Source organism: Dipodomys spectabilis, unplaced genomic scaffold, assembly GCF_019054845.1.
Source record: "Dipodomys spectabilis isolate Male_0828 unplaced genomic scaffold, ASM1905484v1 ptg000519l, whole genome shotgun sequence".
Taxonomy (NCBI): domain Eukaryota; kingdom Metazoa; phylum Chordata; class Mammalia; order Rodentia; family Heteromyidae; genus Dipodomys; species Dipodomys spectabilis.
In genome coordinates, this window is record NW_024871196.1 from 594,539 (window position 1) to 665,463 (window position 70,925).

The 70,925-nt window shown below is 46.4% G+C and overlaps 2 protein-coding genes across 2 annotated transcripts; one reads left to right on the forward strand and one right to left on the reverse strand.

Annotated features, from left to right (window-relative positions):
* Positions 1 to 2,303: 2,303 nt before the first annotated feature.
* Stra8 (stimulated by retinoic acid 8) lies at positions 2,304 to 17,758 on the forward strand. Its single transcript, XM_042670124.1, has 9 exons — positions 2,304 to 2,384; positions 5,141 to 5,323; positions 10,634 to 10,709; positions 11,425 to 11,509; positions 12,166 to 12,357; positions 13,084 to 13,360; positions 15,044 to 15,117; positions 16,934 to 17,045; positions 17,672 to 17,758. The coding sequence occupies exons 1-9, from the start codon at positions 2,304 to 2,306 to the stop codon at positions 17,735 to 17,737; spliced, it is 1,146 nt and encodes a 381-aa protein (XP_042526058.1). The 3' UTR covers positions 17,738 to 17,758.
* A 3,792-nt stretch (positions 17,759 to 21,550) lies between these two features.
* On the reverse strand, positions 21,551 to 52,409 carry LOC122099561 (solute carrier family 23 member 1-like). Its single transcript, XM_042670125.1, has 11 exons — positions 52,272 to 52,409; positions 47,987 to 48,144; positions 33,789 to 33,948; positions 30,705 to 30,886; positions 29,278 to 29,398; positions 27,916 to 28,072; positions 26,957 to 27,210; positions 23,788 to 23,952; positions 23,458 to 23,566; positions 23,258 to 23,357; positions 21,551 to 21,809 (listed from the first exon to the last, which is right to left on the reverse strand). The coding sequence occupies exons 3-11, from the start codon at positions 33,894 to 33,896 to the stop codon at positions 21,551 to 21,553; spliced, it is 1,455 nt and encodes a 484-aa protein (XP_042526059.1). The 5' UTR covers positions 33,897 to 33,948; positions 47,987 to 48,144; positions 52,272 to 52,409.
* Positions 52,410 to 70,925: the final 18,516 nt, after the last annotated feature.

Consider the following 70,925-nt stretch of genomic DNA (forward strand, 5'->3'; position numbering starts at 1 on the left):
AGCTTCCTTGGCTGCTATGTAAAGACCTTAGATTAGAAGGAGCCTGAGCATCTTCCAGTCCTGCAGTTCCTACAAGGCACCTGCTGGGAACCTTGGTCTGTTTGATCTTAGACATTGAAAGTGACCCACCTACCTTCTCTTACATCTCAGACTGATCACATCTCCTTGACAAGTAGCTCAAAGCAGACTTAGAATCTCCTGGGCCTCCATCCTTTTGTATATCCCAACGGCAACAAATCCCTGTTTGCATGGGACAGCATACTACCAATAAATCTGTTCATAGTATGAATTAAGTCTATGAGTTTATGAGTCTATAAAACCATCTGCTTTCACTGCTAGAACAATTCAAGCCTGGAAAGTTAATAAATAATATGGCTTTTGCAAACACCATCTGCAAGTCAACCCTATTACCACATTTCTGGAAAACCAACTCCAAAAATGTCTTCCATACAGTTTTACCCTTCTGCAAGACCCCTGTAACAGATGCCCTCGGCCCTGCCTCTCCTGCCCCTTTCCCTCTGCTATGAGCAGCTGGCTAGATCAAAAAGGCCGGAGTGGGATTACAGATCAGTTTCCACAACCTCTCTGTCCCCTCTCAGATAAAGCCAAGTCTCTCCAAGACAGAGTCTCTCAGACTACATACCCTGTGCTCCACCAGGCCCTAGGGATGCTGCTGCTGGGGCTAGTGGCGAATAGTGAGCCAGGAGCAGAGGGAGAATGGAGGAACAAGAAGCTCTCAAGGAGCTGAGAGGCCCTGATTCAAAGGCTGCCTGAGAGAGTTGTAAGGGACAGTGTCAAAATTTGAAAGAGAAATTAATATCTGTTTACTTTGTGTGTGTGTGTGTGTGTGTGTGTATGTGTGTGTCTGTGTGTGTGTTTTACTGGGGGTGACGGGGATTTGAACCCAGGGCAACATTTCAGCTATGTCTCAAAATCTTTTGTCTGTATTTTTTTTTTTTTGGTCAGTTATGGGGCATGAACTCTGGGCCTGGGTGCTGTCCTTTAGCTCTTCAGCTCAAGGTGATCACTCTACCAGTTGAACCATAGTGCCACTTCGGGTTTTCTGAGTGGTTTATTGGAGATAAGAGTCTCAGGGACTTTCTTGCCTGGGCTGGCTTTGAACCATGACTCTCAGATCTCAGCCTTCTGAGTAGCTAGGATTACAGGTATGAACCACCGGCACCCGGCTGTATTTAATTTTTTGAGACAAGGTCTCACTAATTTTGCACGGACTGATATAAAAAAAACTCTTGATCCTCTTCTGTCTGGCTTCTGAGGAGTTATTGGAGTAACCAGAATGTGCCATCATGCTCAGCTGAGGGAATGTACATTTTACATTTTCCTCCAAGGAGAGAAGTGACTCCTACTAGACAGGTTTTTGTTGATATTGTTATTGTTGTTGGTGTTGGTGCCAGTCTTAGGGCTTGAACTTGGGGCCTAGGTGCTGTCCCTGAATGTTTTATGCTCAAGGTTAGTGCTTTTCCACTTGAGCCACAGCTCCACTTCCAGTTTGGGGTTTTTTGGGGGGTGGGGGTGGTTGGTAGTTAATTGGAGATAAAAGTCTCATGGACTTTTTTGCCTAGACTGGATTCCAGTGGCGATCCTCAGATCTCAGTCTCCTGGGTAGCTGGGATTGTAGGCAGCACCCAACTAGACAGTTGTTTTCTTTTTGTGTGTGACAGGATTGTTATATATAATGCATTATTTATCATTCCAACAAAATTCTTTGCAAGACTGTCTGTGAGTGCTTCAGACTCAAATTTAAGGCACCTCACTGCAGGGTTGCATAGGGGCTCATCTATCAGCACTGTGAGTGAGGTGTGTGCTCTGTGGCAGCAGGAGCCATGGGGCATGGGGAGGGAGTGGGGAGGGGATGGGATGCTCACCTCAGGTTAGACTCCAGCAAGGAGAGGCTTCCCCCCGGGCTGGTGTATTTGTTGAGCAAATATACAGGCCAGTCCTGGTCCTGCTGAGCTACAGCTGGAATGGTGGGGTCCCGTTCAAATGAAATATTTTTGGATATTAGGGATACTAGTAAAAAACAAGAAGCTTAAGGGCAAGAGCACAAGGAAGGAAACGAATTTTCTAAAGCATGTTTTCTTCCATCTGAGCTTTTGAAAGGCCGTTTCTTAGTCCTCCCTCTTGCATTTCTTCTTTCCCTATGACCTGTGCGGCGCTCTGTCCAGGGTGCCACCTTTCCTCCCACCCTCAGGATGAGCCTGTCTGATAGAGCCAGCGGCATCACCTCAGGATGAGAAACCCGGGCGAGTGGCAAGGCGGGAAGGTGAGAAGGTGAAAAGGTCATGCCCGCCCTGCCCTGCCCTTGCCCTGCCCTCGCCCTGGCGGCTACCCTAGGCTGCATCCCTCGGGAAAACTTGCGGCTGGTCTGTCCACTGCTCGACTCCCATTGGCCGGCCACCTCGCATCCCATTGGCTGAGGGGCGCAGAGATGGTGATGATTGGTTCGCACCCTGTGCAGAGGTGTCAGGTTCATCTCGTGCGGGGGGGGGGGGGGGGGGGGGGAACAGGAACCCCACGCTTCACTCCAGAGTCAGGCAAGGGGAGACACACGGCTGTCAGGACTCGGGCTAACTCCCGGTGTCCCGTGAGAGGAACTCGGTCTCAGTCGTGGGCTTGCTGCCGGCCTCCTCAGTGTGTGAGTATCCTGCCCGCGTATCCCCTGATGGATGGGCACCCCTGTTCCCAGGGTGCTTCCAACCCATGTATCCTAAGACTGCTCGTAGGCCACCTCGATTCCTACATAGTGGAGAACCAGTTTGAATGTTCCTCTTTTTAAAAAAAAAATCCCCATTTTCTTCTTTGATTTCTATTTACATATGCATACAAAGTCCAAAGGGAGCTGCCTGAGCGCTTTTAATATGTCATCCAGTGTGTTGGAACTTTCATTTAGTATAGGTTTTGCTAATGAGAATAGGCCACAATGAAAAGTTTTGTGAAGTGATGTGTGTGTGTGCGTGTGTGCACGAGGGTCCTGAGACTTGAACTCACTGCTTGGGCGTTGTCCCTGAACTTAATTTGCTCAAAGCTAGTTCTCTACTACTTGAGCCAAGCTCCACTTCCAGCATTTTTAAAGCAGTTCATTGGAGATAAGAGTCTCATGGACTTTCCTGCCCAGGCTGGCTTTGAACCACAATCCTTAAATCTCAGGCTCCCGAGTAGCTAGGATTGCAGACATGGGCCATCAGCAGCTGGCTTGTGTCTTTTAAGGATTAAAGGTTTCCTGCTACTGGGAAGTAGAAACTGGGAGGACTGAATTGTGAGGCCAAGCCTGGGGAGGGAGAGAGAAACAACCCCCTCCCCCCCCCCACACACACTCATTAAAGCCAGTACAAGTCATTCCAGATACCAAAAGATCATAGGAGGACCAGAGTTAGAGCCTTAGCCCAGGTTTAAAACTGAGAGAATCTATCTGAAAAAATACCTAATGGGCTGAGGACATGGCTTAAATGGTAGAGGGCCTGAATAGCAAGGGAGGGGCCTCCTTAAGACATATGTTAAGGAATTCTCTGCCAGCTGTACAAGGAATTAGAGTGGGTAGAGAAAAAACTATAGCATAGAGCTCCATCCCCAGGGTCTGAAAGTTAACAGCATTTCAATAGCCTTGAAAATCAAGACTATCCCAATTTTCCCCTCCCTCTCACTTGTATTCTTTCAAGAGAAACGTTTGTTCTTCTGCCCGTTGACCTCCATTCTATTTTATTTTACCACAGAAAACAAAATTTCAAATCAATAAAATGAACTTGAAAAGAATGCTTCTGGAGGACAAGCTCTCAATAAGTTTAACATCTACTGGGCTTGATTCTCCCTTCTCACAGAGCAGGAAGACCCTTTCCTAGCCTCCCTGCCATGTTACTCAGTACCACCAAGGTGAAAAATGTATCCCAGCTCCTCACCCAGAGACACCTAAGGCAGATGGAATGAGGTTGAAGCTATGGCTTCAGCTAGCCACAAACCTCTGGTGCTAGTCCTATTCCTTGAGGTGGGAGCTGTGAAGGCCGAGAGCCCTGGCTGCCCATAGATTTAATGGAAAAGTCTGCCCTCTATAGGAGAGGCATAGAATTGCAACCTATACACCCATTTAGGCACACACACACACACACACACACACACACACACACACACACACACACACACACACACACACACACACACACACACACACACACACACACACACACACACACACTCCACACACTCCACCCAAGCTGAGTTTTTCCAGCTATAGCATCCTTATATTTTCAACTATCTCCCCAAAAAACAGATCTAAATCAATGTATGCAAACCCTGGCCCAAGTCATGCGGGACTGAGTTCAGGGAAGAGTGGACCCAGCAGACACTTCCCATCCTAATCCATCCAAAATCCCAGCATTGAAGAGTGACCTCCGTGCCAGGCGGGGAATATACAGGTGATGAAAATGCAGGCCTTCTGCTCAAAGAGCTGGAGGGGCTGTGAGGAGCATCTCTCTTCTGTGTGAAGGAGTGAGGTCTTTCTTGATAGAGGGAGGCAAGCTCAGGTAAGAGGCCTTCATCCCTCATGTCTCTCACCTGAGGAAGGGTTCCTGCTTTAGAAGCTCAAATGTGACAAAAGCCAACATAATGGTCTTCAACCTGCTGGAAGCAAGACAAGGCAAACCCATGACTGGTTTCCTATGAAGTGTCAGGTATTTCTTGCTTTCAAACAAATCTACAGTAGATACTTGGTGGGGATGGGTGGGTGGGTGTTCATGCATACCTATTTTCCCTCATCAAAGATGGACTATTTTCCGTTTTTAAGGTAGGGAGGATCAAACGGGGGGGGGGGGGACAGGGGGGGCCTGTTCATCTTGGAACAGGCTGTGAATCAGATGCCCTCCTGTGGCTACAGTCCTTGATCACAGAAACAAAACCCCTGGGGTAAACCCCAGCGCTCTCAATTAAAAGTCTAACATGGGTGGGCTCGTGATTTTAGGAATGGAACTTCAGTAAGAGATTTTGCGTCACCTGTGCTTTATTTGGTGTCTGTTATTCGTTGTAGTCCTTGGCATAGAACCTTTTACTCAGGAGCTATCAAGTAAAAGGTAGCCCAGTCTGTTTTTCTTTTTTCACCAATGTTTTTGAAAAGCATGACATTCTGTTGCAGCTTATGATGGCGTCCTGCGGAAAAGGTTCAGCAATGCCGCAAATAGTGATGAAGCGGCAGGAGTTGGAGCCTCGGGTGGCCCGCAGACGCCAGTCACAGGCCCGCCACCGAGCCACCCTGGTGATGCTCTTCAACGACCTAAGGAAGATTGTCTACTCCAAGTCTGACCTCACATCCTCAAAGGTACAGGGACCTGTGTGAGGAGGAGACACGTTTACGCACAGAAGAGCTGCGGAGGCAGACAAGGACTGCCGTGGAGCTGGCAGCCCTGCTGCCCATGTCTGAGGTTGTGCTAGGGGATGGTCAGTGAGCGGGTGCCTTGTCTACCTGCAGCAGACCAGTCTGACATGGAAGGGCAATTCTGGAAGCCTAGCCCTGGTGGCTCACACCTGTAATCCTAAGCTACTCAGGAAGTTGAGATCTGAGGATTGCAGTTCAAAGCCAGCCCAGGCAGGAAAGTCCTATGAAACTCTTATTTCCAATAAAACCACCAGAAAACCAGAAGTGGGGCTATGGCTCAAAGTGATAGAGCATTAGTCTTGAGCAAAAGATGTTAGGGACACTGCCCAGGCCCTGAGTTCAAGCCCCACCACCGACAAAAAAGAAGGAGGGGGCAAGTCTGGGCTGGAGGAGCAGATTGTTTAGCCAGAAACTTTGTGACTATCACTCTCATAGGCAAACAAACCTGCATGCAATTGACACACCATATACATATACACACAAAACAGGCATACGCACAGACACACACCATAACACTACCACACATTTACACCTATTCACACACATACACACACACTCAATCCACAAGGGCATGCCTCGGTTTTCGTGAACCCACAGGTCTTTCTCCTAGGCAACAAGGCTCACTAGTTAAGTAGATACCTTTTCTTAATCACATCTTTCTCTTCATACAGTTTTATAATTGGTAATTAGCAATAATACATTAATCCGTTGGAAGACCATGGGGGGAAAAGTCTGGGAAGGTGGAGGTTGGGGCAGAAGGAATGCGGTTTGTAGTAACAGAGGGAGCATTATAGGAACCAGAGAGAAGAGAGATCCTTTGAAAACTGTAGTTTTCCACCCTTGCATAACAGAGGAGGGAACCAGAGTTGAAGGACTTACCAGTTCGCATGGCAGGCCAGGAGTAAGTCCTATTCCTGTTCCAACTTGGCCTTCTTGCCCATTTCCTCCTCCATGGCCTACCCTTCTGTCCTGTGTCTGCTCCCAGTTGGCCTGTTTCCTCCCTGGCCTTTGTGGATATTAGACAATGGCGTCTGCTGAGCCTCTTTGAGCAGGTCTCTATTGTTTTTAGCTGGAGGAATCTCAAAAGAGACCCCATCTGCTCTTGTAGGGGGAGGGCTGGGGAGGAAAGCCAGGCTCAGGGACTCAGGGCCCAGCAGTGAGGCAGCGCATCCAGGCTTCTCTGCTCAGAACAGTTGACTGATGAAGGAATTGTTTACTGTACATTTACGGGGTACATGAAGACCCCAAATCTCCATCAATGGTCAATGGAAAAGTGTGCACAGACCAGTAATACAATCAAAGTAAAACAGGCATTCAGGGCCTCACAGCAAGAAGGACAAGTAAAGTCAAAGAGAAGCCGTGTGCACCCCTAGAATTTGGCCTCGTGATTTAGCAGGTAAGAGCACACTGCTTGTCTAGCCAATGAACAGGAAGCATTACCTTTGACCCCCAGTTACCACATCTGTCACATAGGGAGGGTACTGATCACTGCTCATCGGCCTGTGAGGGGGTTTACCGCACCCTCTAAGTGTAACTGGAGTCTTGAAAAGTTAGTATCATTCCAATCTCATTTGTTCCCTACAACTCCATCATTTGTATCATTCTCAGTTTACAGATCATGGACTTGAGTCTCACTGGAAAGTTTTTGTTGTTGTTGTTGTTGTTATACCTTGAATGGGATAGCCAGGAAGTGCCCTGGAACCCAGCTATTTCTCTGTAGTCTTCCTTTGACTACCCTACTGGAGGGTTTCACATGGAGAAAGGAGTTCTTGTATAAGAGCTATGGGGTAATGCAGTTTCATCATCTCTCTAGATCTGCTATTTAAAAAATAAAGTGCCATAGAGCAGTGCTAAAACTGGCTTACACGAGCAATAATTGAATGACATATAGTTCTGAAGGCTGGCAGTCCAAGACCAGCTTATCCACAAGGCTACGCTTCCTCTGACAGCTCTAGGAGGGAATTATTTTTTCCTCTATTATAGTGCTTCTGACATTTCCCCAGTAATCCTTGGCTTGTAGGTGTATTGTTCCAGCCATATGACCATGTTCTCCTGTGTCTTCATGTCATCTTTCCGTATGTGTGTCTGTCTCTCTGTCCATAGGTCACCAAATTGGGGTCCACAAGTCATATTCACAGGTGCCAGGGGTTAGGACTTACATGTTATTTGGGGCGAGGACCATAATTCAACGCAGTACAAAGGTCTTAAGAAAGTTAGCCTGCCAAAAATATTCCAGAAACTGAATTTCAGAGATGATTTTCTCTCCTTTCCCCGATACAGTAAGCATGCCAGCCATGCCTCTGAAAGCAGGATGTAAAGCCAAAGCAGGCCACATGAACTGTACAGAGCACCAGAGCCACCGTCTGACATGGCTCCTATAACAGAATGCCTTGGCCTGGCAATTTATAAACAACAAAATCATTTTGCTCACAGCTTTGGTGGCTGTGATGGCTAGATTCAGGTTTTCAACAGATTCAAGGTGGGGTGAAGGTTAATTGTCCAGTGTACCGATGGGACCTTTCTTGGTTTTGTTGTTGTTGTTGTTTTTTTAAATTAGTATCTGTAATTTAAAAGGAGGTTCATTTTGACATGTCCACATTTGCTTACAATGGACTGTGAGCAGATTCACTCCCTCTAGTGCTCTCCTTCCTCCTTCCTCCCCTCTTTACCCAAAGCAATCTCAACACGTTTCCTTGTTCTATTTCTATACATGTGCATAAAGTACTTTGACCATAGTTACCCTCCTTTTCCCTCTCCCTTGCCTTCCCTCCTTACTAGTCTGTCCCCCACTTTACAATCCTGTCATTCTTTTTAAAAATAATCTGTTAAGGGGCTGGGAAGGTGGCTCAGTGGTAGAGAGCTTGCCTTGCATGCATGAGGCCCTGGGTTCGACTCCTCAGCACCACATAAGCAAAAAGAAAAAAGCCAGAAGTGGCACTGTGGCTCAAGTGGCAGAGCGCTAGCCTTGAGCTGAAAGAGCTGAGGGACAGCGCCCAGGCCCAGAGTTCAGGCCCCACAACTGGACCCCCCCCCCAAAAAAAATCTGTTAACTGTTCAAAGAATTCAAACATTCAATTCCATGCATGTATCTATTACATTAATCTGGTTACTCTCTTGATTGCTCTTTTTTCTTCCACTTCTCCCTATTATTCAAGTCTTCAGTGAGTTCTGCTATGCCATCTTGATATACAATGTATTCCAATATCCTTTCCCTCTAATACTTGTGTGTGTGTGTGTGTGTTTGTGTTTACTGGGACTTGTCCTCAGAGCTTCACAGTCTTGATTGGCTTTTGCTACTCAAGACTGACATGCTACAATTTAAACTACACCTTGACTTCCGGCCTTTTGCTGGTTTACTGGAGATAAAAGACGCATGGACTGTCCTGGGTAGCCCTGAGCCACAGCTAGAATGACAGGCATGAGTCACCAGCACCTGGCATCTCTAACGATTTTAACCGTCTCTTTTCTTTTCTCTTAGTCTCCTGAAACAGTTCTGCAATCACAAGCATGCCCTCTCTATATGCATATCTCTGATTCTGTATGTATTTATGGATATATTTTCAGATGGCACCTTCTGTTGTGTCCTCCCATGGTCAAAGAAATAAACAAGCTTCCTTGGGAGTCCATTCGAGAGGGTTCTGCCCATGTGACTTCAACATGCCTGTAAAGGCTGCCCTCACCTTGAGAGTTAGGCTTCAACGTATATACTTGGGAGGACACAAACATGTAAGCCTAACAGGCTGGAGCATCATCTTCTCACTCCCCAAAAACAAGCCCAAGATTCTGGCCACCAGTTGACTCCACATTCTGAGTCCCAGAACTACTTCAGCAGAACATGTAGAACCCAGGGGTGGGCCTTTGCTCTAGGAGTGCTCCATGAGTGTTCATAGAGCTCGAGATGACCATCCTACCACTGGCCCATCATTCCCGTCACCTTGTCTTTGTGTTGGCAGAACACTATGCTCCCAGCTCCTCTCAAGTCTCCTCTATATGTACCATCACCATCCCTAGGAATTTAGAATTGCAACACTTAAACTGCTGCCCCATGCCTTGGTGCCTTCTCCCACTCCCATTCCTCACCCTGATCACATCTGGCTAAAAGGTACCCTAAGTGAGCCCTGCTGGTCGCCCACCCCTTCTGCCCTGACTCATGTGGTTAGCTGTACCTTGGAGACTCTATGTCAAAGCTCTGCCTGGCTCACTCTGCTCCCTATCTTGCTTCATAGAGTGCTCTTGACCCTTCTAGTTGGAATACTCTCCACTACCCTTTGCTTCTACTTAGTCCTTACTGGGTTTTACCTGGTGTTGGTTGGCTGTTTCCATACCTGCCTTCTCTGTTAGAATGTTGGTAACCTGAAGTAGGGACTTAGCATAGACATTCTGAAGAATGTCTGAAACCCCTGATGATATGGGTGGTCAGCTTAACAGAGAACACACAGTGCTGCTTGTAGTTGCCATTTGGTTTAACTAATGTTACACATGGAAAAGAGGGAAGGGCCGGGCACTGGTAGCTCATGCCTGTAATCCTAGCTGCAATCTGAGGATCGCAGTTCAAAGCCAGCCCAGGCAGCAAAGTTTGTGAGACTCTTATCTCCAATTAACCACCAGAAAACCAGAAGTGGTGCTGTGGCTCAAGTAGTAGAGTGCTTGCCTTGAGCTGAAGAGCTGAGGGACAGTGCCCAGTCCCAGAGTTCAAGTCCCATGACTGACAAAAACAAAAACAAAAACAAAGGAGGGATGGAAGAAAGAAAGTAAAACGAAGGGAAATGAAGAGGACAGTGGGAAGGACACAGGGAGGGGAGCAAAAAGCGTTGATAGAGGATTTTTCAGATCATCTAGAATATATGCATTTAGCTAACAAATAGTGTGAGAATAGCGCATTAGATACTAACCAGCCGGTGATACACCACATTTGAACAGAAGGCTGGCTGGATGCAAGCCTAAGGTTGCGCCAAGGTAGATAATGGATGCATTCACCCATCGGTGCGCCCTTAGCGTCTTACCTCACCTGGGTCATCCGTCTTTGTACTCCACCAATAGTTTGCTGAAGGCAGCTGTATTTCAGTGGAGATCCATTTCTAAAGCACATGTGAGATTCCATGTCTTCTGTGCATGGAACAGACCCCCTGTCCTTTTCACTGACGAGGTCAAGGAGGAGACTTTGCATTTGAGGAAATATCACCTAGAGGGGGGAGGGGTTTCCTGGGATCCACAAAACTAGTGTTTTCATCAGTGGTCTGTCTCTATCCTCAGTGGCAGGTTCTGAATAAGGCGAAGGATTATATTCAAGGACTGGAACAAATGCTGGATAATTTGCTAAAGCTAAAAGGTAATAGCTGGCTCTCTAGAGAAAATTAAAAATAAATTTGGCCATGTACCAGTGGCTCATACCTGTAATCCTAGCTGACTCAGGAGGCTGAGAGCTAAGATCACAGTTCAAAGGCAGCGCGGGTAGCAAAGCCCTTGAGGCCTTTCTCTCCAACTAAAAAAGCCAAAAATGAGCTATAGTTCATGTGGTAGAGCACCAGCTTTGAGCAAAAAAGCTAGGGACAGTGTCAAGGCCCTGAGTTCAAGCAAGCAGGAAAGAAGGAAGGAAGGAAGGAAGGAAGAAAGAAAGAAAGAAAGAAAGAGAAGAAAGAAGGAAGGAAGGAAGGAAGGAAAGAAAGAAAGAAAGAGAGAGAGAGAGACTAAAACAAAGATTAGGTTACACAAATACTTATTGAAGGCCTACCATGTGCCAGACACTGTGTTTGGGCTTTAATTGAGATTGATACTCCTTCCTCTAGGGGTAGATTGTAGTCTGGCAGAACAGACAGGGGTCACCAGACTGTGTTAACTTGGTGAGTTCCTTAAATGGGCACTCCTGAAAGCACCTGATCTCACCCTGAGAGTCCAGAGAGGAAGTGGGCCAGTGCTTGTCCTGTGCTCTCTTCATACCAAGAAGGAAAGGTGGAAAATGGGATGTGAACTCCTTAAAACTGAATCTGGGAGGGTGACAGGAACAGCTTGACCAAAAACCTCACTCGCCTTCCACTCCCTGACAGAATCCCTCAACCTGAATGATGGGAATGCCAAGAGCTTAGAGGAAATCAAGGAAGTATATGCCAGAATGTACTCTGGAGACAATGGGTAAGACGCAGGAAGCATGGAAGCCTGCCATCTTACAGGGCAGCCTTCAGTGCTGTGTTGCTACAACCCAGAGCATACACAATGCTTAAAGCTGCTATTCACTCACCTGTAATAGTCTATTCCTGGTGATAGCTCTTTTCTCTGTTATCCTAATACTACTGACTTTTGATGGTGTATTTGCAATCTAGTTAAGTTCCTTTGTTAGTTCTGGTCATACCCTTGTAAATTCATAGGGATTTTCTACATAAATAATCACAGTGTCAGTATACAAAGGTACTTCATTTCTTCTTTTCCAAACTCTGTAGCTGTTTTCTTTTTCTTGTCTTATTGGACAGGCTCAAGATGCAAGTGTGTTTCAACATCTCAAGTAAAGGAAGTTCCTCTGTATTTCTAGTTTGGCTTAGAATCATTATGATTTTATCAATTATTTCTCCCAATTCTAATCTACTGAGATAATCTATCATCTATAGATTTCACTGGTTGATTTTCAAATGCTGAACTGGCCACCTTCCATTCTTAAGACAGAGGCCATTCAGCCTTAGCATATATAAATGGATTATATGTAATGTTGCTAGAATTGTGTTCATATTTTCTGTGTGCATGTTCAGTAGGGATATTCATCTATGATACTGTCTTTATTTATTTTTTTTTGCCAGCTGGATCTTAGATAATTTTCCTCAGAATGGCTCCTTCCTCTTATGTCCAACTGACACCGTGGGGAAAGAGGAAGCTGAGGAAGAAGATGAGGAAGAACAAGAAGAGGAGGAAGAAGAGGAAGAAGAGGAGAAAAAAATAGACATCACCTCTTCTCCAGTTGCTACATCCCCAGAGCTCCTGGAATTTGAGCGGTGTGAACTGCTGGGTGGGGTTGTTGCATACACATGTTGGGGAGGGGAGGGGGTGTCTGCTATGCATTGTACCTCCTGCTGTGCACTGTAGCTGCATACTGTAGCTGTGTTTATGATAGACTCCAAGTATGGCTCAAACCAAGTTTTAAATCATAGAAACTTTGAAGTTTCCATGTAGGAGAAGCTTGGGATAGGATGGGCCATAGGGCTAGACAAAATAATCTCAAAGCTACATTTGTATAGCGAAGACATTGGTTTAAATTTGGACCAAGTATTTAGTGGGGGACAGGGTAGGGAATGAAGTATTTAGTGACAACAGTGATTAGTTATAGGTAAACCCCTCCTGTCACCACACATGTGCCCACAAGTCTATTTTCAGACTCTTCTCTGGTACCTCAAAGAAAAAAAATGGGGACCAAATGTCTCAGATTGCCACTGACATGATCTTCTCCACACTCAAGACCCCATACTGGCTTCTGGAAGCCTTGGTATGATGGACGGGGGCGCGCTCCTCAGCTGAATCTTCCAGGCCCCAATAAAAACAGGAACAGGATACTGGCAAAACTTGGGGAGGGGACCCAAATACAAATCCATGTCCTTCATAGCCCCAAGATAGCTTCTGTACCCCCCAAAGTCAGGGCTAGAGTATGATCAGCCATGGCTGCGGCCATGAGTGGGATCCTGGGATCGACTCCAGGTCTGAGAGAGGTACCACTTCCCTTTCAGGTACCTCAACTTTTACAAGCAGACGATGGACCTTCTGACATGGCATAGCATCATCTCCTCGCAGGAGGTGATGCTCCCCGCTGTCTCGGCGGCCATCTCCCGCCTGTGGCAGATCCTCTCTGAGGAGTCGAAGGCCAGCCTCCTGCAGGCTTGGACACAGAAGCACAGCAGCCTCACTGGTGCCAGCCTGGAGTCCACCTATGCAGAGGACAGCACCAAGGACAGCGGAGTGGACAGCCAGGGAGCCAGCTGCTCACTGGTATCTACCCCTGAGGAGGTGAGCGGACCTGAAGGGGAGACTGTGGGAGGTGCTGGGTTGGCTGGCATCCTCCGCCCGGGGTGCCTCTGGATTTGGCTGGGGTCACTTATCAAGCCTGAGGAGCCATTTGGATGCGAGTTACACCAGGAGGTTTTCTTCTCTGCCTCATCTCTGTGACCCCCGAAGACTTTGCTCTTTCTCCAGGGCTTTCTATGGATCTTTGGAAGAGAAAGTTTAGGTTGTATCAGGAGGACCCTCTGGCTCCCAGTGACCTGACTAGTTAATGTCTTGACTCGTCCACGGCTCCCCTGGGACTCAGATTCCTCCCTTCTCGCTGCTCTGCCCGTCTTAGGACTGGTTTCTCACCCTTCTCTCCCACCCTGTAGCTGTGGAATGACAGCTAAGTCAACACAGCCATCATACTTCCTCCTTTACACCAGGGAGAGAAGGAAAGACTTCCCCTGAGGAAGAACTGCTCTTCCTATTTCTACCATACCCCTCCTCCTTCTCCTCTCATTGGCTAGATTAGCAGTCTACTCAGCCAGTGAGTGTCAGTTGAAGATGCCATGAGGACCAATCAAGAGTAGTTCCTGAGAGGCTGTCATTTCCCACCTGAGCAATCATTACCACCACTCAGAGAAGATGAAGCAACCCTGACACTCACTATCCATATACGTCTCAGCTTTTGAGCAGTTAGAACAGCCACCCTCTCCAAAGCAGAGCATCAGATGACATTAGTCGTAACCTTGTTCTGAGGTCAGAGTTCTTCCAGAACTAGGAGAGTCTTAGGAGAATGCTGCTACCTCACAGGCTGAGGCTGCCTGCTGCCTTCACCTTCTGTCCCAAAGGGCAGACAAATCTTTATTCTTTGAACCTGCCCTGTGCTTTCTAGGACACTTAGCATCTGTGGGCACCACAGCTTACCTTTCCAAATGGCCAAAGGGATGGTCTCCTGTGTCTTCTCTTTGGAGTCAAGGAGCCTCAATGGGCTTCTGACCATGGGGACATAGTTCTGGAATCTCCCTATCCTTCTAGAAGTTTTCACAGCCATTAGGCCCAATGCCAAGAGAGAGACTCAGTCCCATCTTCCATTTTACAGGCTTAGCAGAAGGAGTGACTTGCCTGGATGCCCCGTTCCTACTGCAGTTACTGATTGCTTTCCCCATGCTGTAGATGGTTGGCTCTTTTCTCTGCTTCTCTCCTGAATCACTTGTGGAGTTTAGTAACCAGACTGAATCAAAATTCCCGAGAGTGACGTCCTCAGGAACTCCTAGTGTACATATGCCATAGTCAGATGGCTACTTAGAACAACCCCAATCTCAGTCCACCAGCCTTAGGCCTCTGTTCTTCTTCTAATGCTAGACCCAGAGTTCTCCTCTATCGCAGCTCTAGCCAAGCCAGTTAACCAGCAACCCACAGAACTCGAACAGGAAGATTTGAATGACCAGCCAGGCTCAATGTCTTCAAAGCTCCCATGTGCCTAGATCAAACAGAAAGAAAATCTGTACTAAAAGCCTGAGCAGTTTCGTCAAATCAACTCTGTGTGTGTGTGTGTGTGCGTGTGTGTGTGTGTGTGTGTGTGTGTGCGTAATTACATGAATCTGTCAGCATACCATTTATATACCTACCACCCAGCAGTATCAAGCAGGCTTTGAACTGACCAACTAGTTCTGACATGTGAAGTTCTGTGCTTTCTTTCAGATCCTTTTTGAGGATGCTTTTGATGTGGCAAGTTTCCTAGACAAAAATGAAATTCCAAGTACATCTAGCTCCAGGTAAAGGAAAGCAGTGTGAGATAGCATGTGTAAGTGTGAGTGTGCAAATATTTGTGTGTGTGATGTGTGTGTGTGACTGCAAGTATGGATGTAGGTATGACAGTGCACATCCATGGTTGTGATATTGGATGTGTGTGTGTGTGTGTGTGTGTGTGTGTGTGTGTGACGGGACTGTGCGTGTATGTATGTGCAAGTGTGTGTGCATGCATGCAGTTCCTGCTGGAATGTTTTGCGGTCTTTTCTCTGAAGCCTCAGAAGGACGCAACACGGTGGAAATTTGCGGGAGAGGGGGGGGTGTGCCCCAAACATTGTGCTATAGTGCTGGGATGACATGTCTGCAACATCCTCAGAGAGAAAGCGTTCTCAGAGTTAGGAAATACCAGGTTGTCAGTTCAAAGTGGTGAGAACATTTTGCCCTGTTTTCCCAGGGTGTCTTGATCCTGCTTATTCCTGCTCAGGGCAGCTACAGCCCTGCAACAATTCCATTGTTAGATGAAATGACGTGGATTGGGTAGCCTATAAAGAGGAGCTATTTATTTATTTATTTGCTAGACAAACAAAGGAGGGAATGGCTGACTCGGGAGAAAAGATGCAAACTACCATCTGGGAAGATTGAAAACAAGCAGCAGCTTGGCTCAAGCCATTCCCAAGGGGCTTTTCTAGACAGTCTAGGACAGAAATCCTCTGGGTGTGACATGAAGAGCTGTAGTCTTGTGACCCATGGGCACAGCCCCTTTTGGCACTGTACTGGTGTCAATGCTGCAAAGAAGTCAGGGAGTTTTTCTGCCTTGGGAGTATACATGACATTCACATCCCTGGGGTCTAAATGAATCATCATTGTCTTGTCCATAGGAGGCTGGGCATCCAGGAGCCAGAAGGCCAGGCAGCTGTAATTAGGCCTGGTGACCTAGGCAGTATGGTTCCTCCACTCCTTGAGGTGCAGGGTTGTCAGAAGGCTCTGTTTTCCGTGGACAGCTTATGTAATGGTGCATGCTTTTTCAGCTGTGTGGAAGGGGTTTTGTTGTTATTATTTGATAGGGTTTTTTTTTGGCAGTTAACTAGCCAGAAGTAGACATTCCTATTTCTGCACTGGACTTAGGCTCTGCTTCTCAGTTGCTAAATTATACTTGCCAAGAATTATTTGGAACTTCTTACCCTGCTGATGGAACAACAACAACAACAATTTTTTTCAATCCTACTAAAAATTCTTTTCCTGCCTTCCCTAGAAAAGGCACAGCTTGCTACCAGTGGGCTCCTAGACTACCCGTGGAACCTCTTCCCAGGAAGCAGTGAGGGCAATATGCCTGCTGACCTATTCCACTCACAGCCTCTATGCTTTAAGGCTCTGGATGCCCAGGGCTTCTCCTCTCGTCCCTAAAAGACCGTGGGGAATGGTGCCTTGCAGAAGGGTCTTGACACATGTGCACTGTTCAGGGACCTGTCATGGGACTGAATTCCAATATAACGTGCATCTTGAGCTGCTTCTGCAGGAAGAGGCAGACTCAGAACTATGGGCACTGCCGTAGGAGGCTGACTGGGAGCTAGAGATCTTGCTCCTTTGTCCCAGAGGCCATTTCAGGCACAAAAGCCAGTGTCACCACCACTGTCTTGCTTTTCTGTGTAGGTCCAGATATGTCATTTAAGTACAGGCAAGACAGATCTTTCTAGAAGAGCTCCAGATTGTTCCAGAATTTAACTGTTTAGAAGTATTCAATTCACAGTGTCATTCAAGATTTTATTTTGTAAAGAGTGATGGCGGCAACCAGAGGTGAAAAGTGAGGATTGTAAATATTTTCGGTTGCTTCTTTCTGTTCAGCTCCATGTATACTCACTTCAATCCCGAGAATACCCAGGAGAAGTTTCAGCTGTACATGCAGATCATTGAGTTTTTCAAAGACCTCAGTAGCAGTGATGTTCAGGTAAAAGAGGTAGGTTACAGCAAGATGCCGTGGAACCTCAGCCCCACTCCTTTATGTTGGCAGAAAAGGTGTTGCGGGGGGGGGGGGGCTTACCAGTTCTCACCCTGATCACCCCAGGAGTGGCACTGAACATACACATCCTTTGTTGCTATCTGGCATGGAGTAGCCTGAATTGCTGCTGTACATCTTCCTTTCTGGCCTGCATCATGGATGACCAGTTTCAGTCTTAATGCTTCCTAGGATGCCCAGGGCATCCTAGAGACAAAGGGGTGGCCTCCAAGGGAGAGCTATATATAGACTTTCTGAAGCAGGGACCAGATCCTAGGGCCCAACTTGTAGCAAGCACTCACAACTGTTATGTGACATCTTTTCAAAAGGTTGAGCTATGTCATCCTCTTCCAAAAAACCACAATACTATCTGGAGTCATCTTCTGAAAGATAGTTTCCGCAACTCCCAAAGCCACTCTTAGAGCAGATGGTGGTAAAAGTCACAGGGGTCTGGCGAGGAGGTCATTCCTGAACTCCTCATCATGGGGGGAGTAGTTGTGTTAGTCGCTAGGAGACAGGACCGCTCAGATTCACAACCATGGATTTATTTCCTTCACCCAAATTTCCTTCCACCCTGTGTTTTGCAGGAGCCAGTTGATGAGGAGATGATTATGTTGAAGTGCATGGAGACCTTTGATGATGAAGATCTGTAATGCAGATGAGCCTGCAGGGACATGAGTTAAAAGTGGGGTGGGGTGGGGCAGTTTCCATGTTTGAATGCTAGCAGCTATAGTTACACTTGCTTTGGCCTTCCAAGGCACTCTGGAATCATTCCAAAAATGTTTTAAAGTTTGTTTGTTTTTTCATTTCTGATATAAAGTAAAGAGAAGTGCGGCTCTGTGATGGTGTTTGGTGGTTGTTTGGCACAAAGAGCTGGCCTATAGCAAGGCACATATCCACTCTGCCCCCATCCAGGAGCCATACCAAGTGCAGCTTAGGCCCAAGCCATGAGTCTTCCAAGAAGAGGCTAAGTAAACCAGACATGGTGGTGCATCTGCCTGTATTCCCAGAGACTCAGGAAGCAGAGGTAGGAAAATCTTGGACAAGGCCAACCCAAAAATTAGGAGTATAAGACCAAAACCAAATGGGGGAGAATGACAGAAGGGATGGCAGTTGTTAAGAAGTATTGTTCTCATAACCTGACCTATGGAATTGTAGCCTTTTTGGTTCAACTACTTAATGATAAAATAAATTTTAAAAAATGTTTTAAAAGGACAAGTGTATGTAGAATGGGGGCTAAAAAGGGGACCAAGAAGTCAGGCACCAGTAGCTCATACCTGTAATCCTACCTACTCAGGAGGCTGAGATGCCATTCAAAGCTATCCCTGGCAGGAAAGTCCCCCCAGAAAACTGGAAGTGGCACTGTGGCTCAACATGGTAGAGTGCTATCCTTGAATGGAAAAAGCCCAGGGACAGCACCCAGGCCCTGAGTTCAATCCCCATGACTGATAAATGAAAGAAGAAGAAGAAGACCAAGAAAACCAAGGCAGTGAAAAATCTCCATATGTATTTAACTATTATTACTATTAAGATAAACATCTTTCTGTATTTCACTTCAATTCTGTTAAGATATTCCTACTTATGGATGAAAATGTTTAATTAACATTCTTGCAACTCTTTTTTTTTTTGGCCAGTCCTGGGGCTTGAACTCAGGGCCTGAGCTTCTTTTGTTCAAGGCTCACACTCTACCACTTGAGCCACAGCGCCACTTCTGGCTTTTTCTCTTTATGTGGTACTGAGGAATCAAACCCAGCGCTTTGTGCATGCTAGGCAAGCACTCTACCAGTAAGCCACATTCCCAGCCTTCTTACAGCTCTTTTGAGTCTCATGACAGCAGATCCAATGGCTGTGGACTTTGATCATCACATAATGCATTCAATTCATTGAAGGCCTTCATAGCAAAAGACTGAGCTTCTCAGCAGAAGAAGAATTTCTACCAATAGATGTCTGGACTCAGCCTCCTGATCCAGCAGCTCACACTGCACATTTTAGTCTTGTTCCCACGACAGCCTGAGGCCTTACCTTAAATCTGCTTGTGTGCATGCATGCGTGCGTGTGTGTCTCTGCGTGTGTGTGTGTGTGTGTGTGTGTGTGTGTGTGTGTGTGTGTATACATCTCATTGCTTCTGTTTCTCTGGTGAGACCCGATGAATGGGCTGGTGTATACAGAGAAAGACTCACCAGGCTCTTTCCAGTTCTAAGTCACCAAGTGAAGGCCTCTGAAGTGCTGTGCTCTGACCATGTGGGAGGCTGGCACTTAGGTTAAGTGTCGGGATTCCACTTCAGTCCTGTCTCCAACACCTCAACTCTCAAACTTTCAAAGACTCTGAAGACTGGGGATGTGCAAGAATGGAGCCATGCCTTGCACTCCTGGTACAGCTAACAAAATGATCACACCCAACATGGGGGCCTCCTAGGCAGCTGGGCAGGCTGGGCCTTGGGACTCAGGAGATGCTTGAACAGTATTAGAAAGGAAGGAAACAGGTGGCATTTAGGTGGACACCCCTGTCACTCAGCAAGTCAGGAACAGGTCAGGGCTTAGGAACGCTCAAGTGAAGAAAAATGTGTGTTTACAAAAGGTCTGAACACAGTAAACCCTAAGCAACAAGCCTGTGGCCAGACCCCACCCCGACCCCCAGCCCTCCTAGCTGTTCCTGACCCCACCTTTGTCTTGTTGAGTCTGGGGCTGTGATTTCATTCTGAAACATGTGCCAAAGGCCTCTGGGAAGAGAGGACCTTAGCAGATTGCTGGGGTATCCCTTCTCTCTACAGCCATGTACTGGAGTGATGACCCCACTATTATGCCTCAGCCCATCACCTCTGCTACCTCCTCCTGTGCTAACTGGCAGGATGAGACTGACTGATGTAGAAAGAGTCTTGGGAGGAGGAATGGAAAACAACTAGCATGTGAAGACAGCTTTATGCAGCAGACCCACCCAGGCTTGGGCCATCTCCCAGTAGGGTTCTGCAGGGGGAGGAGGCTTATCACTGATTGCATAAAAGTAATTGTCAGCACAAGACAATACGTTGGAAATCATCTGTACAACTTGGATGGAGGAAGATTGGGGGGAGGGGAAGTAGGAGAAAAATGAGGGAAGGGGTATCAAGTTTGACAGAAAAGTACTTATCACCTGATGGCAACCCCTCTGTACATCAGCTTGACAATAAAAACAATAATAATAATGTCAGATTTTATCGTAAACGAACTGCAGACTGTCTTCTAAGAGCCAAGCATAAAATCAACCAAAAAATACTTGCATTGGCGATGGAAAGTAAAACGTTATCAGCAAAATCATTTCCTTAGAATACATGACCTTTCACTCACTGATATTTCCCACCTGGAAAAAACCTTCACATAGATCCTGAAGTCAAGTGGGGGTTCCCGTTCCCCACGCAGGGGCTCCCACCCCAGGTGCACTAGGACAGTGTGCTCTTGGGGGACTTGAATGACGATGACAATGGCTCTGGAAGGAAAGACAGAGCATGAGATGGGGCAATGCCCCCAACACTGGCACAGCGCGCTGGCCTCCACCTGTGATCCGTTTGTGCCAGTCCTGGGGCTTGAACTCAGAGACTCATATTCTCCTGGGCTTCTTCTGCTCTGGGTTAATGCTCTACCACTTGAGCCACCCAACTCTGCTTCTGGCTTTTTAGTAGTTTATTGAAGATATGCATCTCATGGACTTTCCTGCCCTGGGTGGTGGTCTTGGCCTCCTTCATCTGGAAACGCCTGCTCTACCCGGAAGGGGTGTGACATCCACAAATGCTTCCTGGCATCTTCAGGACTGTTTTTCTTGGGGCGAAGCTGGCCCAGGTGTGGAAAGAAGAGGAGTGTGCTGGGATCACATGGTTTTTTGTTTGTTTGTTTGTTTGTTGTCAGTCATGGGGCCTGAACTCTGGGCCTGGGTGCTTTCCCTCAGCTCTTCAGCTCAAGGCTAACACTCTACCACTTGAGCCACAGCGCCACTTCTGGCTTTTCTGCTTTATGTGGTGCTGAGGAACTGAACCCAGGGCCTCAAGGATGCAAGGCAAGCACTTTACCACTGAGCCACCTCCCCAGCCCAGATCACATGTTTTTATTTCCTGTGCCTCAATGCTTGTGGCTCAGGGAAGAGATGGAAAGGCCACAGGGCCTCTGTCTCTTGCAGAGAACTGTTGGCGCCATCTTTCAGCTAACCGCCCAACCCCATCCCTGCCTTACCCCAGTCCCTGCCAAGCACAGTGGAAAAGCCACTGTGTGGACACCAGCCATGCCTGGGGACAGCAGGGTGTCCTGAGGGCCAAGGTGGTGACCAGAGCACCCAGCCCAGGATCTTCATCTTTGGTGTCTTGGCCACCAGGATGCCCAGGCACCCTTGGGGGGGAGGCAGGGGACACCTCCCCCTGGAAAGCAGGACTTTGCATTCTGGGTGGGCCGATGGGTAAGTGATTAGGTCTGGCCAGGCCAGGCCAGCCAGGGGTCAGCTCTCATAAAGGACATTCTCTGACCCTCTGCAGGTGTCTTCCGGAGGTGGAGATGTTGGAGTACACGGTGGACTGGCTCATGCACATCTCATCTTGCTCACAGCGGTCCAGCTTGGGGCAGAAGGGAAGGACCTGGGTGCAGCGGGATGTGCAGAACGCAGTGCCGAGCCCCCAGGGAAGGCCGTAGACCGCCGAGGCCCTCACCGTCTCCTCAGACTCCTCCTGGATCTGGTTCCATGCCAGGAGACCTCGTTCCTCCGGAGATCCTGAGGTGAGACCACTAGGAGTCAAGACTGGTAGTGCTCAGTTCCACCTGATGGGGGCTGCAGGAACTACCAGCGCCTCCTCCAGGCACAAGTAAAACCTCCCCTCCATGCCTGGCACAGGGTGCCCCCTCCCCGGCCCCTTCTTCCTCCTCCCCCTCCCAGCCCTCCCCATCCTCCACTCCCCAAACGCCATCTCTAGGGACACAGCTCCTCGCATCTGGCATTCTTATAGTGTCCAACCTTGGGGCATAAAGAAGGAATCTAGCGCTGTCCTCAGCTGGAGGGAAGGGGGCCTGTGGAGTTTAGATAGAAGTCACGTCTGCTGAGGAGCAGCCGTGGGGAAAGCAGATGTGAGTGGGAAAGGCCTCAGGAAGGCTGGGGAAGGAGGCTGAAGAGGGGAGGATGCAGAAGAGAGAAGAGCTGGGCTCCAGAAGCCACTCATGGAGCCTGGCACACATGCCAGCATTCTATTTGGCTGGTTTCTGCTTCTTTACCCTATTGGCCTGTGCATTTCTTGAAGGCAAAGATGAGTCTTACTTTCCTATGCACATAGCAGATGCTCTGGATTCTAACCAATGTGAATGAATGAATGAATATGTTTGTTTTCTGTTGCCAACTAGTTTGTAGGCCCTAAGGGAGCCTAGTGTGGCTTTTGTGTTTTGTTTTCTTTTGCTTCTGGTGTATCTCCCAATTTTGGACCCTGCTATGGACTGAACTGTATCTTCTCAAAATTCTTATTGGAGGAGCTAAAGATATGTCTGTAGTCGGGTGCTTCTAATTCTAGCTACTTAGGAGACTGAGATCTGAGGATCACGGTTCAAAGCCAGCCGGGGCAGGAAAGTCCGTGAGACTCTGATCTCCAAATGACTAACAGAAAACCAGAAGTGGCACTGTGGCTCAAGTGGTAGAGCACTAGCCTTGAGCTGAAGAGCTGAGGAATGGCGCCCAGGCCTAGAGTTCAAGCCCCACAACCAACAACAACAAAAAAGGTATGTCTGTACTTGTCTTTAGAGCAAAGATAGAAACAACCTTTAAAGAGATTAGCCCAAAGGCCTTTAGGGTGGGCCTTGACTCAGTCTTCCTGGTGTCTTCGTAAGAGAGAAATTTTCGAATATGTGGGGAGACACACAGAATGCAGGTGCACAGAGGAAAAGCCAGATGAGAATGCAGGAAGAAAGCAGCCATCTCAAGCTAAGGAGAGAGACACCAGGAGGAACCAAACCTGTCAACTCCTTGATCTCAGATTTCCAGCCTCCACAAGGGTACAGGAGAGAATACATTTCTGGCCTTTAAGTCATCCAGTATGAGATGTTTTGTTATAGCAGCCTTCGATGACGAATACAGACCTTACCTTATCCCCTCAGGAAGGGGACCCAGGACTTCAGGCTCTCCCTGTAGCCCAAACCCTGATCATCTACCCACTCCACCAGCTCACAGGCACTCCCTACCTGGAATGGTGTTGTCCAGGAGAAAGCCCAGAAAGCCTCCAACAAACATGCCTGTAGTCAGGAGCACTTGGATAACCTGGTCCAGTTGAAGAATCCCTACAGAGAGAGAGAGAGAGGAGTGGACAGGTTGGGGATCACAGACCCCCTCCATTCCCACCCAGGGGAGGATGACTGTCTGGCAGCAGAGAGCACTCACCTGTTTGCAGCTTCTCAGCATTTTTGTTCACCCAGTTTGGAATGGCGAGCCCGCAGTATATGGAGAAGCCAAAGACGAAGAGGTTCCTAGATGAGTTCATGTCCACGTACTGCGGGAGAAAAACCCCAGAGGCTGGCATGGGCCATCAGCGGCTTACCATCCATGGGTACCACAGCCGTTTCCCCCATGTTTGGATGCCTTGTTTCTTCCTTGCATTTGGGGGCCCCTGCTGCTCTCATCCCTCACCCCACTCCATTCTGTGTACCCCCACCCCCATGGGGTCCTTTCGGGGTTGGGGGTGCTTTTCTAGGGATGCCTTGCCATTCTCACCTGCAGGTTGGAGATGCCCACAGCACTGATGACCCCGAACATGACGAGAAACATGCCTCCGATCACCGGGGGTGGGATGGTGGCAAACGCTGCCCCGATCTTCCCAAATACACCCATGAGGAGCAGCACACAGCCCGCAGCGACAATCACCATTCTGCTCCCCACCTGCAGCACCCAGGACAGGAGCACCGGGGGTCAGACATCCCCCAGGACCTGCTGCTCTGGTCACTGGGTGTGGCCTCTGAGTAGCAAGAATTTACTGCTTATTCCATTTTTCTGTGGACCTAAGATTTCTCTAAAAAATTTAAGTCTTAAAGATAAAAGAGGGCTGGGAAGGTGGCTCAGTGGTAGAATGCTTGCCTTGCATGCATGAGCCCCTGGGTTCAATTCTTCAGCACCACATAAGAAAAAAGAAAAAAGCTGGAAGTGGCGCTGTGGCTCAAGTGGTAGAGCGCTAGCCTTGGGCTGAAGAGCTGAGGGACAGTGCCCCGGCCCAGAGTTCAGGCCCCACGACTGGGCCCTCCCCCCAAAAAAAGATAAGAGTTCTGATTTTGAGGCATTCTGTATCATTCTCAAAAGTTAGGGCTGTCCTATAAATGTTCTTAATCTCATCACGACACTTCTGTGGGTGAATGTAGATAGCTCTTGAATCTGTTATGCATCCCTGTATGTCCACATGTATTGCCTGAAAAGATGCAATGATGTAGTTCTAGTTTTTCAAGATATAAAGCTTGAGGATGCCTGGCACCAGTGGCTTATGCCTGTAATCCTACCTGATCTGAGGATCACAGTTCAGAGCCAGCTCAGGCAGGAAAGTCTGTGAGGCTCTTATCTCCAACCACCAAAAAACTAGAAATGAAGCTGTGGCTCAAGTGGTAGAGCTCTAGCCTTCAGAAAAAAGCTCAGGGTCAGTGCCCAGACCCTAAGTTTAAGCCCCAGGACCAACACACACACACACACACACACACACACACACACACACACACACACACACATGCAACATGGTCATGATGCTGTATTTAATGTTTTGGGGTTTTTATTACCATAATGAAAATCTTTTAGAGATACTCCAATGTCTATTGAAGTCTTTTTATGCATCAATGAAGTAGCAGATTATGCATTTGCTTGTTTTGTCTCTTTCCAATCTCCTATCTTGTTTATCTGCTTTTATTAGACATTCTCACTGCATCAGAATGAATGCTGCTTTGCTTCTAATCTTGACAATTAATTATGGGAACAGAGACATGACTTCAAGAGATCAGATTGGTTTGCCAGGCTCAACCAAAGCCCTTTGGATTTGCTGATGGTCTGACAAGTATGGCAGTCATCCCCTAATCCTATTTCCACACATGCTCTTCATACAACCCTAGAGCTTTCTTTTTTTGGGGAGGGGGAGAAGGGGACGTTCCTCAGGATTGACATCTGGTACCCACCCACACTTGGGGAGAACCATGAAGACGATGTCATTGCCAAAGCTGAAATGCAAAGCAATACTGAAATAGGCCACAAGGGGGACTGTAAGGCCAGAAAAAGCAAGTGTTTTTCGTCTCTGGTGGTTCCTTCCACGTTAATCTAACCTCCTCATTTGAATTGTAGTTTATTCTCTGTGTGCCATTATTGCCCACTCTTTCCCTCTCCTCTAAAGGGCCCACAAAAAAAATTTTGTTTTCTATTCTGCATGAGATTTGTTCCCTTTAGTGGAAAAAGCAGTCTTTGCTGCCTCATGCTTAGATAGCTATTCTTCTGTGTGGGTCAGAGGCCCTCCAGGGGGAAAATGCTCACTTCACCTGCACTAAAAGACTCTTAAACTTTGCATCTCCAGTGCTATGGTCCACAGCACTTGCTGTAGGCTTGGGTGCTGGATCATGGATGTTAGCTTGGGCTGTGGTAGAGGTCACGGGCAGGGAGGTAGACAGATCAATTCTGCAAAGGTGCACTACCCCCAGGCTGCCCCTCAGAATCCTGGAGGGGAGGGAGCCTTAGGCAACACAGGTGCAGGGGAGGGGAATCTGTATTTTTCCAAAGCTCACAGGACTTGTGCTGTGAACCACAAGAAAGATTGAGAAAGCAGCATAATAACACTACTTTTCCTAAGTCATTTTGGAAAGCACCAGTCTAAAGAATTGTGGCTGACTTTATGGAATTTCACTGTAGAAAATGAGAGTTCATAAAGAGATTGTAAACAGAGTACAATCTAATCATAAGTGGGTTCTAGAAAGGTCCTCAGGAGTCATGTGGCATACAGATTAGAGATGGCTGAGATCCTGGGAAGAGAGAATGTGAGCCACTAATGCAGTTGCTGGCCCTGGGAAAGTTGAGATGAGGACAAAATGGAAGCCTGGGGTGAACCTTGGGACAGCAGGACGGTGTGGGGGAAGGGCTGCTTTCAGTAAGAGCAGGACTGCAGAAGTCAGGGTGGACATGTGTGAGCTTCAGAGACCACTGAGCATGCGCAGGTCCGAGGGACCTCAGGTAGGATTATCCAGGGCACAGTGAAATATTCAAGGTTGGGCAGAAAGTAACAGACTTTTTTTGTACATGCCAGTACTAGGGCTTGAACTCAGGATCTCATACTCTCTTTTATGCTGGTGCTCTTACCACTGGAGCCACAGCTCCACTTCCAGCTTTTTGGTGGTTAACTGGAGATAAGAGCCTCATAGACTTTTCTACCCCAGCTATCTTTGAACCATGCTCCTTAGATCTCAGGATCCTGAATAGCTAGGATTACAGGTGTGAGCCACCAGGGCCCAGCTAATAAAGAACTTCTTTAGTGTTCAGAAAGCCACCAGGGCCTGTCAATGAAAGGTAAAGTGTCTGCCATTTGGAATTGCCACAATCAGAGGTCAAGCGCAGAAACCACAGCCTCTGCAAAGCACCTCCAGATTTGCAAGGGCATTGCCATGCGTGGCAGAAGAGACTCCACAGATAATTGAGTTAAAAGGCCCGACTGTGGCCCACACACTCTCAGAGTCTCCAGAGAGGAACCCAGCTCTGTCAACACCTCCATTTTAGCCTCATGAAACCCAGACCGAATTTCAGATCAATGTGGGTTGTTGGAAGCCATCACTCTCTGATGACTGGCTCTAGCAAAAACAGAGAAGTAACTTCTAGAGTGGCAGATTCAGGATCCTAGCCCATCCCCAGACGCCACCTGCAGCAGCAGCCTTACCCTGGTGATGCCCAGCGCCCCGACGTTCTCGCTGTAGGACGTGGTGCCATTCCCTGTCCCCCAGGCTCCTGCCAGCAGGCAGCCGAGACCCTCGATGCCAATGCCACGGTTAATGGCATGCTTCGGAGGGGGCGGGGCTCCTACCAGCCGGGCACAGGCATAATAATCACCCACAGACTCCACCATGGAGGATATCACCCCAGCAATGATCCCGAAGACCCCCGCCAGGCTGATGGTGGGGAGACCCCACTGCCCTGAAGTGAAGCACAGGGGGAAAGGATAGTCAGAAGAAGATCCTAAGACCAAAGGCATTTCTTTCCAGGGGTCTCTGCGAGGTTTAAGGATGTGGACAGTTGCTCACAACGGCCTAAAGGCCTTGTCCTGCTAAGGTGCTCTGGCCAGAACTTGTGTGCAGAAAACTGAAAATGGGACCTCTCCCTAGGGGAAGCTGAGGCCCTTCTGGAAGGCCTGGGGCAGTCTCTGAGGCCTAGTCAGCCCTCCTCCAGCCCTGTTGGTGTTTATACCATGAGCCATAGGATAAAGAGACCAGAAGTGAACTAAGGGGAGCCTTGTCTCCACAGAAATATTTCATTCATCCTCAGGCCTTCTTTCGGTTAGACACACTGATTCCATGAGGAGATCGAAGGTCTGTCTGGACATCAGAGTCAGTCTCTCTCTCTCTCCTCTCTCCCTCACTTCCTCTCCTCCCTCCCTCCACCTGTCCCTCCTCCCTGCCTCCTTCTCCCCCACAAGTTTCTGGGTCCCAGACAAGACAAAGGAACACTAGGAATGCAGCCCAGCTCTGAGGAAGGGCTGAGAACGCCTCTTCAGAGTCAGACATTGTCTCCCTGGGCCTGCCCTTCCTTGCCAATCCATCTTCAGCTCTCTTCAACTCTCCAGCCAGTGGAGAGTTGAAGAAATGTATCCCAAATGAGAAAAAGCATCCATCTTCCCCTTACCTGGGTAAGGGAAGCGGAACCACGGGGCCTGGCTCAGGACGCTGCCCTTGGTGTCGGTGCGCGCCTGATACCCGTAGGCCGTGGGGACGGAGGGGAAGGTGTTGGTGACAGTGAGTGTGAAGCAGATGAGCCAGGAGATGCAGAGAGCTAGCAGCACCTGCCGGAGGGGAAGGGGGTCACTCTTCATGCTCCCTACCCCCAACAGCTCCTTTGAGATGAGGCCCTTGCTGGGTTCTGGCCCCTGCTGGTGAAAGCAGGGACCCGCTGTGCATGGCCTACATTATCATGCTCAAGGCACTGGCTGGAAACAGAAACAGAAGATAAACTATGGGCAGAGTTCCAAGCCACTGGGAAAGAGATGCCCAGCTCATCCTGTACAACAAGCCTGGGACAGCAAGGTTACCACGTAGCTCTCTTCTCTGTTTGCTGACCGGGCGACCTGGAGCAACCACTCGGAGCATCCATTTCCCCATCACTACCCTAGCATTGTAAGCATCGCTCTGCAGAACCTAAAACAGTTTCTTGCAGTGAGGTCCTCACATGCATAGATTCTAAGTCTTTGGGGGTGGGACCCCAGAATTCTTCTCAATAGTTTTTATGCACTCTGAATTTTGTTGGTGGTGGTGGTGTTCATGGGGCTTGAACTCTGGGCCTGGGCGCTGTCCCTGAGCCCTTCAGCCCAAGGCGAGCGCTCTACCACTTGAGCCACAGCGACCTTTCCGGTTTTCTGGTGATTAATTGGAGATAAGAGTCTCACGGTCTTTGCTGCCTGGGCTGGCTTTGAACTGCGATCCTCAGATCTCAGCTTCCTGAGTAGCGAGGATTACAGGGCTCACTGGTGCCTGGTGCACTCTGAATGTTAGTCACTGGCCTGTGGAGTTGCTGAGGGCTCAATAAGATCATTATGATAGAGGGGCTCTTTTGTTTGTTTTGTGTTTTACGATGAGAAATAGAGGACTGTTAAACCTGAAGACTTACCTATGTGATAGATAGCGACACCCATGGAACAGAGTAGAGTTCAACAGAGGCCTCTCCAAAAAGAGGGGCACTTGGGGACTGCCCAAAAGCCGCTGAGGAAGACTGTGATCTAAGTAGCTGAGCCATCAGCTTGTCCTTAGAGGGGAACCCTCCTCACTCTTGCAGCCCCCTGTTCTGAGGGCAGACAGCAGGGGAAAGGAGAAGCGTGTCCCACACTGGTCCTCAGGGGTCATACCTGAGGGGTCATACCCACACAGCTCAGGCCCCCTCCGGTCTCTGGGAAGAGGCCATTGTAGATTGGGGAGCTTTGGATATGGGAAGATGCCCTGTACTCCCTAAGCGAGTCAACAACTAGGAATTGGAAGATGGGGGGGTGCTTCTTACAGGGAACACCTGAAACAGGTAGAACTTAGAAGTGTGACACCTCTTCTCTCCTCCATAGACAGGCACAGGTATGGCAACGTTTTTCAGGTACTGAGAAAACAGCACAATGAGGAAGATGGTTCTGGAACAGAAACAAGCAAACATACCGGTCATGATGGGCTGGGCACGTTGGGGAGGGGGCTCATCAGGCCATGGGGAGGGGCCAGGGAGCCGAGCTATTACACATCCCTGGGACCTGTGGCACAGGGAGAGGGCCCTGCCATCTCTGAGAAGAGACTGTGCCAGCTCTGTAGGGAGCTGTTGGTGACTGAGGACAATTAAGGGGGGTGGGGTGTAACTCTTCTGAGTGGTTGGGCAGTCAGATAGAGCAGCAGGTAGAGCCAATGAGACCTAAGTCATAGACTATCTTATTATTTCTTTTCAGAATGTCTGATAGTCCTCATACCTCTCCAGCCACAAAGGATAGAGTGGGTAAGAATGCCTCCCTAAGTCCCTTAAAGTTTGAGGCTTCATTTTCCAAGGTGCTTCCCCAGCCCTATAAGCTGGGCTGCCATCATTTTCCTCCTCCACACACACACACACAGCACCCCATCGCTGTCTCCCGGGATCACAGGCTCTTAGACCCCAGTTCCATCTCACAACTATAATGTGTTTGAAAGTTAGGGCTATTCTTCCTCAATGAAATCATAGTTGGGGGCTGGGAAGGCGGCTCAGTGGTAGAGCGCTTGCCTTGCATGCCTGAGGCCCTGGGTTCGATTCCTCAGCACCACATAAGCAAAAAGAAAAAAGCCGGAAGTGGCACTGTGGCTCAGGTGGTAGAACACTAGCCTTGAGCTGAAGAACTGAGGGATAGTGCCCAGGCCCAGAGTTCAGGCCCCACGACCGGACCCAAAAAAACAAAAAAACAACAACAAAAAAGAAATCATAGTTGGGAGCTGGCACCAGTGGCTCATACCTGTAATCCTAGCTACTCAGTTGGCTGAGATTTGGGGGTAGAGGTTCAAAGCCATTAGGCAAAATAAAAAGTCTCTGAGACTCTTATCTCCAGTTAACCAGCAAAAGCTAGAAGTGGAGGTGTGAATCAAGTAAAAATAAGGGATAGTGCTCAGACCTTGAGTTCAAGGCAAGTACCAATACACACACACACACACACACACACACACACACACACACACACATTTTTGTAAACCCTACGTATATTTATACACTGCTTGTGATTAATTCATTACATGTGAGTATTAGTAAGATTAAAAATTAACAGTAATTATGAATTATAAGAAGCAACATTGATTTTTTTAAGTATATTGATCACAACAGAGTATTTGTCTATCACAACAGTCTTCCAATAACCTGGAATCATTCCTAGGAGACCATCACCCAGCAGAGAGGACTTGGAGGACAGACAGTCCTCCCCAGAGAGCACTTACAAGGAGGAAATCCCCCAGTGGATCCCGGCGTCGTTGCCTGCAGAATCAAAGAGAGGCAGGGCCACGAGGGAGATGGTGGGGGCAATGGTCAAGGGGCCAATGAAACGCATCAGGAAGCCAATGAGGCCTGAGAAGCCGACCAGCATCTGCACACAGGAAGCAACCATGATGGCACCCTGCAACTGAAGGGAAAGAGCAGGACTCAGCGCAGGCCACGCCCACCGCCCGGCCACGCCCCGGCCACGCCCCCGGCCGCGCCCACAACATCCCCTGTAAATGATGCAGTCCAAACATGGGACCCACAGGAATGAAAGGAAAGGGAGCCTGGCTCCCCCCTCCGCCCCTCCTATCTGTATGCCCCACTGGCAGTTGGACATTTCGACTTCACAGTCAACTTTTCAGGAGATCGCCTTCAAAACGACTTTGGGATCAGTCATGACGCCAACGTCTCGTAACACCTCCTGCTGCTATTTTCCCCCTGCCCTCCTACGTCCTCTGGCAGGGGGAAGCGAACTGGTTCTGGAAAGGACCAGTTCGTGAGCACTTCGGGTGGGTGGCCAGACGGCGGCTGCTGAAACTCTTCCAGACAAGCTGTGAACAAACCAGCACCGCTGTGTTCCCATGTGGCTACGATGAGAGACACTGGGGTTTGAATCTTGGATCATTGTGGCGTGTCCGGGTATGTTCTTCTTCTTCGGGGCTTTTTAAACAATTACCATTTAAAATGTTTTTTTTTTAAAAAAAAAAAAAACACCATTTAAGCATGGATACTACTCAAAAACAGATAATGACGACAGACAGACAGACAGACAGACAGACAGGCAGGCAGACAGACAGACAGATAGATAGATAGATAGATTGTTGCTGGAGTTCTGTTTGTTTTATTCTTAAATTTCCTTCTTCTCCTTCCTTGTATCTTCTTGTTGTAATCCCTGTTGCTTCTTAATTTAAATCTGTGGATCTAATGATCCCTTTCAAATGGATAATCTCTTGCTTCTGCTGATTTTCCCTTATAATATATTATCTCTTGGTGTGAAATGAAACTTATTGTGAGTTCGTCTTCAAGGAGATTGCTTATTTCAGTGGGAGTTTTAGATTCCTCAGGAAATGGAAGTACCAGACAGTGTGGTCTTCCATTTTCTTCTGCTGAGAAGCGTGAGTATGCTGCAGGACCAGTTTGTAACTTCTGAGCTGGAGACATTTTCCACACACCACAGAGCTGCAGAGTGGGAGAGGTTTTTCCCTCATGCAAATCTCTGTTCTAACACTTCCCACAGACCCCTGAGCAGAATGAAAGGGCTTCCTTGCCAATTCGCCGGGCTGAGGGGGTAGATGATTATAGACTGCCAGTCACTGAAGGGATGCCCTTTCAGGATCCCAGCTAGCGGATTGTAAAACTCGGATCCTTTATCTGGATCTGATTCCTCAGCCTCATCAAAATAATTTCCACACGTGCTTCTAGAAAGCACCATTTTGCCATAGTTTCAAGCTCAGGTATCTACTTGAGTCTAGAGTTTGTCCATTATTTTTATATTGGGCTCTGTACAGTTCCCAACTACTATGGCATTGGAAGGTGAGTTTAATGTATTGAGAACTGAACTCAGTTCCCTCTTTATTTCCCCCTCCCCCCCCCAACCACTAAGTCTTCAAAAACACAATCATTGTTCACTTTTCCCTCTCTCCTGGGTTCCTGAATCCAGGGAGTCATTACCCTCCTGTGGGTGCCATGTTCACATTGCTTCCATCTCAGACGAGTACCAGGGTGTGCAAGTGGCCTGTGGTCATGAGTCATTTCCAGACTTAAGATGTGCATGGACATGGGGAGTCTACTCTTTTTTCACGGCCTCAGTGAATAAAACCATTCCATCAGTTCATAAAATGCTGAGACTGCAAGGAACTCTCTCATTCACAGCACTGGTAGAAAATATTTGACCAACAGAGGGAGCTAAAATGCCACAGTTAGAACTGGGTGCATAATTGCGGTGCATTATGTTGGACTCTTGGAAGTAATGGTGGGGGAGGGCGGGGAATGGAGATGACCGACAGCCTTACACCCAGGCAGGAGGAAGTGGGCCTGTATTCTAGGCAAACTTGTTTCTATTAAAAAAACAAAAAGCAAAACAGAGAGGGCTGGGAATCTGGCTTAATGGGAGAGTGCTTGCCTAGCATGCATGAAGCCCTGGGTTCCATCCCTCAGTACCACATACACAGAAAAAGCTGGAAGTGGTGCTGTGGCTCCAGTGGTAGAGTGCTAGCCTTGAACAAAAGAGACTTAAGGATAGTGCCCAGGCCCTGAGTTCAAGCCCCAGGACTGGCAAAAAACAAAAGAACCACAACAAAAAACACCAGAGCAAATACTTTTGATTTTGTAAGTCACATGTGCTTCCTGCCACATACTTTTCTTTTAAATGTTAAAAGAAAAAACTATTTTAAAAATCACTATTGGTTGAATAGAAGGCTGAGAACAGGCCCTGGGTAGGATTTGGTCCTGGAATCATTGTTTGCCGACTCCTGCTTTAGGGGACTCTACACCCTCCCTAAACACAAAAATAAAGAGCAAACATACAGAAAATACAGGTGGCTCCTCACTTGCACTCTTCCTCTGTGGATAATGCAAGAACATTTCCAAGAATACCCATCCTCACTCTCCCATGGCTTCCAGCACAGTGGCCCCAACCCCTTTCTCTCCCATCACCCTGTTTCATGTTCTTCAATGCACTGGGCCTCCCTGAAATGTCTCTCTTGCATTTTCTTATAAGTTCTCTCCCTCCTCCTCCTCCTCCTCTTCCTCCTCCTCCTCCTCTTCTCCTTCCTCCTCTTCTCCTTCTCTTCCCCTCCTCTTCCTCCTCCTCCTTTTTCTCCTTTCCTCTCCCTCCATCTCTCACATCCTGCACCCTCAACCGCAGGCACTAGAATGCTAGCCCCCTAAGGAGCACTAATAAGAGTTAGTTCACTAGCGAGAGCGCTAAGGGTCTGCATCTGTCTTACCTCCATCAACGTTCTTCTTGGCAGGGAGTTGACCAAGTGAATCAACTCTGGCACCTCTGTCGTGACCCGCCCCCACCCGCTTCCGGCTCCCATTACCTCTCGGACTCTCTTTTGCCATTCTTCTGTGAATTCAGGAGAGCTGGTGTTGGCCAGACTGGCATTGAGTGTCCACTCTGGGCATTTCCAGGCTGGGAGAGAGAGCATGGCCAGAGAGGGCGCCACAAAAGCAAATGTCCCACCCTGGAGAATGGGCAGCCTGGAGGAAGGAAGGGAGGGAGGGAGGATGAGAGGGCGTGGCCACTCTTGCGATCCTCCTCTACTGGTCCTGTGGGGCCTTTGCAGCACAAGTCCTTACTCAGTCTAGAAGCAACAAAGGCTCCAAGACAGACTCTGCAATTTGGGGCAGGTAGCAGCAGAGGGCAGAGGGGAAGATACCCAATCTCAGTCCTGGGGACGCAAAGTCGGGAGGAGGAAGTCAGGTACTGGGATACAATGTGGAACCATCAAAACTCAGTGGATACCTTAGTGGGTACCATCTCAACTCCAGCCCCAGAGACTCCTCCCCAAAGCCCAGATTTCAGCCCCACCCCCTACACACACACACACACACACACACACACACACACACACAGCTCCATATTTCCTAAAATATGAGATTGCCTAAAATCTGGATTGCCAGCAGCTCCCTTTGTGTTCCAGAAACCATGGACAACCCCGGACCTCTGCTTCCATGGCTCCTTCTTATCACACAGAACATGTGAGGGCCATTTTTAGATGTGTTCTCTACACCCCCCCCCCCCCAGCAGTCTGCTATACTGAGCAAGATGTGCAGAATCTATCTACTTTAAGCACTAATGGTGGTGTTTAAGGGTTAACAACTGATGCAGGGCTCTTGGTGCAGAATCCCAGCATGTAGTCACTGGATGGGTTGCTTTCATTGGTGCTACTAATCATTTTGAAAATGTATCTTTCTAGGAAGGAATTGAAAATCATCATGCTGAATAAGCCAAGCCCCCAAAAGTCAAATAGCATGGGCTTTTTTTTGTTGTTGTTCATTTGTAGAACTGAGAATTAGAATGATGATGATAATGATATGAAGATAGCATAATGAAACCTACTGAAAAAAACACAGGAGGGAAGAGAGGAATGTGACTATAACAGAGGAGTGTATACAACATACAATATACTGTATGCATGTATGGAATGATCACATTATAACTCTGTATTTTTAATGTATACCAATCCAAAAATCAAATTTAATTTAAAAAATCAGCTAAACTGTTTTATCTCTCATATGCAGAAGCTAGAGCTAAAACACACAGGCACATGATCAATTGTATAGGATTGTATGCATTCACACACAGTGAGACCAAAGGAGGATACTCTTAGGAGAGGACCATAAAAGGACAATTTCTATGTGCACCTGATCATATAAAATAATGCTCATTGAAATGAACTCCAGGAAATGGAAACAAGAAGTCTTTTTTCTTTGTTGTTGTTGCTTTCTTTTTGTCTTGTTTGTGCATTTATCTGTCTTTGAGAGAGTAAGGATGGGCACAGAAATGGAGGGACAGCAAATGCAACAGTGGTGTTCACTAGACACTATGTTGAAAATGAATTCTACAACTTGTAGGTGGGGATGGGAGGAACAAACAGAGAGATCAAGGGAAGGAGTGACCTTGACCTTCCCTGACTTATGACACTGTAACCCCTTTGCATATGACTTTTATCATAATAAAAAATAATACTTTAATAATCAGCTAAAACTTGAAGAAGAAGCTTATCTTTCTAGCATTACTGTGAAGTCGGTTTCCAGTCTCTCTCCTTCATTCTTTATTTGGTTTTTGTTTTGTTGTATGTGATATGGACAAAGGGCTCTAGTGATGTCTCATCACTTCTGTGTTAACATGAGCTATTTACTGATACTTCCCTTTGTCCCAGATACACTGGCAATACACTGAGGCACAGCACAGCCCCCCCCTGCTATCCCTGGACCGTCCGGTTGCTTTTCCAATCTGCTCCTTCCCCCATCCCCACCATATCTCACTGACACAAAGCTCCTGCAACCAGCCCAGGGGCAGACCAAGCCTTCAGATGGACTAGAATCTAAATGTCATTTTCCATGATCAGCCTCACCACTCCCCAGGGAAAACACAGCATGGTCTCCCTGACTAACCCTTTCTCCCTTGACCTTCACCAACCCTGTTCTATGTGTGAATTGATAGTAGAGAGAGCATAATTTTCCTTCACAATGGCTTGCATGGTCTCCAAAGAGGGCTTAAGTGTCGGTGGCTGCCATCTTAGAAATGCATCTAAAACATCTGAAAGACTTGTGTCGTGTGTGTGTGTGTGTGTGTGTGTGTGTGTGTGTGTTGGTTTGTATTTGTATTTGTTTTGTTTTGGTGGAGGGATTCGCTGCTGGCAAAGGCACTGGAAGGGGTAGGGAGAGGGGAGGGAGGCACATGCTAGGTGAAATTAACGTCTAACTTTATTTAGCATTTTAAAGCTACTCCGGGCTTTGCTATCTATCACTGGATCTAAAAGGCTTCGGGCTGGAGAGGGTAGTACCACTTTCTCAGCATGAGGAAACACTGTGGAAGCACCCCTGAGATTCACCAGAGGGGCGGAGTCCTGACCACCAAGTCAGGGTCCACAAGCAACAGGTGCTTGTGATAAGAACTGATAGCAGGATTTACAGTAAGAACACACTGCTCAAAAATTTCATGTTAATAATTACATGGGGTCTCTCTGTCTCTCTGTTTCTCTGTCTGTCTGATTGCCTCTCTCTCTCCCTCCCCCCCCCCCCCGTCTCATCCTCCCTCCCTCCTTTGGCCCATAAATTGGAACCATCTAACCAGGAAGGACTGAACGCTGCACTTTGACTCTTCTCCCCAACCTCACTCACACTCCTTTGCAAGAGAGGACTGACCAAGAGCCGCAAGGAGTCCCTCGCTCCCTGTCTGGCACATCCCCAGCCTGAGGTCCTGGACACGCAGCCTTGCATACCTAGGCATGGCGGATAAGCAAAGGCAGGTGAATCCCTGCCTGGGCAAGCACAAAGCAACTCTCTAATGAAGAAGGACGAGGTACAAAACCCTAGCTAAGTTTCACTGTATTTGATGTCGGTATAATTTGTGGAGGGGACGGGGAAAAAACAAATCGTTTAACTATGGATACAGGTGGACCCATTGCAACAATAAGATGTACAAGTTGTTATGTTGAAAAACGAATTTCACAGCTTTGGCGTGGGGGGAGGGGAAGGAGATGGGAAGGGGAAACAAAGGAGGAGGCAACAATGCTTGATAAGAAATGTATTCATTACCTTGCCCATGTAATTGTAACCCCTCTTTCACAATAAAAAACCCCACAACTCTAGCTAAGTGCTATGGAAGGAAGTTACATGGTGCTTCATAAGCAGGTAGCAGAGAAGGTGGCTCAGGTTTCTGGTGACAAGGAAAAAAGGGAAGGGATGTCAAAGGGACTATGACCAACTTTGCTCACCATGCTCCATCACACTCAGTGATCTCAGCAGCTCTGCACTCAGTGGCTCTGCCCTTCTCCCATCCTCTACCTCTAGCTGGTTCGCTACCATTTTCCAAGTGCTGTGGCCAAGCATAGACCACTGAATCTCCATCTGTTATCAAACAAAGTATTGTTACACTTACTATACTAAAATAATTTATTACATCTGAGTTTCCTCTTTCTTGCTCTCCTCCTCCTCCTCCTCCTCCTCCTCCTCCTCCTCCTCCTCCTTCTTCTTCTCTTCCCCTCCTTAGGGTCTTATGATGTATCCTCTAACTTTACAATCCTGTGCCTCAACCTCTCAGGCACTTGGGTTATAGTTGTGAACCACAACACCAGCATGAGATTCTCATCTCTTTGAGGGCAACAATCTCAAATGAATTCCAAGGCCCCTCAGAGCAGGCAAGCAGGAGACATAGGGGTAAAACCTAGTAAGGTTTTACCTGATTTCAGGCTACAGCCCATAGTGCTACAGCATTGAAGTTGGAAGTTATATCCATAGACAAAGACCCCCAGCAGGCTTAGGGACCCAACTGAGGCTGAGGGACCCCCCCTAGCCTGTAGCAATCTTTCCTCTTAGAAAACAGATCCTTTAGTTGATCCTAGAATGTGCATACCACCTCCACTTTTGAAGAAAGACATCGGAACTGCTGACTTTTAGTATCATACTCCCAAGTGTTTGTGTCTCTCCAACATTCATACGCTAAAGCCCTAGCCTAATCTGGAGGTAGCTGGAGGTAAAGCCTTGGGAGATATTTAGCTTTAATAGAGTCAGAACCCTCCCCCTCCCCAATGATAGGCTTCACATCCTTGGGAAGAGAAGAAGTAAAATGAGCAATCTCTCCAGTATGAGAGTTCACAGCAAAAAGACGGGCCAGCTGCTGGCCAGAAGAGGCCCCTCATGTGCACCCTTCATGGTGCACACCCTGCCTTCAGAACCATGGGGGGTGGGGGGAAGCATTTCTGATGTTTGAGACACCTAGTTTCCGTATTTAATTATGGTCATCTGAGAAGGTCATGACACTTAGTAAGCAAGTTCAGTACCACACAGGTGACTCACTTTATCTCTTTATGCTTAAGTCTCCTCTTATGTACAATAAGACTAAAAATCATGCCTGCTTCGAGTGGTATCATGATAATTATCTGTTTGACAAACTATACAATGGGTTACAGAATGCTTACTATCTATTAGTCTCACACTGGAAGGAGGGGTGGTTAAGTTCCTAGGCTGTGCCCAGAGACAGATAGACAGAGACAGAGTTGGGGGGGGTGGGGGGAGAAGAAGGCTGGGCTCCAGTGTTCAGACAGGAGTCTCACCTCACCTACGATGAATCACACAGTCAACCTAAGGTTTTCCGCTTTGCCACAGTGTCAACCACAGCATTCTTTGTTTTTCTCCATACCAGAGGGATGAAGTATGAGGAAATCAAGTGCAAATAACCCCCATGGGTCTGAAGCGAAACAAGGAAATGCCTGTAGCCTGCCCTGGTTGTATCTGCATCTCTCAGAGAGGTCAGCAAGTCCTGACGGGAAAGAGGAAAGATCTGAGGGGAAGAAGGAGAAGAGGGGCTGCATGGTAATTTGGAGCATAATTAAACTTGTCAGCTATGACTCATCCAGATTTCATTAAAGCACCCATGGAACAGATTGTAAATCAAAAATCAAAGTTCAGGGGCAATCACATCATTGATAAAGATGATTGAGGAAGAAAATCCTGACTACCTGGCTCCATGCTTTGCCCTCCACCGCAGAACCTACCACGCTCTTTGATTGTCTATCTTTAGTCCATGAGACACTGCCACGATAAAGAGACATCATCACTTTAAATCTTTCCCTTTCCCTCCTCCCTTGTCTCTCTTGAGTCCCTGACATTAAAATGCATAAGAATCATCTTCAGAGCCTGTTAAAATTTCCAGAACGCCGCCGCCAAGGGGTTAGTGAGATTGGAAAGTGCAGGAAGGTATGCTTTTAACAAGCTCCTCAGATACTGCTGATGCGGATAATCCAGAGTCCACTCCAGTTTTTTTGTTTCCTTTAGTTTTGTTTTCAGAGATGGCATCCTTCACTGCAGAGAATTCCAGAACACTGTGTCTTAGTCACCTAATAAGAGATGCAATGTGTAGAGAGGGTAAGAGTTTTGGAAGATGCCTATTATGGAGGCGTAGGGTCTTGTGCACAAATGCACTGTCCAAAGAATAACTTCAAACTCAATAACTCTCTAGTATAGACGGAAAAACTGAACATTCAGAACAGGGGTTCAACCAGCTTCCAGCCTGGCAGTTGAAGAAAAGCTACATATCTTACACTGAGCTAGGTAGGGGCTGTGTCTAAAACCCAGAAGGAAAGTTTACATGGGAAGAAAAGTGGATGTCAGCACCCAGGTGTCCACATGGTAAAGGAGATACTAAACACCACACAATATGGATCGCCCAAGTTAAACAAAGGCTAGGCAGAAAATCCAGCATGAGTTGGGCCTTTACAAAAATCTCACATGAAATGTTTCTTTTCTCTGAAGACTTAGAGGAAGAATATTCCATAAGAAGTGAAAGCCTTTGCAGATGCTAAAAATATAAAAGAGAGTATGTTTTTCACAGAATTCTAATGGAAGACAAATGATGACTTGAATAAATGAGAGATACATCATGTTCCTTGAAAGAAAAAAGTCAATATTATAAGGATGCCAATCATCCCAAATTAATCTGTAAATGAATCCAATTGCTGTCAAAATCCCAACGAGATACATCATTCCATAGGAATATAAATTAGTGCAGCCACTGTGGAAATCAGTATGGAGGGTCTTCAGAAAACTAAAAATGGAAACGCTGTGTGATCCAGCTATGCCATCCTTGGGTATAAATTCAAAAGAGCTAAAGTCAGCACACAACAGAAATGCCTGCACACCAATGTTTATCTCAATACTACTCACAACGAACAAGCTTTAGAGTCAGCTGAGAGCCCCTAACTGGATAAATGGATAAAGAAAATGTAACACACACACACACACACACACACACACACACACGAGTGAAGTATCATTTGGCCATAAAGAGGAATGAAATGATGCCATTTTGCAAGAAAAGATGAAACTAGAGAGCATCCTATTAAGTAAAATAAGCTCAACTCAGACAAACAACATGCTTCTTCTTGTATGCAGAATTCAGATTAAAAGGCAAAAGGCATGAAAAGTAGAAAAGGGAGCCTGGGGGTACCCCTATCTTCCTCTACTCTCCTGGGGATTGGCAATGCATGGGGAGTTTTGGTTCTCTCTTCCTCTCTGCCTGTCCCTTTTGTTGGCATGGGTTTCCATGCTGGAAGGAACAGCCTTTAGCATTGATAGCCAGCAACAGTCATAAAGCAGAGCCTCAGAAGCTGTCTTGGGCTTTCCCAAGGTACTCACTAGCAGTTCCTGGACTTAGGCCCCAGGCCCAGGTTCACAGAACACAGCTCACAAAGTATCTGCTCCTTATCTAAAAAGCCTTGTAACTAGTTGTCCACCTCCACTCCCTTTGGTTTTATGTATTCTAGAGCATGTGCTTTGGAGGAAAGTAAATGGCAAATAGAAACATGAATGGTGAATTTGAATCACCATAATTCTACAACTGAGAAATAACTATTAACCTTTGTTTCAGTTTCTTTAAAAATCAATAACTGCATATGCCTATTGGCCCGGAGATCATTCACTCATATATCATGGAAACCACCCACAAAGCACCTTCAAAGTTTCTTCTAAGGTTTCCTCTATTCTTAAATAGATAACTATTGACACCTCTCCTCGTGGATTATACTGAGTTTTACAACAGTAGTGAAAAAACTTGAAACCACTTAATTATCCTTTTAACAGGAAATGATTAAGTAAATGAGAATATATTCTGTGGAGTATTAAGTGATCAGCTTCCAAAAGGTTCTATGTAGGAATGTGCTTATTGAAATGGAAATTCATTGAGAATATATTGTGTAGGTAAATGGGGGGTTGTTTTAGCAGTTAAAATTAAGTATAAATATATGTATATATATATATATATATATATACATATGTATATGTATACATATATGTATATGTGCTGTGCATGGAAGATCATTCCTAAAATCCCAGCTTCTTGGGATGGGAGGAAGAAATAGGAGGATCTGGTTTTGTAGTCAGCTCAGGCAAAATATATGAGACCCTATCTGGAAAATAACCAAAGCAAGAAGGGCTAGGGGCATGTCTCATGTGTGCAAGGCCCTGAATTCAAACTCTAATACTGCCAAAAGAATTTTTCTTTTCAGTCATGGGGCTTGAACTTGGGGTCTGGGTGCTGCCCCTGAGCTCTTTTGCTCAAGGCTAGCATTCAACCACTTGAACCACAGAGCCACTTCCAGTTTTCCAATTGTTAATTGGAGATAAGAGTCTCATGGACTTTCCTGCCCAGGCTGGCTTCAAATTTGTATCAGCCTCCTGAGTAGCTAGGATTACAGGCATGAGCCACTAGCACCCAGCCAAAAGAAAATTTATTTTTAATGAGAGGAAAGCAGGTATCTGGTGATTCACGCCTGTAATGCTAGCCACTTAGGAGGCTAGGATCTGAAGACTATGGTTTGAAGCCAGCCTGGGCAGGAAAATCCATGGGACTCTTGTCTCCAATTAGCCAGCAAAAAGTTGGAAGTAGAGATATGACTCAAGTGGTAGAGTGCCAGTCTTGAGCAAAACAAGCCAAATTAGAGTGTAAGACCCTGATCTCTCCCCATCCCCCCCCTCTCTCACACACACACACACAAAGAGGAGGGCACAAAATTGTATATGTAGTGCTAGCCTCTTATTTTGATGTGAAAAACAAGCATCTGCATCAGGTGCTTCATCTAATTTAATTTACATTATGTAATTAATTGTCAAAGCTTTGGTAGAAACCAAACAGGTTCTCTTTGCAGAAACACGAGGTTCCCAGTGGAAAGGAAGTGGCGTGTTGACACCGTGTTGAGGACAAGGACCATTATATCTCCACCAGGGAGGGTCACATGCTATGCATACTCAGAAGCCTGGAGGAGATGACTGTCCCTTTGGGGGTGTTTGTTTGGGAGTCTAGAAATGAAGTCACCATTTGGGGACGGATGAATCTGGAGTGCGTAAATGGCTGCAATCCAACTCTGTCTGCTTCACCTACTTGATGCTCGCTTCTTGGAATCAATCCAGTGAGTAGGAAAGAATGACATCCCAAGGATTTTCTTCCCTACATCCCAGACCACCTGTGACCATCGAAACACCTCAGATAGGAGCTCTTTTGTTTTTTCTTTGTCGTGCCCTTCCTATCCCACTGATTCTTCCTCTTATTTAAACCTAAAGCAAACCGAAATGCATTCCATTCCTGTACTCGCCGTGGGCCTTGGCCACACAATAAGCCTCCTTTCTCTGCCCAGTTACTTATCTCTTCATTTGGCATCTTGGGGAGAGCAGCCAGACCTGACGTGGGAGATGCAGTTTGAGCCTGGGGCCCCCGAATCTCCTGTAACACCCTAACTACTGACTAGTTTGTGCCTGTCAAAGAACACATCAAAAACAAGGCCTACTCCAGTTGCAGTGTTGTAAGATAGATGTATAAGGAGATAGGGAAATGACAATGAATTAATACTAATTTGAACATTAAAATTCAGCCACTAGGAGCTGAAAGTAAATTTGGAAACAAAACAGCTACCAGAAAAAGCAGCAAGCTCCCCTTCACCTCTTCCCTTCCTACCAGGATAGTCAGCCATAGAGGGTCGTTCTATCAGCTCCCACCTTTGCCTTTGCGATGGTATACAGCTGCCGTCTTTTCACAAAGGGCTACAGAAACAGAGTTGGAAGGCTCGTCTGACAGAAGTCTCAACAGTGAACGACGGAATCTGTGTCTTAGGTAGGCCTAGGTTGCATCTCCAAATTTTAGAATATGTCACCCAGAACCATCAGCTAAAGAACAGGGATTGCTATTACTTATATCACACACTCTAATTCAGACTTTTGAATATTATCTAATTCAAAAATCCTTCCCCTTCCCCCTCCCCCCCCCCCCCCCATGGTTCTGGGGCTTGAACTCAGGGCCTGGGCGCTGTCCTTGAGCTTCTGTGTGCTCAAGGCTAGAGTTCTACCACTTGAGCCACAGTGCCACTTCTGGCCTTTTCTAGTTTATTGGAGATAAGAGTCTCACCAACCTCAAGCCTCAGATCTCAGCCTCCTGAGTAGCTAGGATTTCAGGTGTGAGCCACTGGCGCCATACTAAAAATCCTTCATCTTAAAGACCTGAAAACTGAGACTTAGCAAAAGAAGTAACTTGCTCAAATTCCCATGACACAGAGCTAGGACTAGGGTTTGAGCCTCCACGTTTGCAAGCTTGAAATTTATTCATAATTAAAATGAATAACATCTTGGAACAGAACCAGGAAGTAAAGGCTACCAAAAAAAATCAATGAAAACAGCAAACATTCCTTCATTACCCTCTCTGTAGTTTTTTAGATGTTAAGTAAATTACAATCTTCTTGAACCAGTAGGGAAATACTGAATAAAAAAGCATGTCTGGCAAAAGGTTGCCCTAAACGTTCTCTTTTCTACATATTTTGAGTAATAATAAGACCCATAGTTTGAAAATAGACTGACCCTAACCCCATTGTCTTCATGTGTGGAAACGTAGCAAGATGATGAGGAGTTGTTAGTACATACCCATGTCAAGAACCGCCATTTTGAGCCTCTCAAGCTCCTACCCAACCCATGCTTATTAGGAGGCCCTCCTCTTTCTCTTCTCTCTTTGTCTCTACTTTATCTTATTTTGCCAAAGAAATCCTCACTAAGCTTCAAACTTAATTAATTGATTAATTAATTAATACCATCTTAAGCTCAGGGACTGGAATTTCCCATCCACCAGGACTTGGTGTTTGTAACTCTCCTGGGTAATTAGTTAAGGGATTTCCAAGCTTTTCTATGCCTTAATTCCAGGACCAAAAATCCTAGAGGGAGGCAGGGGTTGGGAGTTGAAGGGAATCTGAGAGACAGACCACAATGAACTTTGAGACCTTTGGTGGACGACTTGGAAGAAATGTTGGCTCAGAGAGACAGTCACAGAAAAAGGAAGAAGGAGAAGAGAAATAACCTGCCAAAGATTTAGGCAACATGATTCCTCTCCTATGGAGAGAAAGAATTTAGGATTGCTGTGTCTACTGAAAATGACTTACAAAGAGAACCTTTGGGAAGTAGTTTTGATTGGAAAGCATGAAAGGTCAGAATAATGATGAGCATTCTCCACTGAGGCTGCCAGCATTCTGTTTGCCCTGCAAACAACTGGCCAGTCTCCAATCTATGTTTGATTCTGGTAATTATGATGAATTAAGCATGAATTTATCCTGCCAAGTCATATTCCCCTCTCCCCCCCCCTCTTCCTCCCTCCTTCCATGTCTGCCTGCTTGTCTGTCTGTCTGTCTGTCTGTCTGTCTGTCTCTCTCTCTCTCTCTCTCTCTCTCTCACATGATCCTCCTGCTTCAGCCTCCCAAGTCATCTTTACACTAAGCTCCAAGTCATTTTCTTTCAAGACAACTCAGATAGACATATATTGTAAGGAAAAGGGTTTTCCATTTTACCTTCGCAACCCTAGGACCAACTCCAAGCCTAGAACATATTAGGTCAAAGCAAATTTAACAGTGACGGGTCCCCACCTGCATGGCTTTTTCTAATGTACAAGAAAGGGAACCCTTGAGATGTATGTGTTCACTAGCCCTATGGGTTTCTAAAATTTGTAAAAGCAAAAGTTTTAGCCACCATTTACCATGAGTTCTGTTTTTCTATTTCCTATCTCTAAATCTTCACAGCAGATGAAATTAGAAAGACCATGAGAGCTTCTAGGATTTGGCTAAGAGGAAGTTGAGCCAAAATAAGTTTTGTTTGAAGCATCGGGATATATTTATGTGACCTGAGATCTTAGGCTATCTGTGCATAGTTGATTTATCCCTATCTATCTAGATATAATTGTGGCTCCTAGAAGTCCTTCTACCATGACTATGCCAACTCATTCAAGATCATAACCTTGAGATTCGGTACCAGAGGTAGGATTGTGAAGCCAATATGTCTTCCAGCCTAGTTGCTGAAGAAACAAGATTTGAAATGTATGGAGCTATCCTGGGAAGATTTGGTAATCATCAGATATGCAAAATTGCCAAACAAGATTTGATGGATGCCCTGGCAAAATGAAGGATATTTTCCCCCTATGAATGTAATTAATAATGAAGCACAATTACAAATGTACCACATTTTTGTGTGTGTTTGCCAGTAACCAAGATTGAAGTCACTCTTGCTTGGCTTTTTTGCTCAAGGTTGATGCTCCACCAACTGATCCACAGCTCCATTTCTGCTTTTCTTTTTTTTTTCTTTTTTCTTTTTTTTTAGGGGGTCCGGTCGTGGGCCTGAACTCTGGGCCTGGGCACTGTCCCTCTGCTCTTCAGCTCAAGGCTAGTACTCTACCACTGGAGCCACAGCGCCATTTCCGGCTTTTCTCTTTTTGCTTATGTGGTGCTGAGGAATCGAACCCAGGGCCTCAGGCATGCAAGGCAAGCACTCTACTATTGAGCCACCTTCCTAGCCCCATTTCTGCTTTTCTTGTGGTTAATTGGAGGTAAGAGTCTCTTGGACTTTTCTGCCAGGGCTGGCTTTGAATCTCAGTCCCAAATCTCAGCCTCCTGAGTAACTAGACTTACAGGCATGAGTCACTAGCATTTTCAAAGTTTTGTAGTGATTATGATTGGTAGAATTGATCAGAACTCCTCTGTCTGCAGAATGTAGGTCTCTAGCAGTATGACAGGCTTGTGTGAAGTATAGTGCATTCCAGCTAGCAGTAACAACCAACAAACTTGGGGTAATTCAAACCGGAGTGATGGTTAAATTATCTTTTCTCCTCTCTACAAAACAAGCAACTAAAGAATATGAAGTCATAAAATACAGGAAGGAGGGGAGAAGTATGGGTGACTGTCAGAAATAAGTAATATTGTCTTGCCAGCTTTTAGAATTTATGGTATTTGTGGTCTTTATCTGCCTTTTGAAACTGATTCTGGCTTTTTTGTTAGTTAGTTTGTTTTTTGGCTTGTCCTGGCTTGAACTCTGGGCTTAGGTGCTGTCCCTGAGCTTCTTTTTGCTCAAAGCTAACACTCTACCACTTGAGCCACAGCTCCACTTCCAGCTTATTCTTGTTCTTTCAGCTTATTACTTGGAGATAACAGTCTCATGGACTTTCTTGCCCAGCTGGCTTTGAACCATGATCCTCAGATCTGAGCCATGAGCCACCAGCCACTGGCTTCTGACTATTTTTTTTATTAAAACAAACATTTTTGTATATGATTTTATATTTGTAAATTTCTTTTTATCTCTGTGCTAGTGCTGGGGTTTGAAGTCAGATCCCTTAGCTTCTGCACTCCAGGCTAGCACTCTGCCTCTCGAACCACAGCTCTATTTCTGGCTTTTTGGTGGTTAATTGGAGAGTTTCCTTCCTAGGATGGCTTCAAACCACAATCCTCAAATCTCAGCCTCATGAGTAGCCAGAAGTACAAGCGTGAGCCATCAGTGCCTGGCTATTCATAATTTCCTGTTCTCTTCCTTAAAGAGGAAGTCAAAAACTATTGTAAGCTTCAAGCTACACAAAACTTAGACCTGACCTTGGATTAGGTGCTAAGTAAATACTAGAGGCAGCAGGCACTAGACAAGCAGGTTTGGTATAAGGGAGGTCAATAGGAAAGTTTAAGAGAACCAGTAGAGAGGAATTTCCTGAGAATGTGGTAATTATTTTGCCTATTGTTGAGTGAGGTGCTAGAGATTGAAGTGAGTCAGAGAATGGTGATCAGGACAGGGAAGAGGGAAGTCATGGGGATGAGATGGAGAGATACTGGTACCAGGCTTCACAATTCTCCCCAGGCCATCCCCAGAGTCAAAAGACTTCATTCATTCCAGGTTGATTTTTAGCTGTCCACCAATGCATATGCAGGCCTTGATGCATTGAAAGAATAAATGGCATCCCACTGACAGCAAGTGATCATCTCAATGACAGTGGAATGAAGGTGGGGGGGGGCAGGGCACATGTGTGCACACAGGTCCCAAATCACTGTATCTGGATCTGTGCGTGTCTGTTGTTGGGTTTTCCCAGAGCAGATTTCTTTTTCCCCACTTTATCCTTGCCCTGGGCATTTATTTGGCTTAAGTAGAGTTAATCAGAGCTCTCCCCTGGAACTTTAAAATGTGAGACTGACTACCCAAAGAAGTACTAAGTGCTTAGACATCCAGCAACCCTGACTGTGGTCATGTTGTAAATAAGGTTGCTTTTTAATTTTGTATCAGTTTGACTATGTTAAGAGGTTTAATCTTACAAGTTAATAAAGAATACATTTCTCTTGCCAGGCATGGCGGGTCAAACATGTAACCCCCCGCTATTTGGAAGTTGGAGATCAGGAGAGAGGATACTCTCAATCAGTAAACTAGGTGTGGTGGCAGCACATGAATGTGATCTCGGCAATTTAAGAAGCCATAGGTAGGAAGATCAAAATCCATGGCTGGCCCTGGACAAAAATGTGAGAGAGAGGAACACAGTTTTTTCCAAGCGAATTAGATTTGTGTCACTTTCACACCAGCCCACTCACTAACATAGCTCATGAGTATCTAGCTGAGCTACACCTCGAACCCTGGCCCTGGCTCCTCACCTTGTAACCAGCTTTCCATTTCCCCAGCTGCAGGCCAGCACACCTGTGGATACCCTAACAGGGGAAAAAAATCCAAATCCACACGGAGCAGTTTTACTTACCGAACCCCTAAAAACACTTGCAGGAGAGTGCAGATGCCAGAGACGAAGAAAATGGTGCTGATGAGGTAGCTCTGGGTCAGGGGGTCATGCTGCAGGCACAGGTCCTTGGCCAGAATAAGCGGCACAGCCACGAGGCCTCCCAGGGCCGTGAGGAAGTGCTGTGGGCAGAGAGCGGGAGCCGATGGGCCAGGCTGCACTGACATCCACCCACAGCCAGAGCCCTACAGCTGACCCCAGGGTCTCAGCCAGGGGCGACAGGCAAAGATCCAGGCAGGTAGTGAACACTAGGAGTTCCTGGAAGCAGGAAGCTGGGATCCAGCCAGAGGGCAGGCTCTGGGTCCTGAGAGCAGACATGCTGGGAGAGGAACCAACACAAGGACTCAAGCACAGAAGGGCGTAACAGGACCTAGATGGGGATGCAAGGCCAATAAGCTATTTATTAAATGAAGCACACAGAGAAAGCAGCCATTGGCAAAGAAGGTCTGGGCATGAGTTGGAGTTGCTGGCCAAACAAAGGCTAGTTGAGCTCTGCACTGACAAGTTAGGGAATTCAGAACAGCTACAAAGGGGATAAATTAGATATAGGTAATAGTTAAGGGACAGGAGAGGGAGAGAGAGAGAGAGAGAGAGAGAGAGAGAGAGAGAGAGAGAGAGGATACTATCACACTCTGACTCCAGAGCAAGAAGCAATGACTGACTAAGTCTTGGAAATGTTCATGCACTATGGCCAATTCTGTTCTGGACCGCTCACACTATCCAGTATGCGGCCCAGTCAAATCTGGCAACTGAGCCACAAGTTCTGAGAACAAAGATGGGAGCAGCTGAGCCAAATGGTCTCCACCCTCCCCCTGGGGAAGTGGTTCATGACCTGAGCATCTTTAGACCTTGTCCAGAGCTTGTTAAAGCCCTGTTACAGATACGCTTTTGTTGTAAGCAACTTTTCAAAGCTTACTTTTCCTTTCAATGTGCTTAGATGTTGGGGACTTTAACCTTCCCTCTTTAACTGACAGCTGGTAGACTCTTCCCCGAAACCCTCCAACCCTGGGGCCTTAAGCAAAGGACAGCCAGCCCCAGCTGCTCTGAACACAAAGCATGACTCCAGCCAGCTCCTGAAGGCACTGTCCAGCAAGCAACTTGCCCCAGACTTTCACCATTATTCAGCCACTTCCACTTCCAGACCAGAGGGGGCGCACTTCCTTTCCCTGGGGACCAAGCAGAAAACCCATGACTGATGTAAATGCCATCCTTCAATTGCATGGCAGGGCTTCCCTGATGGGTACAGACACCTCCTTGTCACTGGCCCTTCTGGCTATACCAGCAGCCTGCTCAGGTCACTTTGTGAGCAACAAGGAGTAGGCCTCTTGTGCTGATGCAGCAAGTCCAATAGAAACTTCTCGAATAGTCTGCCTACTTTGGATTCTCATCAGTCAAGGGGCAGTTGAGCTGATAACATGAAGAAGAGAAGAGGTGATGGGAGGAGGAGGAGGGATGGTAGGAGCCTCTCGCTGGCAGCACTGGCTGGCAACCGGTTCTTGATGTGGCAGTAGCATCTGGCCCATAGCAGTGGAACTGACAAGACCCCTTTCCTGCTGTGGCCTGAGACACAGAAGAGCTGTAACACCTCAGACCTGTGGCTTAATCCCCCAGGACCCATAACCCCACGCCTCTGACCAGCTGTCAAAGGTCTCAGCCAGGTGCCCCATGCCACGGAAAGGGCGAGCTGTCCAAGGCCCAGGTTGACTGCCACTGCCTGCTACTTGCGAACACCTGCCAAGGGCTGGAAAGGAGCCTCTCCTCGCCTACCCCCTCACTTCTATCTGGGCGCAGCAGAAAGGCCCCAGATGGCTGGCATCCCATGGTGACAGAGCCACTGCCCCCCTCCTTTGTTCTATTACAGCCCGTTCTCTGGTAACTTAGGTCGTGTCTGTCTGGAACTACACACAGCTTCCTGTTTCTAGTGCTGATAGCATTCCTGATACTCAGACATCCAGAGTGGCGAATGCTACGCAGGCAAGTTTACATGGCTGGGGAGGCTTTTCCATCTTACCCTATAAGAACATAGTGAAAATCGAGCCAGGGTAGGCAGGTGTGGTTTGCCTTGGTTAACTAACTGCTGGATCTGTGAACACTACACAATGGGAAGGAGGGAAGAAGAAAGGGAGAGTGGGGAGGAGGAAGGAGAGAAAGAAGAAAGAGAGGGAGGAGGGTGAAGCAGGGAAGGGGCACAGGAATGAAGGAAGAGTAAGAAATGCAGTCATTACATTCAGAATAAAAACAATGAACTGTGTAACTTAAGGGTAAGGACAGGAGGTGGAAGATGGGGAGAACAAATGAAGGAGTAACACTGACCCAGAGCATTGTACTCATAGCCTGACCTGTGAACTTTTAACTCCTTTGCGCAACTATTTATGTTGAACAGTATTTCTTTGTAAATGAAGGTCATAGGAATGGGGACTTTGGTTGATCCAACACTGACTTTCAAAAAAACAAAACAAAAAAAAATGAGTAGTTGCTTCGGGGCTGGGAAGCTGGCTCAGTGGTAGAGCGCTTGCTTTGCACTCATGAGGCCCTGGATTCAATTCCTCAGCACCACATAAGCAAAAAGAAAAAAGCCAGAAGTGGCGCTGTGGTTCAAGTGGTAGAGCACTAGCCTTGAGCTGAAGAGCTGAGGGACAGCGCCCAGGCCCAGAGTTCAGGCCCCATGACCGGACCCAAAAAACAAAACAAAACAAAAACATTGACTTTCTTCATTACTGCAGCATTTATCTGACTATGTGACTGGGTAACAAAGGAGATTTTTCTCATTTAATACTAAAAATTATATGATGTTTTGCAAAAAAAACTACTTATAATAACAATAAAATGTTTTTAAGAGGGGTGGGCGGCCTGGGAAGGTAGTTCAGTGGTAGAGTGCTTGCCTAGCATGCATGAAGCCCTGAGTTTGATTCCTCAGGACCACATAAACAGAAAAGGCCAGAAGTGGTGTTGTGGCTCAAGTGGTACAGTGCTAGCCTTGAGCAAAAGAAGCTCAGGCTCAGTGCCCAAGCCCTTAGTTCAAGCCCCAGGACTGACAAAAAAAAAAAAAAATGCCAGGTACTGGTGGCTCATGCCTGTAATCCTACCTACTCAGGAGGCTGGAAGAAAGAAAGTTAGGATTGAAATAAATGGTGAAGAAAGAAATAGAAGTGAAATTAACAGCTGGTCTTTTATTATGGGGTAATTCCAGCTCCTATCACCACATTACCGCACATTTCAAAGGCACCATCAAACAACAGATATTTACTGATGTTAATCCCTTGAGAGAATGTTCTGGAAAAATCTGACCAGTAAGGCCAGCCCTGATCTTTGATAAGCAAGGAGTAGAGGGCATGAGATATGTGTTGGAGCCAGGGGAGACTTTGAATTTCCTCTAAAAGATAGTCACTTTTTGTCCTTTGATGGCTCCGAGAAACAAACCTTTCAGAGAAAAAGGGCCTATGTATTTGTGACCCTCTGACAATGTTTCCATTGCCTCTGTATCTCCTTGTGGCAAATAACATGAATTCAGTTCTTTATAGTCTCTCCTAAATGCTTCTTTGAACCTGCTGCAGGTTGATTCAGGACACAATATTCCCAAGGCCAAGAATCTACCAATGTTTTATTTCCTATCTCATACTCTGCCCAGAAACATTGCTAATTAGACTTAATGAAGGCTCACACCCTCCTGTTAACAAATGAATCTCTTGATCTTAAAGAACAGGACACATTTGGAGGCATTTGAAAGAGAAGCTGCCAAGGACGGGGCCTGCTCCCAGGAATGTACTTGGCCTACTATCTTGGGTTTCCCAAGTGCACTTAACAAAGCCAGTGATCACACTCAAGAGAACAGTGGAGCAAGATCTGGGGGTGCACACCTGTAATTCCAACTACCAGAAGTGGAGGCAGAAGGATCTTCAGTTTGAGGCCAGTCCAGACAAAACCAGTGAGACCCTATCTCAAACACAGTAATTGTTAGCAAGTATGAGAACCTAGGTTCAGTCCCCAATGTGAGAGCTAGGAAGGGAGGGAGGGAAGGAAGGAGAGTGAGCCAATCACTGTCTTTGATGTGACAGGTCAACTCAGCACAAGGGGGAATTCTTTTCTGATCATTAATGCAAATGCTTAAAGAGAAAGAGACCGAAAGGCTTGGTTCCTTTGGAGCGCAACATGAAGATACAGTAGCAACCGATGGTGTTGGCGTTGACTAATTTGATCTGCGGTTTTTGAGGCAGAGCCTCTTTGACCCAGTGCTTGATGGTATAATTACCTGGATCCCCAGTAAGATGCAGAGGTACCACGGTGGGATGTCCAAGACGTGGTAGGCCAGATGGCTACTGCTGGGATTGCCAGGCTGGCCATCCCCCTCCCTGACTTGGCCTTCTTGGTGGGAGCCCAGCGTGCTGTTGTTGTCATCTCCCTGCTGGGGACAAGAATGAACACATCTAGGCACTTCCAGAAGGATCAAGTCTCCTTCCTGATTTCAGCTGGAGAAGGACCTGAGGCTATGGGAAGAGAGGACTGTGATCAAGCTACGGAGTGAAGATCCACTCTCCGAAGACCAGTGATTTCCTGTGCTACGCATCTGCCTCTGAGCTTCCTTTGTTTAGCATCTGGAGCCATGAAAGAGGAGAGGGTGCCTTCTGCAAAGCCATGGCAGAGAGGTGGCTTTGTGGGGGAGGAGATGGAGGTCAGCCGCAGGGTCATAAGATGGTAGGCAGGGTTTCCTCTCAGTTCTTCCTATGTGCTCCAGGACAGACAGGCTGTATTTATACCTGCTAACATCCTCTTCCCACTCAGCGTGTGTTCACCAGCAGATAGTTTCCTGCTCTGTCTCTCTTCCCAGCATGCACTGATTGTGCCTTACTTTGCCTGGTAGTTCCGGTTCTGGTGTGGGCCTGAGCTCTATGTAGACTGAACGAATGAATGTCGTATATTAACGTAAATGAGCATCACATATACAGGATGATCTAGAGTCCATTGCCAACTTGCACTCCTCATAGGTTAACCACAATTCCCTTGGAATTATAGACTTCCCCTCCGACTTTTGAGCTGAGTAATCTTGGGCAAATTCAAATCATTAGTATTTCTGCCTCGATGTTCAATGCCTTAATTAAAGAAATGACACCGCTCTCAAAGACAGTGGAGAAAAATTCATTTGCAGCATGAAGGACATAGTCTAGGACTTGGCACAGTCTAATTGCCTAATAAATATTAATGATCATGATTACTGTGACTTTCATTAAAGGCCACTAGCATGAAGATCAGGTCATTCTAGGAGGTGTCTCATGGAGGGTGGGGTGGGATCCTGGGCATGGCCAGATCATGGAGGGCAGGTTCCATACAATGGTACAACCAGGACAGCCCAGAAAGCAGTATACAAGCAGGGAGAGAGTTCTAGCAAGGATGTTTGGTCATCCACTCCAACACCCACCTCCATGCTGAAGTATTGAACATCAGCCCAGCCTCATGGATCAGCTTCAGGACCACAGCTGCATTACAGCACAGCAGGTACTAAGTGCTTTGTGGGTAATTTATGGACTCTTTCCACTACGGAAAAAAAATACATCTAAGATTAGATTTCAGTAGAGTGCATGAATACAAAGATGAGTATAAGAACATTAAAACATTTTCTGTGCCCTTCAAACACTTCTTTTTTTTAAAAAAAATCTGGTTTTATGTATTTACTTTGCAATCCTGGGCATCACACCTAGAGTTTGCACCTACGGGACCCGGGACACACGCTGTACTACGGTGCCACACTGCCGTTCACTACCCGTGCTTTGTTGTTGTTGTGAGGTTTTTGTTTTGTTTTGTTTTGTTGCCAGTGTTAGGACTTGAACTCAGAGCCTGGGCTCTGTCCCTAAGCCTTTCTGTGCTCAAGGCTAGTGCTGTACCACTTGAGCTACAGTACCACTTCTAGCTTTTTATGAGAGGTTTATTTGGAGATAAGAGTCCGTGAGACTCTTATCTGCCTAGGCTGGCTTTGAACCACCATTCTCGGATCTCAACCTCCAGAGTAGCTAAGATGACAGGCGTGAGCCACAAGCCGCCAGCTTCCCCATCTTTTCTATTCAAAGAAGTGGAAACATCTGCATGGGCCTTGAACAGTGCTCTGGGCCGGGCACTGGGCCTGCTGTACCTAATGGATCCCTGGTGCTGCTCTGGAGGAGTGGGGAATGGAGCGAGGGCCACCAGTGGCTTAGATGTAGAAAGAGGCAAGAAAGTCACCAGATGAAAAACTGTGTGGTTGTCCCTGCCACTACTAGGACAGTGTGGTCCCCAGGGAATGCTACATAGTAGTCATCTTCCCCTCTCCCAAAAATCTCTAAGGTTTCAGTTACTGAAATCAACCCTAGCCTCAACATAGTAAATGGAAAAATCTCAGAAATAAACAATCTTCCTAAGTTTTAAGTTGTGAACTATTCCAAGGAGTGTGATGAAATCTTTGTCTGGAAGAGAATTCTGCCTTTGTTCAACATATGTAAGCTGTATATGCTGCCCTCTTGTTAGTCAGTAGCCACCTCAGTTACCAGCCCCACCATGTTGGATTTATAGGACTTATAGTTAAGTAACTATGTATTTATACTTATATATGTATCTATATGTACACATATATTTCAGTAATGTCTGAAGTTTCGGGCATCCACTTGCTGTCTTACAAAAAAGTTCCACAGATAAAGGAGAACTACTATTAGATTCTAAATCATGGTTTCTCAGCCTTTGGTGCTACTAATATGTTGAATAAATAATTCTTGCCAGGGACCAGTGGCTCATGCCTGTAATCCTAGCTACTCAGGAGGCTGAGATCTGAGTACTGTGGTTCAAAGCCAGCCTGGGCAAGAAAGGTTTGTGAGACTTTTGTCTCTAATTAACCACCTGAAAACCGGATATGGCTCTGCGGCTCAAGTGGTAGAGCACTCACCTTGAGTTCAAGCCCCATGACTGACAAATAAATAAATCAATCTTTTTCTGTGTTCTGTATGTGTAGCAGGGCCAGCCAGTGGCAGTCCCATGTACTATACTATGAAGAACATTAATGGTCTTTATTCACAGAATACCAGTAGTATATCTACTTCCTTCTTCTTAGTTATGACAAGCTATATTCTCCAGACACTGCCAAGTGACCCGTGCAGGAGGGGGAGGGGGTGTCAAATCACCTCCAATTAGGAGTCACTGTTGTTCCTCAACAAAGCCCTAATTCAGGGACAGTACTGGCTGGAGAAGATGAGGCTGTGATAGGGTGGGGTGGGCCTCACCCAGTAAGCCCACCGTAAACCATCCCCATTCCTACCTCCACCAGCCTGTGAGTCCACCTCCACTGACTATGGAGAAAGCCCAGCACGGCCCACTGAGGAGCGTCCTGGGCCGGTGCTAAGTCTTGCTAGTGCAGGGCTATTGCAGGGCTACTGATCTGACCCAGTGCAGCACTTACTCATTCATCTTCTGACATTAGGGCCTAAATCACAGTGTTAAGTTTGCTCTTGGAAGCCTTCCCTGAACTCACTCCACCCCAGCCTCACACCCCATGAGGCTTGCCCTCCTCAGGATCTCCTAAAACTCATGAGCAGGCTGACCACAGCATGAGACACTCAAACTCACCCACCATTCCTCTTCACTAGGACCCTGAACTCCCAGCCCGTCAGCTCTGTCCCTAGTATACAGTTGGCATTTCTTGAGGAAGTGAATCCATCAATGAGTGACTCCGGAGATGCTTTCTAGTTGTTCTTTTCCCAAATGAATCCCTATCTTTTACTGGTTGAACTGCTTTGGAACAACATGTCTGTCTTATTTAGACTTCATTTGGTACCCAGATTGCACACAAAAGGAGCCTGTTGGTCCTAAGAGGGTCAAAGCTGTATCTCAGACAGATTGGAAGCTACTGGTGGGTGGGTGTGCTATTGTGTGTGGGCTCTTCTAGTGAGGTTTTAGTGGTGTATGGAAAAATCTATGAGGGACGCCAGATGGAAGGCAAAGAGTAACACACAGAAAAGAGGAGCAGGGGGAGGGGGGGCGGGGTATGTGTGAGAGACAGGTTGAGTGATTGAAATTGGGAAGGCAACTTAGAAAATCCCATGTACAGAAGAGAAGTTGGGAAGCAGAGCTTCTCAGATGAGAGAGACCCCACTACAGTCATGCCAGTACCTCAGAGCATTTCAGCAAACCCTCTTCCTGGGAGTACCTGTCCATCAGACTCCTAGAGCAGCAGCAGAAGCTCATAAGCCCTTCCTAGAAGAAGAAAAAGAAATTCTTGCTAGGTGCCAGTGGCTCAAACCTGTAACTCTAGCTACTCAGGAAGCTGAGATCTGAGGATCCTACTTCAAAGCCAGCCAAGGGCAGAAAAGTCCATGAGACTCTTATCTCCAATTAGTTAATAAAAAACAAAAACAAAAAAAAACCCTGGAAGTGGAAGTATGGCTGAAGTCGTAGAGCACCAGCCTTGAGCAAAAGAAAAAAAGAGGCTAAGCAAAATCATAAGACCCCCAAGTTCAAGCCCCAATACTGGACCTCAATTAATTGATAAATTAATATAATAAATAACACCTGACAGTTTGCAAAGAATCGTCATTTCAGCATATCCTCTGGTTTGGGGCTCACCACCATCTTTGTCCATTGACAGAGGAGGAGACAGATGCTCAGCTAGTTAACAGGGTCTCTAGGGGGCAGTTGCGTGCCACTGTGGCCCTGGGTGTACAGGGCCAAGTCTCCAGCTCCTTGGAACAGACTAGCAAAGCAGGAGGGTCTTACACAGCAAGGGCACCTGCGATTAAAGGCTGGTGGGTGCCTTGCCCCTCTGTCACCATCTGAACCCCCATAGCACCATCTGGCCTAGGTAATTTCCTAACTTGCCCGTTTGCCAGGTTCTCCACGGGTAGCCTCAGTCATCTCCTCAGCTCGCGTGCTTGCCTTCTGCCCCTTCCCATTCAATCCCTACTAAAAAGGCAAGCACCTAGGTCCCCACATTCCCACCCCCTTCCATTTTGCCTCATGGTAGCCCCTGGGGAACACCATGGCCTTCCAGAAATGGAGTCTTCAACTTGATTCCCCGGATTTTTCCCTGCAGAAAGAATCTCAAGGTATGAAGATGTGGGCAAGGGGGGGGGGGGGGTTGGGGGGAGGTAAGGAGGGTGTCTTTTCTTCAGGGCCCTCACTTGCTCAGAGGACCGGACCATGCGCTGCACTCTTTGCTGGAAGGCTGAGCACACTGGGCAGAGCCTGGCAGTCCGCTGGCTGCAGAACACAGCGTGCTAGTCTAAGTAGCCCCTGTCTCTAGCCCCCTTGGCTGGCGCCTGGCTAGGGCTGCTGGAGGGAGGCTCTGTGCCCCTGTTGCGAGCAGTGGCAAGAACAGAATCTCGGCTCAGTTTTTTGGGGAGGTCGAAAATAGGTTGGAGAGGGTGATGGGGCCAGGGCTCAGGGAGGACAAGCTGGAGAGGCGTCCCTAGGGGCCACTACAACTTGGCTTCTTTGGGCCTCAGGTTCATCACCTGGGCCACTGCATGGTCAGGAAGAAAATAAAGCACTCATGGAGGCTCAGGGATCCCAGCTGTGGAGCTAAGTTACTTCTTTCTAAAAAAGAAAGCCCAATGCTGGGAAAGCTGGAGAGCAATCATTTAGATGTTTCTCTACCGAAGCCAGTGAGGTAAGTAGAAAGGGAGCAAAGGTGGGTGGCATTGTCAGGAAATCCACCCCACATCTCTTCTCTGTCCATTTGTATCATTCGAGCTGGGGCAGGGGACAGGGGTGAAGGTTCTGTCTGAGGGTGACCCTAGCTTCTAGCCTCGGCCCACCCACCCAAGGGAGCTGAGATTAGAGGTTGAGAGCAGCTGGGAGCGCCAGTCCTATCTGGGAGTCTGAACTTAATGTAAAGGAATGGGGGCAGAGCCCGGACTTCTCCCCAGCTTCTCCCCCTCCTCTCCCCACCCCCCCACCCCCCCCCCCCGGCCCAGCACTCACCAGGCAGCCCGATTGCTCATAACTGGGGTGGGCAGAGCGCTTGACAGTGTGGGGTCTGCTCTTGACAGCGTGGGGTCTGCTTCTGGCTTCCCCTGGGGAAGTAGGACAGAGGACACCAGGAAAGAGATGACAGCTCTAACAGAGGAAGAGAAACTTCTCAATGGCTAACTCCGCACAGAGGGCGGAGCTAGGGAGGTGCCTGCAGGTCCTACCTGGTAGCCTGATCCATGACATGCCCCCTGTAGACAGCCTGCTGGGACGAAGGTGCATTCAGCCATGACAAATGCTTCATGATTTCCAGAGAAGTGAATAATCCCTGAGGCATTAAGGGAGCAAAATTAGGTACAGCCCGCCAAGGGGTGTGTGTGTGTGTGTGTGTGTGTGTGTGTGTGTGTGTGTTTTCAGTTTTCTAAGCTGAAACTAGGTAAAAATACCCCAACCAGCCTGCACCTGAGATGGCTGAATGAAATGATTAATGACGGAATGGGGATTACTCCTTGTTCCAGAAGCTGCCAGCAGCCAGCAACTGTTAAGGTTCATGGATAGAAACAACGGGTTTACCAGGCTCCAACAAGAGCCTGTGAAAACAATGCTTCCAGTCTTTGGAACTTGTCTCCTAGGACTCAGAGAATCACCAATGGCCTGCCCTTTAAAGAGAGAAGTCCAGCAAGGCAGATGTGAGTTTTTATGTGAGTCTATGCAAGGTAATGAAAAGGCCCTTTTTAAAAACCTTCTTCATAAACACTATCCCTGTGAAATCCAAAGCAAGTCATGATGATAGGTGACACTTAGTCCCAAGGTTCAACAAACACATAGAAAAACCCCTAGAAAAGCCAAAGAGAAGTGGTCCAAGAGGAAACCCTCAACACATAACATTGAGATGCTTGAAGAGAGGAGACAAACCTGACTTGGGCTCAGACAGAAAACCAAGGCCAAAAGAAAGACAAAAGCCACTAAGTGGTTGCGCTTCACAGAATACTGAACTACGCACTCTATGCTACATCTTTATATGCTTTATGCATGTGATACCTTATTTAATTTGATGATACACTGAGCATTCAATTCATATTCTTATTTGAGAGATGAAGAAATTCAGGTGTCAATGGGTTAAACTAATTATCCGAGGTTCATGATCAAACTCAGGCAGTCTATGCTACAGTCCAATGGGTCAGAGTTGGTGAAAGGCCAGTTCTAGCCAGCCTGGGATCAGCTATGGGCATGGAGCCTCCTGTAGCCAAGAAGATGCTGGAGTCTTTTGCTGTGACTTTGAGGAGAGAGGCCTTCTCTCCTTTTCACTATACTTGGATCTGGGGAATGGGGCAGGGGTGCTGCTTAGTAGCTGCTGACAGTCTTCTTCCTACCACACAGAACCTGGGCCAACATGGAGAATGGAGTTGAGCTGACCAGAGCTAGGCCAGGATCTGGCCATAGGTAAGCATATATATCAAGTCATATTCAATCATGTCTCCCTGAACAACAAGGCTCTGCTTTGAGTATTAGGGAAAAGCACATTGCTATTTTTGTTATTGTGACAGTATCATAGAATATACTCATACAAACCTAGATGACATTGTCTCTATTGCCTTCTGTATACCAAGGACATATAACCATAGACTATTATTCCTATGCTACAAACCTCCACACCATGTTACTATATTGTACTATATTGTTACTATATTGTAGGTAGCTGCACCACAATCTAAACATGGAAATAGTAGAAAGGTTCCCCTCTCTTACAATCTCATTATTTATGTCCTCTCTGGTTGATTAAAACGTTATGTTTTGTTATTGTTTTATTTGTTATTGTTATCATGTTATGTTATTGTTTATGTTATAACTGTACAACTGCCAGTAATTTTTAACTCACACCCATACAAAGTCTTCTATCATTTTCAGTCAACCATCCAACCAAACATACAAGTAAACAAAACCCAGCAATCCAAAAACTTAAGCTATTGTTTCTAATGCTAGACCAGATTGTTTTCTAGAAGTACTTACACTTGGTAACTTCTCACCTTTGTTAAAAATGATTAATGAATTCCAAAAGCATCAAAACTAACTCAAATAAGGGCTATGGGCATAGCAAAAGTGTTTAGCAAGTGTAAGATCCTGAGTTCAAACCCCAACACAATCAATCAGACAATAACTTAAACATTGCTGACAACTTCAACATATTTTTTCAATAATAGAATTGTCTGAAATGTGACAGTAACAACTCAATTGAATGCTTGGAAAACTACTTAAAGTCTACTTGTCCATAGGTGCTTTACTCAAATGCATATCTAATTTTACATACAGTGAGTGAGAAAGGTGAAGAAATAAAAACCAGTCACCTCACTTGAGCTATGGCTTGTTTTTACCAGGATTAGAGTTGGGAATTCTAGGTTTGGGCTTGCAAAATTATTTACTTTGATTTTAATGCTTGCAGCTTAATAAAGTTGCTTCTAGTGAGTTATAATGCTTGATTTATGAACGCATGGTTTAAATAATTTCCATTCTCATGCTTAATGGAATCTCAGTTTATGCAATAAGCATTGGCACACTTTGACTAATCTTCCAAATGTGGCCCATTGGGGTTTTTTTGTAAATAAAGTTTTATTGGAGCATGGCCATATCCAAGTTTGTTTACACCTTAGCCATGGCTGCCTTTAGGCTACAACAGCAGAGCTGAACAATTATGACAGGCTCACAGAGACCTAAAAATTTACTATATGGACCATATTTATTCACCTTTGTTCTAGAACATTAGTCCAAAAACTCATGTTCATTTTAATAGACTTCTTTTTCTAGAGAAGTTTAGTCTGACAACAAAATACAGTTAATATTAGTTGTGCCAATATTTCCAAAAAGAAAAAAATTCAAATTTAAGCTCAATTTAAAAGCTTTCAGCATATTTTTTCTCTTTACTTATTATTAAATAATATTTAATGAAGGCATGATTTAAATAGGTACAATTAGTATAACCAAGTGAGGAGAATGTGTGTGTGTGTGTGTTGTTTAGTTGTTTTAGGATTTTATTTTGTGTGTCCCTGTACTGGAGCTTGAACTCAGGGCCTCGCTCAAGGCTGGTGCTCTACCACTTGAGCCATACTTCACTCTGGCTTTTTTGCTAGTTAATTGAAGATGAGAATCTCAGACTTTCCTTCCCAAGCTGGCTTTGAATTGCAATCTTCAGATCTCAGCCTCCTGAGTAGCTAGGATTACAAGTGTGAGCCACTAGCACTTGGATTGGTTTGGAATGTGCGTTTGTACGCACACACGTATGTGCACACATGTGCCTGTCCAAGGACTTGAGCTCAGGATGTGGGTGCTGTCCCTGAGCTTTTTTGCTACCAGTTGAGCCACAGCTGTACCTCCAGCTTTTTGGTAGTTAATTAGAGATAAGAGCCTCATAGACTTTCCTGCCCAGGCTGGCTTCTACCCATAATCCTCAGATCTCAGCCACCTGAACAGCTAGGATTACAGGCGTGAGCCACCAGTGCCTGGCTTTGGTTTAGGATTTTTGAGACAGGGTCTTATTATGTAGCTCAGGCTGGCGTTAAACTATCAATTCTCCTGTTGAACCTCCCAAGTGCTAGAATTACAGATGTGTACCACCATGCCAAATGCTATATTAAAGAGCTATTTTTTTTCTCCCCTTCAACTGCCATTGCCTTTGTGTCGATTTCTGGAACTGTACACACCACAAGTTTTTCTTTGAGTTCAGTCTTGCTGAACAGACATTAGTCTAGAGCCGCTTGAGAGGAAGAACAGTCACAATAGACCATCTGCCCACACAGTCTTTTATCTCTGCTCTTGTATAGCTAACTAGTTCTGCTAACGCTTCAGCTTGCCTGTCTCCACAGTCGAGGGCAGTAGAAATCTTGACTGGGAAACTTGGAAGAAACTATAGAAGAAGGAAATAACCCAGAAAAGGAGTCCTGTCATCTCAGTGAATGACATGAACCCTTGCTCAATGACCCCCAAGTCAAAGCCTTGTTAACTGGTCGTCCATATGGAACTTTCCCAAGTTCTGGTAAATTCACCTGCCAACAGTTCTCACGCACGTCTAATTCTCTCCAACTGTAGTATCTCTAGTAACCCCAGATAAGCCACCTTCTTTCTTCTTTCAATTCTAACCAGCTTCCTTACAGGTCACAGTCACCGCCTGTTTTCTTCCTCTAATTGGTTTTCAGCACTGTGGTCTAGGTAAGTTCTTAAAATGAAATCTGATCACGCCCTTCCCTTTTAAAAGCTTTTCCTGACTCCTCTGAGCCCAGAGGATAAAATGAAACTAATCCTTCACCTAGCCTAGGTCTTTTATGACTTGTTACCTCCAACTTCCATGCTCACCATTCGACCTGCCACACCTATGTCTGGCACACACAACAGAGACTTGAACAATAACAAATTCAAATGAAATTATTCAAGGTGATTTGGTCCACTGTTTGTGTCTCTGATCCCTTTAGCCAGGTCTTTGTCCAGAAAAAAAAGTGGGCCACAAAACCCTCTTTCCACTGCCCACAGTTCTCTCTATAAGACACAGGGGGTCTCTGAAGGCATAAGCCAGGCTGAGGACTGAGTGTAAAGCTTCTGCCAAGTTGGTCAGACCCCTGAGCAAGGAGTCCTGCTTTTTCTATAAAGGCTTCTAACAGTGATATAGCTCCCCGGAGAGGTGCATGGAGTAGCCAATGTCTTAGCTTCTAAAAAAAACAAAAAACAAACAAAAAAAAAAAACCACTATCTGGGATGCTACCTTTGTTTGTTTGTGCCAGTACTAGGACTTTAACTCAGGGGCTCCAAATCTTGCTTGGCTTTTTCACTCAAGGCTGATGCTCTAAGACTTGAGCCATGCCTCCACTTCCAGCTTTGAGCTGGGTAGTTGGAGATAAGAGCTCTTGGATTTGTCTGCCCAAGCTGGCTTTGAACCTTGATCCTCAGAACTCAGCCTCCTCAATAGCTAGGATTACAGATGAGAGCCACCGGCACCCAGCAGTGATTACTATTTTTATTCTAGTATGATGAGGCCTGCAGATTTAGATACTGCTGCTGGTTTTTACAGTTCCTAGGAAGAGGGGCACACCATACTATGTAGAGCTTTTAACTTATTATAGCACTGCTATTATGTATTTGATACAGACTGGTAAGAATTTTACTTTTGCCAGGCACTGGTGGCTCACTTCTGCAATCCTAGCTACTCAGGAGACTGAGATCTGAGGATTGAGGTTCAAAGGCAGCCCAGGCAGAAAAGTCCAAGAGACTCTTATCTCTGGTTAACCACCAGAAAACCAGAAGTGGAACTGCAGCTTAACGTGGTTAGAGCACTAGCCTTGAGCAAAAAAGCTTAGAGAGAGTGTCCAAACCCTATGAACAGCAACAAAAAGGAGTTTTACTTTTCTGATATTGGGGTATTTAATAAAAACTTGTCTCTGCTACTTTGAAGAAAATGAGTAACTTCACTGGCAAGGACCCCCTCATTAGCCAAAGAGTGTTGGTTGGGGTGTTTTGTACCTTAGAAGAAGAAGAGGTGGAAAAGCAACACTGAGTCTGGAATGGTGGGGCAGGCCAGGCAGGAATCAAAGTACATCATTAGATTGAGCTCAGCTGTAGGCACACGGAGGTCATGTGAAGCTTAAGGCACACACTGGCCAAGTGGAAGTGGAGGTTTAAGGCCTTGGGAATTAGACGTGAATGTCTTGGGCATCGAGTCAAAAGCAGAAGCATGTGAACAAGCCAGGAGCCAGGCAATGGCAGCCCTCTCTAATCCAAGCTTCCTGGTTTAGCTGAAGCTCAGGCCAGCAGGGGGTGAGTGGGATGCCAGCCACCAGGCAGCACGGTACTGACCGATCCTCGGGGACACAGTGACCACCCAGGCCAACACGCCGTCAGGTGGCTCCAGGCAGGGGAGCGATGACAAAGACCTTGCCTGCCATCTTTTCCACAGTGGTGGTCCCGCTAACTCCTGAATGGTCCCTCCAACGCTGGCCTCCACAGGGCAAGGAGTGCCCCTGGCCCAGCTCCTTTGGAGGGAAGGTGCAGATGTTAGGTCAGCAGCACCCCAGGCTATGACGCTAGGCTCCCTGAGGATGTGCAGTGAGTCATGACCCTTGGGGGGGGGGGTCAGGGAAGGCAGGCTACTACTCCTTCTCTGGAGGGCTCACACTCATCTCTCAGCTCAGATATCTGCCCAGGAGGATGGGGTAGGGCTGGAGGCTGCAGGAGACTGCTACAAGCCCAGTCCTCAGTGAGCTTCCATCCACTGACTTCACAGTGGGGTTATTATGGTTAGTGGCATCCAGAGACTACAACCTGTGACTAGGGCCCCCAGCCAGGGTTCTCTAGATGGATGCTGTAATTCTTCCCTGTTCCCTAGGTGGAATGGAAGATGAACATCCTTGCAGCCTGCAAGGAAGCTGGGGTGACAGAGCCAGGGCAGCAGTGACACCTGGTGGTAAAACATAAACCAGGCCCCACCCATCGGGGTGGGAATAGCAATAGGCCCACCCTATGCTTTCCCATAATGCTTACCTACCTGCCAGGACTGTGTTGGGTCTTGTCCATGGTGCTGATTGCATAGGCTGAGAAGAAAGGCCTGAACTGAACTGGTAATACAAGGTTCCGACCTGAGACATCTACTGCTTCATAGGCGTTAAGTTCACCAGCAGCACAGCTGTCAACCATATGTGATTTCCCTGAGTCAAGGCCCAAAGCCTGGCCTCTATCAAAGAACTGATTCCTCTTCTACATTCCAAGAGGACGACAAAAGAAAAGATATGGTTCTCAATCTATAATGTCATTCTCAACTTACAACAGAAGCCTAAGAGAACACTAGCACTGGGCTTTACTCAAGCATGTCTATTTGAGGAATACCTCGTCCTCCTTTTTTCTTCTCCTGGCCAGATATCCATCTACCCATGAAACACACTCTATAGCATTTTCTATCACTTGGTGTGTCTTGAGGCACAGGCCAGGTAATGAGTAGACCCCATGAACAAAAACACACACAGGTCCTTACCCTTATGGAAGTCTTTACCAAGTTGAAAAGACAGATATTAATCAATTCTACAGATCAGTATATAATTCTAATTGTGATAAGTACTATGGAGGAAATGCAAATATTGCTGTCAGACTTCATCACAGTAAGATTTTGCCTACTCAAGGAAGTCAGAAAAAGTTTTCACTCACAGAGAAGAACAGAGGAGAGAATACCACTATCCACCCCCTCCCCCCACAACCCAGCCTTCCACCTCCACTCCACTTCGTTTCCTCCCTTCTTTCCTTTGACTATTTAGCTCAGGCGTGTCTCACATTTGTGAACTTCCTAGCTTGCTTTACAGGCATGCATCATAATATCTAGCTCCCTTTATTTCTTTCTTCTCTCTGTCTCTGTGTCTCTGTGTCTCTGTGTCTCTCTCTGTCTGTCTGTCTGTCTGTCTCTCTCTCTCTCTCTCTCTCTGTTAGTACTGGGGTTTAAACTCTGAGACTCATTTTTCACTCAAGGCTAGCACTTTACCACTTGAGCAATGCCTTCTGGCTTTTTGCGAGTGAATTGGCAATAAGAACCTTGTGGATTTGTCCACTGCCCTGGCTCTGAACAAAGATTCTCAGATTGCAGCCTCCCGAGTGGCTATATAGACATGAGCCACCAGCACCTAGATCTCCTATTTCATTTTTCTTCCTATGTTTTCCTTTCCTGCCCACTTGCTCAGTTCCCCACAGTCAACACACTCTGTCTTCCTTCTACCACGAGTTTCCCCTGAGGAGGACTGCACTTTCCTTAATTTATGTGAAACCTAATGTCAGGCAGTGTCCAGGGACCAGATTCAAAACTAAACATCATGAAACATAAAAGGACTAAATTGAAAGGCACAATGGGGACTGGCTGTGATACTGGATACATAAATGGAAAACCTACACAGTTTTCATTGAAATGTCATCTGATCCGAGAGCATATGTTTTGGCGAGGAGTGGATTTTTTCTGGATCTCTGACACAAAGAAGCCTACTCCAAGGAGCTGTTCTCTCAGTCTGTGACTTAGCTCAGCCCCTCAGCAAACACCCGCTCAGCTCATCCTGAGCAGTGTTGATCTGAGTGGGAAATGAGCCAACTTCCTCATCGCTCCTGGCAGATTTCTTAATTAACTTGCTGATACTGTCACTGTTTTGGAGCGGAGCCCTGCTTCTGCTATTTTTAGGGGCTTGTACTAGGAACCCACCTGTCAGTCAGCTAGCCTGTCACACGCGTAGCACATATGTGGGTGCCATCGATCACACAGGGGAGAAGCTCTGCTGAGTGAGATGCCACGAGGCTCACCTCCCTGGTATAATATCTCCCTCCTATTAAACCCTAGTCCAGAGTTTCTAGATTAGTCCCCGGCCTTGCCAAGACCATGGTCCTAAGAAGCCAGCCTAAGAAGACTGAGAAGATCAGTCTTGCCTCAGGGCAAGCCATGAGGACTTGGGGCTCCACAGGGAAGAGCAGCAAGTAATATATCATGCCAGTGAGTTGTAGATCAGGCACCAGTATGGGCTGGCTGGTTCTGCCACATTTCCAGCCCAACACAGAAGTTACACAGTACCAACTTTACTAGTAAACAGGTAACCACCATTACAAGGTACTGAAGTGGGAACCTATTACAACAGGAAAAAATTTTCATGAATCTCTGGCTCCAGATTCCTCTGATTATAGATTCAGAAACTGAGGCCCAGAAGAGCAAGATGATTTTGAACCAATGGAGTAGTCACCACCCAGAGAATGAGAGGCAAGAAGCTTAATATAAGCAGGATCCAGATCTTGCCAACACCCAATCACACATGTTAACAATGGGTATCATGGCCATTGGATAGAGTTCTCACCTATAAAGTGAAAGGCATCATTGACATCTCTTTTGGCCACTTTCATTGTTGCCAGTGTAGAAAACTTCCCAAGAAAACAATGTAAGACAGGACGGATTTATTTTGGCTCATGATTTTAGAGTTTTCCATCTATGGTTCCTTGGCTCCAGTGCTTCTGATCCTGTCCATGGTGAGGCAGATCATCATGATTAGGAGCCTGTGGTGGAGCAAAGCAGCTCATCTTGCAGCAGGCAGGAGGCAAAGAGAGCAAAGAGCAAGCCTATGATGGCCAGCTTCCACTTTCTTCTTGTTTCTTGTTCCACTGGTGCCTCAAGTCTATTGGGTACCACCCACATGCAGAAAAGATCCTACCTTCTCAGTTGCTGTTTCACCTGCCAGCCATCTTTAGAAACGCCCCCCAAAAGTATGCTTTACTAATCTGGGCTGCTTTCAATTCCATCAAGTTGACTAGCAGCATTACCTATCAGAGCATCTCTAGAGGGATTCTCTAAAGACACAAGGGGTGGCTCTCAGTGTAACATGAGATATCTATATTCTATCTTGTATTGTTATAAAAGAAGATTTCACTTAGTAGTTTCTAGGTGCTATTTCACTTAGTGGAGAGACCAGGATACAACTGACCCATTTGAGGTCCTGAAGGTAGTAAGGACAAATCGTTGGACAAGTAAGAGTGTGTGTGTGCTTTGATTAAATTATAGAAATGAACATAGAAAAAGATTAAGGACAGAAGCAAAGTGCCAATGGCTCATGCCTGTAATCCTAGATACTCAGGAGGCTGAGATCCGAGGATCTCAAAGCCAGCCCAGATAGGAAAGTCCATGAGATTCTTATCTCCAATAACCACCAAAAAGCTGTAAGTGGAGTTTGGCTCAAGTAGTAGGGCAATAGCCATAAGCACAAAGGCCATGAGAACAATGCCCAGGCCCTGAGTTTAAGTCCCAAAACTGGCACAACAAAAGAAAAGAAAAAGGAATACAGACAGAAGCTGAACTCTGGGGACTCATCTCTATAATCCTATCTACTCAGGAGACTGAGATCTAAGGATCACAATTCAGTCAGCCTAGTCAGGAGAGTTTGTCAAACTTTTATCTCCAGTTATATCAAAAAGCCAGAAGCGCAGCTATACCTGTGGATCAAGTGGTTGAGCATCAGCCTTTAGTAAAACACCTAAGGGATGACACCCAGGCCCTAAGTTCAAGCCCCAGCACTGGTACAAAAAATAATAATGATGATGAAGAAGACAAATAAAAATTCTCACTGTTATTTGCAAAGAAGATGGAGAATCCTATGTTTGTTAAAAAATAGTCTTCACTGACTACCTTATTTTTTCAATTCCCATCAGTTTTTTAAGTATACAAAGGAAGTTTATTGCAGTATTATTCATAGTGACATAAACAATAGGAAAAACACAACACTGAAGCCAAGTGATTGCTTTTCAACAATAATTGTCTGAGTAAATCTGACTTACTGACACTGTGGAATCCAAGGCAAATTAAAGAATTATCACAATGAAATAAATAAAGAAGGGGTAGGAGGAGCTATTCTCCAAGGAGGGGAGGGAAGAACAGGGCAATATTGTTAAAAAGTGAGAATGTGGGCTGGGAATGGCTTAGTGGTAGAGTGCTTGCCTAGCATGCATGAAACCCTGGGTCCCATTCCTCACTATCACATAAAGGGAAAAAGCCCAAAGTGGTGCTGTGACCTATTGACTTGTAATTTATAGTGTTTAAATTATCAATGACTTGTGTGTGAACAAATCTGATATGTGCATCTTTATGTGGATTAGGATTCACCAAAAAATACTAATCAAAACAGCACTTGGTCCTGCTTTAATAGAATGACAAGATTACCTTGGACCAGGTCTTTCAGAAAAGGAAGAAAATCTTCCTTTTAGTCAGTTTCTGTTAGTGAGGGTACTATTATTAGTACCCTTTCCTGGCCAGAAAAAAAAAAAAAAACAACAAAACAAAACACATTTGTTCAGTATCGGAACTGTTCAGGACAATGGACAGAGAAAGAAGGATCTACAATGTTCCTGCTGAAGACTGTTTGAATGTGACACACACGGGTTTAACTCTTTATGCTCAACTAGTTTGAATGTTTAAAAAGTTTAAAAAATACTACAGAAAATTCCCTTATACCCTTCATCCAACTCCACCTAATGTTAACAAGTAAGAGAACTCAAGACCTCATGTTTGCTAGGCTGGTATATTCTGCTGAGCCATGCTCCTGCCTGTTTTTCCACCGGTTATTTTTAGGATAGGGACTCACTCTTCTCAGGTGCACTGGAGCCAGGATCTCCTTCTTCTTTAGGCTTCACATTGTTTCTGGGATGAAAGATGTAGACCACATTGTCCATCTTTCCCTGTGAACTTTTCAGCGTGGTCTGGCCTAGAACCTGATCCTCCCATTTCCAGCCTCCCAAGTAGCTAAGGTGCCTTATTTATTTTTCTTTAAACACCATGACATGTGGTTTTCCTTTACCTATTTTAGGAATAAATATTTGCAGATATGAAAACAGACTATGTATTCTTTTTTTGGGGGCGGGGGGTCCGGTCGTGGGGCCTGAACTCTGGGCCTGGGTGCCGTCCCTCAGCTCTTCAGCTCAAGGCTAGCGCTCTACCACTTGAGCCACAGCGCCACTTCCAGCTTTTTTTTCTTTTTGCTTATGTGGTGCTGGGGAATCGAACCCAGGGCCTCATGCATTGCAAGGCAAGCGCTCTACCACTGAGCCATCTTCCCAGCCCCAGACTATGTATACTTTCGTTGTCTTGTGTTTTTTTTCAAGGTTGTGTTTGTAAGACTGGTCCATACTATTGTATAGCTACAGTTCACATCTCCTTGCTTCCTTCCTTCCTTCCTTCCTTCCTTCCTTCCTTCCTTGCTTGCTTGCTTCCTTCCTTGCTTCCTTCCTTTCTTCCTGCTGGGGACAGAACCCAGGGCCTTGTGTATGATAGAAAATCAATCTACCACTGGATTACATCTTCACCCTAGTTCATTTCTTCTTATTGCATCATCTCATTCTCTTATTTTAAATTTCTATTTTATCTTCTTCTTAATCAACAATTGATAATTGCAAATATGGAGTGCAATATGATTTTATAATATATGCATACATTGTAGAATGGCAAAAATCAAGCTAATTAATGCATCTGGCACATAATTTGTGGTGAGAATGTTTAAAATCTAATCTTTCAACAATTTTGAAATATAATACATAAATACAGGTGGCTCATAGCTGTAATCTCAGCTATTCAGGGGGCAGAGATCAGAAAGATGAGTCAGGAGCTGGCCCTGTACAAAACACACACACACACACACACACACACACACACACACACATTGTGTTACCTGAAAAATAACAAAAGCAGAAAGAACTGAGGGTGTACTCCAGGTGGTAGAGCAATTGCCTAGCAAGCACAAGGTTCTGAGTTCAAACCCCAGTGCCACCAAAAAGAAAAAGTACACATTATTATTAACAAGTCACCAGCTGCATGATAAATTACTAGAACTTAAAATCTCCTGTTTGACTGAACTGTTGTCCCTTTTGATAGACATCTCTGTCCTCATTCCCCTCCCCCTGCACCCCCCCCCCCCCGCCAGCCTCTGTTCAACTAGCATTCTACTCTCCACTGCCCAAGCCTCGCTTTTGTGTGTGTATGCCAGACCTGAGACTTGAACTCAAGGCCTGGGTATTGTCCCTGAGCTTTTTTGTTCAAGACTAGTACTCTACCAATGGAGCTACAGCTCCACTTCTGGCTTTTTGGTGATTAACTGGAGGCAAGAATCTCACAGACTTTCTCACTTAGGTTGGCTTTGAATGGAATTCCCCAGATCTCAGCCTCCTGAGTAGTGAGGATTACAGGTGGGAGCCAACAGCTCCTGGCTTCCTCTAAAAAAAAAAATTTTTTTTTAAGCCAGGTGCCAGTGGCTCACACCTGTAATCTACTCAGGAGGCTGAGATCTGAGGATAGCCACAAAAGCCTTGTGGCCACATGGGTGTAGTGATCTTGATGTGTAGTTGAAGGAGCAGAGAGGCAAGGCATGATGTTGTGTCTTCCCATGGTTACTGGCCAGCAGGGACACTTTCTGCCACCTTGTTCAGAGGCCTCTCAGCCAAAGCTGGAGAACAGGAG

What these genes read in the sequence shown, in the direction of transcription:
- LOC122099561 (XM_042670125.1), bottom strand. Translation starts at nt 33,896, where the DNA reads ATGCTCTCTCTCCCAGCCTGGAAATGCCCAGAGTGGACACTCAATGCC. An exon ending in GGCAAAAGAGAGTCCGAGAG is followed by an intron (nt 30,887 to 33,788) that starts GTAATGGGAGCC and finishes CTTTCCCTTCAG; the next exon opens with TTGCAGGGTGCCATCATGGT. An exon ending in GACAACACCATTCCAGGTAG is followed by an intron (nt 21,810 to 23,257) that starts GGAGTGCCTGTG and finishes CACCTCAGGATC; the next exon opens with TCCGGAGGAACGAGGTCTCC.
- Stra8 (XM_042670124.1), top strand. Translation starts at nt 2,304, where the DNA reads ATGCCCGCCCTGCCCTGCCCTTGCCCTGCCCTCGCCCTGGCGGCTACC. An exon ending in ATGTACTCTGGAGACAATGG is followed by an intron (nt 11,510 to 12,165) that starts GTAAGACGCAGG and finishes TTTTTTTGCCAG; the next exon opens with CTGGATCTTAGATAATTTTC. An exon ending in GAGCTCCTGGAATTTGAGCG is followed by an intron (nt 12,358 to 13,083) that starts GTGTGAACTGCT and finishes CTTCCCTTTCAG; the next exon opens with GTACCTCAACTTTTACAAGC.